The 63,853-nt window shown below is 36.8% G+C and overlaps 5 protein-coding genes, 1 non-coding gene and 1 pseudogene across 7 annotated transcripts; 4 read left to right on the forward strand and 3 right to left on the reverse strand.

The window, feature by feature from the left end:
• The first annotated feature begins 17,550 nt into the window (after positions 1 to 17,550).
• On the forward strand, positions 17,551 to 22,384 carry LOC143544970 (eukaryotic translation initiation factor 4B2-like). Its single transcript, XM_077036938.1, has 3 exons — positions 17,551 to 18,761; positions 20,375 to 20,812; positions 21,851 to 22,384. Exons 1-3 carry the CDS (start codon positions 17,674 to 17,676, stop codon positions 21,873 to 21,875), a joined length of 1,551 nt encoding a protein of 516 aa, XP_076893053.1. The 5' UTR covers positions 17,551 to 17,673; the 3' UTR covers positions 21,876 to 22,384.
• A 2,808-nt stretch (positions 22,385 to 25,192) lies between these two features.
• TRNAR-ACG (transfer RNA arginine (anticodon ACG)) lies at positions 25,193 to 25,265 on the reverse strand. The gene has a single exon. It is a non-coding gene; the product is annotated as a tRNA-Arg (tRNA).
• Positions 25,266 to 26,317: 1,052 nt separating this feature from the next.
• Positions 26,318 to 28,498, forward strand: LOC143544971 (alpha-L-fucosidase 3-like). Its single transcript, XM_077036939.1, has 5 exons — positions 26,318 to 26,926; positions 27,044 to 27,256; positions 27,323 to 27,495; positions 27,574 to 27,844; positions 28,195 to 28,498. The coding sequence occupies exons 1-5, from the start codon at positions 26,539 to 26,541 to the stop codon at positions 28,455 to 28,457; spliced, it is 1,308 nt and encodes a 435-aa protein (XP_076893054.1). The 5' UTR covers positions 26,318 to 26,538; the 3' UTR covers positions 28,458 to 28,498.
• A 2,583-nt stretch (positions 28,499 to 31,081) lies between these two features.
• Positions 31,082 to 35,203, forward strand: LOC143544939 (GDSL esterase/lipase At3g26430-like). Its single transcript, XM_077036912.1, has 5 exons — positions 31,082 to 31,487; positions 32,782 to 32,991; positions 33,111 to 33,280; positions 33,971 to 34,241; positions 34,910 to 35,203. The coding sequence occupies exons 1-5, from the start codon at positions 31,262 to 31,264 to the stop codon at positions 35,170 to 35,172; spliced, it is 1,140 nt and encodes a 379-aa protein (XP_076893027.1). The 5' UTR covers positions 31,082 to 31,261; the 3' UTR covers positions 35,173 to 35,203.
• A 2,530-nt stretch (positions 35,204 to 37,733) lies between these two features.
• Positions 37,734 to 39,197, reverse strand: LOC143544989 (uncharacterized). Its single transcript, XM_077036954.1, has 2 exons — positions 38,757 to 39,197; positions 37,734 to 38,671 (listed from the first exon to the last, which is right to left on the reverse strand). The coding sequence occupies exons 1-2, from the start codon at positions 39,184 to 39,186 to the stop codon at positions 37,734 to 37,736; spliced, it is 1,368 nt and encodes a 455-aa protein (XP_076893069.1). The 5' UTR covers positions 39,187 to 39,197.
• A 3,643-nt stretch (positions 39,198 to 42,840) lies between these two features.
• LOC143544990 (inorganic phosphate transporter 2-1, chloroplastic pseudogene) lies at positions 42,841 to 44,154 on the forward strand (annotated as a pseudogene).
• A 12,816-nt stretch (positions 44,155 to 56,970) lies between these two features.
• On the reverse strand, positions 56,971 to 61,751 carry LOC143544972 (beta-arabinofuranosyltransferase RAY1-like). Of its 2 annotated transcripts, none has more exons than XM_077036941.1 (5): positions 61,136 to 61,751; positions 60,161 to 60,413; positions 59,088 to 59,825; positions 58,456 to 58,702; positions 56,971 to 58,350 (listed from the first exon to the last, which is right to left on the reverse strand). In XM_077036941.1, the coding sequence occupies exons 1-5, from the start codon at positions 61,489 to 61,491 to the stop codon at positions 57,905 to 57,907; spliced, it is 2,040 nt and encodes a 679-aa protein (XP_076893056.1). In that variant the 5' UTR covers positions 61,492 to 61,751; the 3' UTR covers positions 56,971 to 57,904. The 2 variants fall into 2 exon arrangements, with proteins under 2 accessions (XP_076893056.1, XP_076893055.1); XM_077036940.1 differs by having other exon boundaries at positions 59,088 to 59,831.
• Between the last annotated feature and the right edge of the window lie 2,102 nt (positions 61,752 to 63,853).

Consider the following 63,853-nt stretch of genomic DNA (forward strand, 5'->3'; position numbering starts at 1 on the left):
TTAGTGCATACAACCTCCTAACTTGTTTTAGTCATATGATTAGAAAACTGTTGGAAGAAACGGTGCACGTAAATTACAGGTTGTAATCATCGACTCATCGTTAATGCATAATTTATTTATTTATGAAAATAACTAAAAGTGGCTAATGGCCTAGAATCACAAACACAAAAAACGAAGGAACACAAACACAATTTTAATTAAACCCCTGTCAACAGAAAATTAACTTCTACCTATTACAAGGACCCACGACCCACTATTTATAATAAACGTAACTTAACCTCCAAGCTATATCAAAACAAATTTGACTTAAAATATCATTCCCTAAACTAGGAATTAGATAATAACCAAAAATGAAATAATAACTCACCAAAATAAACCCAAAGTTATCCTAACCATTATTCAAATTTCAAACCAAATAACCTTGAGACATGTGGTTAAGGGTTGCAACTCAGACCCGTTTGGTTTTCATCTCCAATGGGTCAAACAAGTCAGATTTTAAACATAAAATTAAAAGAAAATGGTGAACAGCTGATCATGATCAAACGAGTCAAAGGACACCCAATGTGTTCAACCTCATATGTGACATGATTAAAGCCATCTAAAATGTTCTATAAAAATTAGATTATTACAACCCCCCGTATTGGCACCTCTATGGACTATGCATTAGCATGATCAGTTTTGTTTAGTGTTCCATTCAACTAATGCTACACAGATTTGTAACAGGTTAGAAAAAACAAAAACCAAAGAAGAATTAACAGGCAAATCCAACTATTAAATCCCTTCTACATGAAATATGATAAATTGTTGCATGTTTATGATCTTTAATAAAAATTTGGCAGCCTTAAAGCCAATCTGGTTCTGTTTGCCTACTCAAGTATTGTATTATTTAGGGTTAGGCTAAATGTACCCCCCTGGTTGCTTGTCATACCCCCCCCCCCTCCTCGAAAAACCAACTTTCATATTAACCCTTGAAACCATATAATTACCAAATTAGCACAAAAGTAAGGATTTAATATTACTTTTTTTTACAAATTGCGTTTTCTTTTTATGATTTCGAGTTTAGGGTTTTGGGTTTAGGGTTTAGAGTTCGGTTTCGGGTTTAGGGTTTCGGTTTTAGGGTTTAGGGTTCGGTTTCGGGTTTTGGGTTTCGGTTTTAGGGTTCGGTTTCGGGTTTAGGGTTTAGGGTTCGGTTTCGGGTTTAGGGTTTAGGGTTCGGTTTCGGGTTTAGGTTTTAGGGTTTAGGGTTTGGGGTTTAGGGTTTGGGGTTTGGGGTTTAGGGTTCGGTTTCGAGTTTAGGTTTTAGGGTTTAGGGTTTCGGGTTTAGGGTTTGGGGTTTAGGGTTTCGGGTTTAGGGTTTTGGGTTTTTGGTTTATTTTCTAAAAGATAAAGTGGTAAAATAAGGATATTATAAATATATATACTATTAAAATTAAAAAAAGATATTATAAATATTTATAATATTAATATTAAAAAAATTAATCTTAAAAAAATAAATTAATAGTAATACTTGATAGTTTTTAATTTGATATATATATGTAGTGGAGGTTATCAAATGAAAGTAATGTAGTAGGGACTAATATGTATATAAATAATGTCAAGAGCTAATTGTAATTTATGTAATAAGTTCAGGGGGGAGTATATTTAGTAAAAATGTAGTAAGGGGGGGTACGTTTAGCAGCACCCATTATTTATCAGGTGTGTATTCCTATAAATTAACCCTTACAAATGTACACATTTGACAAAAAAAATTGAGGCCATATACACGGTAGCCTATTTCATTGAATAAAGTGCAAATTGTGTGTCTTATTCATTGATGGTTCAAGGACAAATAAAATATGTTCAGAAATATATGTTTATTTATCTTCAAGAGCGTGTATACGCAAATAAAACGAACAAAACCTTCATGGTTTTAACCAATCAAAAATATAGATATGCACGCTAAGTCTACCATTTGGCAGCAAATCAGCAATATATACAACAATCAGAAAACTCGTGAAGCCTTTCCGTTTAATAAATCACACGGTTTAAACAACAATAATATCATCTAACTATAATAACACTACAAGTTTATAACAATAAACCCTAACTAAGCTAAAATCTAAAAATGCTAGCTAAGTTTACCATATTGCAGCAATATCTACAACAACAGAACGCTATTATAGTTTTTACGTTCATAAATCACATAGTTTAAACACAAATGATATCTTCTAACTATGACAATGGTGTAACAATAAACCCTAACTAGTCAAAATTCAATAAATGAAAGCTAATTTTACCATTTTTGCAAGAATATATACAACAATCTAATGGGTCTGTAAACAAGCCGATCCCGAACTTGACTACGCTTGAGCTCAACCCATTCTGACTTACGAGAGCTCAAGCTCGGATCGAAAGTTATTTTTACAAACTCAGGCTCAAACTGTTTATTATTTATTAAATAATTTATCTACATTTATTTTATTATTTTTACATACTTTGAGAAAAGCATTAAACGAGCCTAAGCTCAGCTCACTCATGCAGTACCTTAAACGAGCCAAAGTGTGCCTTGAGCTCGGCTATGCAACATAAATATAAAGCTTAAGCTTGGCTCGACAAGCCTAAACAAGCTACTCATATAAAGCTTAAGCTTGGCTGCTTGGGCTCAATAACTAAACGAGCTTTATTTGAGGATCGGGCTTGATAACTAAACGAGCTTTATTTGAGGCTCAGGCTTAGCTCGAGCTCAGAAAAGCTCAGCTAGTTACAAACTTTTATCGATCTGAGCTCAAGTAGCTCACAAGCCGCTCGGCTGGTTTGTACTCCTACAATCAGAAAAATATCGAAGCCTTACAACTATAATAACTGTATAACTATAAAACCCTAACTAATCAGAATCTAGAAATGCAAGCAATATCACATAATTAAACACAAATAAAAGCAATCAAACAACCGTACCTGACTTTTTTAACGAGAATGGACTTAAGCTTACGAGCCAGGTCTTGCGATTTAAGCCTACGGTGCAGATTCTTCTTAGCCAAAACACGCTTCTCGGAATTCTTAATATGATACAACTGCTCGTTCTTAATCATCCGTTCGATTCCACTCGACTGCATTATCCTCTGCATGTAAGTTAATCCTCTCTCCAAGTTGTTGTTCAGTATCTTCACGCGGATCCCACGCCATTGCTGTGAATCGGATATCCGGTTGGGTAATCCGGTTTGTGGCCGTGAGAAGATTGACGAGAAGGCTTTGTACGTTGAGGTCATTGTTAGGGTTTTGGTTTGGGAAAAATTGGTATAACAGCAATGACAATTGAAGTAGTTAAAGGTTTGTAAACGAGTCGAGTCGAGTCGAGCCCGAGCGTGTTTAACGAAGCTTGACTCGTTTATTAGTAATGGCAATTGAAGCAGCTATTTAAATGGATGCAAACGAGCCGAGTTTATTAGTAATGGCAATTGAAGAAGCTATTTAAAGGGATGCAAACGAGCCTAGTCGAACCTGGTTTTTTTTAACCTACACGGAGCTTGGCTTGTGTCTGATTTGTTCACGAATAGCTTATGGATTTACTTTTGGTTGTGAATCTCTTCTCTCGTTCGTTAACATTAAGTCCAAAACGCGTTAGTGATTTAAAACGCAGGTTATTTACTTATGAATCAATAATCTCTTATGTTCACGGCCGATATGAGATTCACATAGGATGTTACACGTTTATTGTGTATTAAAGTTTTCATATATATTTATAATTATTTTTATATTTTATTTAATTATAATCTTTATATATAAAATAATGTATATTGTTTAGTTATTTTTATTTATTTTTTCGTAACATCATATTAAATATATATTATAAAAAGTTAAATAAATGACAAGCTCGTTTAGGCTCGCGAGTCGGATTGAGCTCGATAAGTGAAGTCGGGGGGGCTCGTTTATTAAACAAGCTTACTTTTAGGCTCGAGCTCGATCTCAATTAAGCTTGGCTCGATCGAGCTTTTTAACAAGCCGATCTCGAGTAGTTCGCGAGCGTCTCGGCTCGTTTACACCACTAGCCTTAGTTGAGTACTTGAGTTGTTTTCACATTCTTGTGATGGTAATAAGTTTCGTAAGGGTTTATTATCTGTAAACATCTGGAAGCCATTATTGGGTTTGAAGCTTCCTGTGGGTGGGGCCGTTAGTAAAGACTTAAGGTTTATCAGTGGGTTGGCAAATAAGAGAGTTATTAATGTTGTTGATTTAACGTGTCTTCTTCCATAACCATGTGACCCTCATAGTGAGCTACGTGTGCTTAGATCTTGTATGGGTATTGCCAAACTTATTTGGCTTGAGGATGTCCCAAAACGCACACGTGAAGGATGCAATGTTGTCCTTTAACCAAGGATTGCATGCAGTGATGGAGGACAGTGTGGTTTGCAAACATCCTTTATTTGGAGACTTCCAATGACGACATGCTTATTTACCAATTAAGTCGGTGGTATGTGGTTGTATTCAGGCGTAAAGGCTTCATTACACGCCTTTGTGGCCTAGAGGGCCTAATATTCAATGCTTAAGGAACACGTCTTATAAAAAAATGGTATATGTGTTACGGATTCTTATTATGGTTGTGCTTTGATTTGTCTTTGTGCCACGATTTCAATGTTTGACTTCAACGATTTTACTATCCAACCCCCCCCCCCTGCTAAGAGCCCAACATGCATGGGCGATTGTTATTTTTTAGTAAAATTGTCCACAACATAGAATTATAAATTGACATAAAATATAAGTTAACTAAGTTTGAATACAAGTTTTTTAACTCGATTAACTGTTTCGAGCCAACATGGCTCATTTAATTCCAAGCTCGACCTCCACCAAACTCGAGCCACGAGATCAACCTTGATTCTACATGTGATCTCATATATACATTGACATATGCCTATTTATAACTTTTGTAACGTGCTACGATTTTTATCGGATCATATCATGTGTTAAAGCGTCAGATCATTATCTATTTTTATTTACAACTAGGTTATTGACCCGTGTACGACACTGGTGGAAATATATAAATCGTGTAGCAATTACACGTAATTTTAAACGATAAAATAGTTTTGATATATATTTGTTGTGACAGAATCATGATATATAGTTGTTAATAATACCAGTACCAGAATAAATTATTATTAAACATAGTTTTCAACCAAAATAGCATTCAATTTACAATTGCTTTTCCCGGTCGTCGAGCCTGATCGACTCGACTCTTTTCCATGCCCCCCGGCCTCTCACTTCGTTTTGTTCTTCTTCCGTGCTTAGAGACATAGTTAAAACTTCAAAATAAAAATTCACAAACTACTAAACACTACCTTATAAACCACATTTGTAGTTTTATTTGTAACTTTACCTTCATTGTCTAAGCATTTTAACATTGTCTCTACTCTTCACTCGTGATAAAGCTACATATAGTTGACCATGTGTAAACACCGGTTCTCGTAGGTCTATGCCAACTCTTGCTAGTGACTGACCTTGATTTTTGTTAATGTTCATTGCAAAACAAACTGCAACTGCAATTTTCTTCGTTTCAGTTTGAATGGAAGTTTCTTAACTAAAGGGGTTAAACCACTACGAGTTATATAAGCACGATAACCAATGTTAGTACCTGAAATAACATTTACTTCAATAAAACGCCAGTCCAAGTTAATTACTTGTAATCTAGTGTTGTTGCACAAACCGTTCTTCTATTCAATATTCTATAATAACATTATTGGGACACCAACTTTTAGAACCAATCTATGGTTAGGCATTCCTGACATCTTTAAACCATTTAGGAAATCTGGTGAGTGTAATGTTGGATCGAAACCAGACCCAACACTATCAGACTGATCTATACTATCAGAACTGACGTATTCAACTTCTTTTCCGAAAACAAAAAACAATAAAAATCTGCCATTAATGTCTTGGACAACCTCATTTAAAAGTGCAAGTATGGTCATTTCTTGAAAGTATGCAATATCATTAAAATTATCCAATAATGATGGATATACAAAATCAATCGGATCAGATGTCTCACCAATCAAAAGATCATCTGGTATATCTATAATGCCTTGGCCGTCATTTTGACCGCTAAGTTTTCCTTCACCAAGTTCTAACAGTCATTCTGCAAATCTTCTGGTAGCTTCCATATCTAATGATTGACACCCGACAACTAACCTCATTGTAAGGCCCCGTTACCGGTGCCCTACTTTGGACGTTGGATTTACTCATAAACACAGTTCAAAATATCAGAGTTAATAAAAAACATTCGCGGAATATTAAAAGATTCAAACTATCATACTACAAAACCATACTTTGTTGTCTTAACGGGCATTCAAATTATTTAAAACATAAAACATTGTCTTTAGAATAACATAACATTTCTTGAGATGCCAGCTGTCTTCAAGTTCATGCCATGTGTTTCCTCTTATGCAAGCTGCCTCAATCTACTCACATGCGTGCATACTAAAAGTCAGCTACGCTGAGTGAGTTCTAGTTAATCATACAACATACAATCTGTTCTCATACTTGTACACGTGCCCGAAGGAGTGTACATTATTCCTACTTACTTTTCATACGTAGCTATCCATCCTATTTAAAGAGCCTTCCGCTCTATAACCTCACAGATATTATAAGGGTCTGGTCCCTAACATCACATATATTATAAGGGTCCGGTCCCTAACATCATAGATATTATAAGGGTCTGGTCCCTAACATCACAAATATTATAAGGGTATGGTCCCTACCATCACATATATTATTAGGGTCTGGTCCCTTTGTTTCATGCTACTGTACCATACCTGCTCTTACATAATTTCCTTGACAATACGTGCAATCTCCGAAGAGCGTTCACGCACCATCAACATAACATACATACATTATGCATACGTCATATATTCATACATACATCATATCTTGCATCATACGTATCAATCATATCTTTAACTACCACCTAACGGTACATGCAATATCTGAAGATCGTTCACGCACCGTCAAGCAATCATCATACATAAATCATACGAGGCATACACTTACCACTTAAGGTAAGTGTATTAACTATCACATCAAGTATGCACACAGCCCTAAAAACATAACAAGGAAGTGGGGCTAAAAACTCACCTCAATGCGGTTGCGTTCACCGTTTACGGTTATTCCCTTCTTGAGTTGTGCACGACTAACTGTATAATAATTACAGTATTAAGTACCGCTCTAGTCATCTCATTGCTACTTAATTAGTCTTACACGTCTAAGCTGTTTTACTTCATTAAATCATTACCTGGTTAGTTAATCGTTACTCATTTACCTTTAAAGGTATCTTTCATAAATTGCCAAACTCCAAGGGCTGTTATGTAATTATATAATTCTTTTCTAAGTCCAGGGACCATTCTGTCTTTATATTAAACTCCTAGTTTGTTACCTTGCCCTTAACGAATTGGGTAAAGAATCACCCTCTGATTCGCTAAGCTCCCATAACGAACTAGCTAACAAATCACCCTCTGATTCGCTAAGCTCCCATAACGAACTAGCTAACGAATCACCCTCTGATTCGCTAAGCTCCCATAACGAACTCGCTAACGAATCACCCTCTGATTCGCTAAGCTCCCATAACGAACTAACTAACGAATCACCCTCTGATTCGCTAAGCTCCTATAACGAACTAGCTAAAGAATCACCCATAACGAATCACCAATAGTTCTTATCCAGACTTTGACTCAAGGGTCAAGGTCAAAATCGCCAAGAACAGCAAATAGTCAACAGATCGTCTGACCAGCGCCTACAAACCCCAACCATCAAATCGGCCTAACATCGATGTTTAAGGGGTGCGATTTAGGCATATAGGTTACGGGTTTACTTAGGTTTACAATTAACCCATCAAATGTTAACCAATTTCCATAAGATTTGTTGTTTTGGATTCGTTTATAACAAACTAACACAGATCTATGATTTCTTTAATCAAACCGAACCTATATGAACGATTTCTAAATATAAACGTACCTTAGACGAGTCGGTATTCGAACACGAGCTGGTCTTTGATGTTGTTTTGGTTCGTCACAACGATCTAGCACCAACAATCTTGGGTTTCGACTTCGGATCTTGGTTCAGGTTATAGGATGGTGTGTGTGTTTTCCAAGGTGTAGGCTATGGTGTAGAGAATGGATAAAAAAATGGAAAGGTTTAGGGTTTAAGGGGTATTTATACTCCCTTAAGCCCATGGATCTAAGGCCCATTCCATTTATTATTTTCCATCTTCTAAAGTCCAAGCCCACCTTCTATTAGTTTATTTATTTAAACCGACACACGACACTTTATAAAATGAACGAAATTTATTTTATTAATTCTTATCAAAAGCAGGATGTTACACTCATCTTTTTTGTTAACCTAAGCACCTTGTATTTGGACCAAATGTGGGACGAACTAAGTGAAGCATTAACAATGTCACTCCGTGATCCATTTTGTACCATTGGTAGGATTTGTCTAAAATCACCCCAAAAACAATAACCCCCCCCCCAAAAAAAAAAAAGATCTTCACAACTGTTACGGTTACCACCTTTTAAAACATATTTTAAAGTCTCATCTAAGCCTTCAAAAGCATGTTTATGTGTCATAGGATCCTCGTACCATATAATCAGATCTGTTTTCTTCATTAAGTTGCAAATATCTGGATTTCTTGTTATTGAACAGGTAGAATCTAATAACAAAACAAAATACATATAAAGATTTGAAATCCTATTAACTCATAAAAATTGAAATATTAACAAGTTGGAAATGATACTCAGTGGTGTCTTGTCGTTGATACTGCACGTTTCAAAAAATGCATTGTTATGTAGCGTTTAAATGGTATACAAAATATATTAAATTGACTAACCGTTTGAATTACTTCTCTTACTGGAAGAGAATGATTCAATAATATTTCGCTTCTTTGATTTTGAAGACATCTATAATATAATATAATAAGGTTATCATATAAAAATATGAATAACTTAAAAATGTAGACAATAACAACGTATATAACGTGGCATATGATTGTATTGTTATAACGAAGGATTTTACTACAAAAAAACCAACATACATTTGTCAACTCCGAACAAAGAGTATCGTTTAACTTAAAACGGCATGAACAATTAGAAAAGGTTTCATTAAAAAAAATTATAGACCACCAAGATTGACTGTTGACATATTTTGTGTTGAATGGAGATAAAAAAAATGTGTAGATTAAATACTATTTAAGTTTTCATAGGTAACTTATGGTTGGTAACTTTATGTCAAACCTATGTTAAGAAAAGACAAAGCTAATTCTTTGTTATAAATAATGTTTTGCATTAACAAAAAATTCTACCAATTTAACTAATTAAATGGGATAGCTGGTTTTGCTCCTCTATCGCCATAATTTGATTCATAAAGTTCATTTATTCGGTCAAAACATTGACTAAGTTCATGGATAATTGGTTAGACTAAATTTCTGAATAAGAAAGTGATTATCATTAATACACAAATTATACATCTTTAACTAATTAGTTACCAAAAATGTGTTTCAAATATTTATCTAACAAATTAATTATAAAAAGATAAGCCTCTAATTTAGAGTAATAAATTGTTTATCGGTTTTTGAATTTGAAATTTAAAGATTCATGGTAATAAATAAACATATTTAGGAAAATGTAATTATGACTTCCTATTATAAAATCATCTCAAAATAAATATTATATGATCTTAACAAAACAAATCATCTACCAAAAGTAGGTTCTGTAAAAAAGATGTTGAAAACATAATTTATAGCATAAGATTCAACGTGCGAAAATATACGGTACAAGATAAAAAAAAAGGTTTTTCATGTTGGTAAAACGTACGAATTATAATGCAGTAAAATACATTAAATTATGTCAAACTATATATATTGGGATTTATGGTAACTCCATATATATTTAAAATAACCAATATTGTGTATTCAATATTATTAGTGTGCCGTGAATTTATATAAAAGAAAAATGTGTTGACAAAAAATGTAAACATCTTGATAGTTTAAAAAGTAAGAATATACAAAAAGTTTATTGGTAGACATTTGATAACCAAAACCAAACATTGATTTAATAAATCTATGTTTTCTAAACGTTGTTTGAGTTTTATAAAAACGAAATTACATGTGTTAATACAAATTGCACAATCTTTTCATAAACGGAAAAATTATGAGGGTTTTTATGAGAGTTAGAATTATAACTGGAAGAAAAATAATATTTAAGCCAAAATATAAGCCTCCAGTTTAAATGATTAGAAGACGAATATTAAAATTTTGAACCCGCTTAAAATCTTTGTATAATAATAGAAGCATCAAATCCGGGTAATTTTGAGGTATACTTGTTTCGTTTGATAAAGTTTGTTAAGTGAAACTAAAATTTTATTAGAAGGATATATATATATATATATATATATATATATATATATATATATATATATATTGGAAACTAAATGTAATGTTTGACTTTGTAATATAGAATCAATCCTATATGATATTTAATAAAACATATCATCTACCAAAAAAAAGTTTTGTAACAAATACGTCGAACATATAATTTATAATGTAAGTATTAAATATAATAAAATATATTGTACCATATAAAACATAGTCAAAATTTTAAATATAAATAAGAATCAAGATGCAATAAAATACATTACCTTATTAAAAAGTAAATATAATTGGATTTGTTGTAACTTATAAATTAAAATGGACGGTATAAATAACAAAATGACAAAATGTATACAATATAGTTTCTTCTAAAATAGAAACCCCATTTTTAAATTACAACAGGTTTTTAGTAGGTATTAATCTTTTATATTTAATATAATTAACATGTTAACATAATTTGATGGTTACAATACATGACATGATTTCCTAACATAAATCGTGGTACGCAAACACCCAAATCCAAAAATTCCAATCATTTGATGATTTACATAAACTTAAATATTTTAAAATGATATGAAATTAAAACTTAATACTTTATTTTAATGATAACAATCCAAATGTAACATAAAAAAAATAACATTTGAAAAAGTCATAACACGAAATCAAAAATAACATAAAAGTGACTGAATAAGATAACGAATTGTTGTTTCAAACCAATTCATTATCCTCTTCTTCCGTGCCACAAACATCAACTTTTGGCTTCTCATATTCGATAGCCATGTTCAGCTTCTTTCCAAAAAGGTCTGCCTTGTTATCATCAATAACATTGTTAGAAAATAAAAATACAAACAAACTATTAATTTTATAATAATTAACATGTTTGAATAAGGCTTGTAATGTAATAAATTAATTACCTAAGTAGGACAAAAGATATCTACCTTACAAAGAAAAAAACAGGATATTTCAAAAGCTCGTGTGACAGTGTGAAAATTTTGGGGTGAAGGTAACAATATATATAGATAGGTAATAGGTGTGACATCTGCCCAAATCCGACCCGACCCAGGTACCCGTTTTCGAATCCGATTCTTTTTATGATTTAAAATTTGTTTATTAATTTTTGTAAATTTAACATTAAATAAATTATATATATATATATTTTATATATATTACTAATAATAATAATTCCTTTCCGCCTCTTTCTCTTTCTTGTCGCCGTCCCGCCTCTTTTCCTCTCTTGTCGCCATCTCGCCCTTTTTCCCTCTTGTCGCCGTCCCGCCCCTCTGCTTAACCCTTACGCCTTGACCCCTTTTTCTCTTAACTCTTTGCTTGTCCTTTGGTTCTTCCCGCCTAAGGACGTCTGCGCAGCTCCACGCGCCAGACTCCTTACAAGGAAGCCTGCGTGAAGACCAATTGTTCCTGCGATACGCGAGGCGAACTGTTCTCGCAGCGCGCTAAGAATTGTAGTTCTTCCCGCGACGCGCTAAGGATTATAGTTCTTCCCGCGGCGCGCTAAGGATTATAGTTCTTCCCGCGGCGCGCTAAGGATTATAGTTCTTCCCGCGGCGCGCTAAGGATTATAGTTCTTCCCGCGGCGCGCTAAGGATTGTTTTGTCTGCCTTCGCCCTCGCGCGCGCTCGAGCCTTCTCGCGCTAGACCTTAAGTCTTTTCTTCAGTTTAGGTCAGCCTGTATGCTTTTGAAATATCTTATCTTTGGTTTGAGCACTGTAGGTCAGTTCCGACATCTGTCCGAAAAGCCACTTTCGGCGCAGCATGCGCACCAATCCTATTGGTTGACAGAAAAAGTGACTGACATAATCTTTTGAAATCTTCTTTTGCACGTCTTGAACAGTGTTTATCTGACTTCTCCCATGCTTTGACCTATAATCTGTCAGCTTTTCCCCATCCCCTGCAGCTGCCGGCATATCTTTTGATATCTTTTGCTTTTGTTTTCTTGTGCTTTTTAATATCTTTTGCTTGATTTGATAAGATCTTTTCCCCCTTTCAAGGGATTGTGTTCCCTTGGGTTTTCCTATAAATTAAACTATTTTCTTGTAACACTACACACACTACACTTAAACTCCCCCCAAATCTCTCTCCCTTTGTTTCTCAGCAGCGCTATCCCTCTCTTGCCTCCGTCTTCTCTTCTGTTCTGCCCAGATCTCGGTAATTATAAATATATATTTAGTTTTAATTTGTTTAACTAACAAAAATCGATACTTACTGCATATATTCAAGTCATAAAAACCAATCGTTAAACCAATAACCTCTTATTTATAGGATAACTTGTGCTTGTTTAAAAGTTGGTTCTTGCTTTAGCTTTCAACGCACCGTTTACAAGTGAGTAATCTCGTACTTAATCCCCTTTTATTTTTAACGTTTTGGGATGTTCATGTGTTCGTACAACTTGAGTCTTAAACTTGTTTATGAACTTTATGTGCGCAAAACCCCATGTGTTATGGATGTTTACTTGGCTGTTTATTTGTATGTGTGAATCATTAACCGCTTTGACGGCCTATTCCGAAGTTTTCATGGATCCATTAGATGAACACGGGAGACCTATCGTTTACGGTTTTATTGTTTTATTACACATGCACGTATGATTTATCGTTTTTGTGCTCAATTGGGAGCACGGATTGAACTATGAGCTATGATCTAAGGCTTGATCACAATCTGATTACACCCTCTGTTAAACCCCAGTTAAGCACATGTTGCGCGCAGTGTTTATTATTATCTATTTATATCTATTAAACTTGATTTCTCACCGACACGCAAGTGTTGACGTTTTATTTTAACACATGTTCAGGTTTGCTGTAGCTGCTTTTGGGAATCTCAAGAACACGTAGGATGCTTTCTTTTGTTTGGACCTAGATTAAAATGTACCAAGACAAATTATGTTATTTGAATATTTTAAGTTATGATATGCTTTATGTTACTTTACGATTCATGTTCTGCGCGTGCGCAATGAAAATGTATTTATTAAATATTGACACCCAAATAGTGTCACGAGTAATGAAACAATACGTGGCGCCCCGATATATAATCCGCCATCGGTTGGGGTGTTATAATAGGAGTAATATTTATGGATAGTTAAATAAAAGAGGAATGTAAAATATAAATATTATTATATAAAATAATTATGGATTTTGAAAGCCTTTAAATATGGAACAAATTGAAGAAACTAATGGAAACATCATCAACTGATAAACTAATAACCCTCTAAATTAGCCAAAATTGAGTGCTTATATTATTATAGTTAATTTGTTAGTTACATACTTTAAAAACGGTTTTGATAACTAATTATGCCAAATAATGATTCATAAAATTAGTCAAACAAGTTACCAGTCAATGTTGTTTTGAATTTGAGAAACATAAGTTATGCCAAATAAACAGTTGGTCTTCCTATAACAGACATTTTACATAAACTTCCTCTATCATAAGTTACCTATGTAAAATGAAATATTATTTATCGACACAATTTGTTGATACAATTGATTTCATTTTTTATATGATTTAGTTAAGCTATATAAAGTATATAATAAGCTATATAATGTATATAATTATTATATATAAGTATATAAAAATTTTAAAGATTAAAAAAATTGATCAAGTTATAAGATATAAATTGTAAAAATTAATAAATTATTTGAATTAATAGTCAAAACAAAGTTTGATCATATAATATACGTTTTGCATGAATTGTGTAAGTTACATAAATAAATTTTTTAACTTTATTAGTCTTTAGTATATTGGGAAACATTGACTCTAATTTTTACATAATATAACAATATTCAAAACAAAATTAGTAAATAAAAATAATTAGGTTATTCAACACATTTTATAATAATAAATGATTATTGTAGAAATGTTCATGTTCTTATTTTTTTCATTATCATACATAATATTATAACATAATTTAAAAACATGGCTAAGGAAAGTAACAAAATTTTGAACATACAATAAAAAACACTCATAAATTTGCCTTTACTGGATTTTATTCTTTAAAGTTTTCTCAATTAAATTTCCATGTATGTTATCATATCCTTCAAAAAACCATATTACACACACACACACACACACACATATATATATTGGTGTGTAGGGAATATCGAACACTTAAAATCATGGTGTCTGAACATCATAAACATGTGAAAATATCATTCTTGACATCTATCTTATATAGTAAATATTTTTTTAAATAGTGTACAAATAGAAAGATTGTTAATTTCATAATACTAATAATAAGAATAATAAAATTCATAAGTTATAGAAATTAAGAGATCAAACTGTTGCTATTTTTATGAGTGGATTTGAAAAATATTCATATTTATTATGATATCTAACTAATAATTTTCAATATCAAGATTGGTCAAATTCAGAATTTGAAATGAGTTTAAATACGTGTATATATATGTTATTTTTGAAATTTTAGATTAATTAGAAAATAGTCAAATATTAAAATTGAAAACGTTATTGATAACGGAGAGTAACAAAACATTTAAAACTTTCCAAAAACAATGGTGTAAATCGATTTTTAAAATGACTATTAAATAGGTTATCAATATTAATAAAAAATAATGGGTATTGAATAAAAACATAAACACATAAATGGGTATTATTTTAAAATGTAAAGTCCGATAATACTGGAAACTATAAAAATGTTTTAAATTTTGTTAATATTGGTGATTTAATTGCCTATGATATTAAATTAAAATTAAAAATATGAAAACATATTAAATAGAATTTGACCAATCATGATAACCATGGAAATATAATAAAACTATTTTGAAAACGAATCAAAATCATGGAAATATATTAAATGGACTTTGACCAACAACGATGTAAGATTGATTATATAAAATTAATTAAATTACATGAAGTGTGAAAAATACATAACTACATGAATAATAAAAAAATATATATTCATCCAATCTTGTACAAAATGTAAGACATTTTTGAATACTCCATCCATAAAATAGCTATTCTAGTTGGGGCCATAAGCTGAAATGATAAAATTAAATAAATGTTAAACAATATATCATTTGGACTAAACAAAACTTTGGTTATTAACCGGAATATCATAATTAAATACAATAACAATTAATAATACATAATAATTGAATTACCAATTATGAAATATTTGAATTATGTGAACAAATGTAAAATTGATGTACTAATGTATAACCGGAATAATTACCAATAGTCGGGGAAATTGATTTTGCAATGACTAAACCCTGAATAATTAACAATAACAGAAATAATTTAATTTCAAATGGATGTACCAGAAACAATAAAAATAATAAAACCAATAACTGAAAGAACAAAGAAAATGAATGGACAATGACATAATGAATAATATGAGAATCGGGCATTTGAGTATCAAAGAACCTTATTGGAAAAACTTAACAGTTAAGCATCTCCATTGAATCTTGGATTTGATATAGAACCTAAAGAGATTATAAAAAAAATCATATAATAAATAGTATCAATACAAACAAAAACGGAAAAAAAGAAGAATTGTTATTGAAATAATGAATAATATGAGAATCAACCGTTATAGTACCAAATAAAACCTTACCGAAAAACCGGAATAGTTCAACTTCTCCGTTAAATCTTGGATTTTGATATACAACCTAAAATGAAAAAAAAAATCATATAATAATTAAAATCAATGCAAACAAAAACGAAAAAGAAAAAAATTGTCAATGAAATAATGAATAATGTGAGAATCGGCCATTAGAGTATCATATAAAATCTTTACGGAGAATGCTTAATCTCCCTTACCGGAATAGGCGATGGTGGAGGTAGTAATCCGAGAGAGAGAGAGAGAGATAAATATTAAAATGAATATGATTTTCAATCTTAGGGTTTATATAATGTGAATGAGATAATTTAGTAAGTTTTTGAATTGTAATAATAATTGAAATAATTAATATCATAATTACATTAACAAGTTACAAAAATATAAAAGTCAATATCATTGATTTAAAATTTAATTAATATAGGAGGGAATATGGAAATTTAAATATAAAATTTTGAAGGATAGGAAGGAGGGAATATCATAATTTAGTCAAATTTAGACACGGTGTTACAAATCCGTAAATTACTCTTTCCTTAATACACAAATTTAAAATTTTACAAATCATAATTAAACCTTTTATTAAAACACTTGGTCATCATTTCCTAATATCCTTAAATTAATATTGAATTTGACTAATTTAAAAAGAATAATTTAAAATTTTTCTTTTTTTTTCATAAAAGGAAGTAGTATATGAATAGAGTAGCTTTAAGAAAATGACCTAATGAGGACTTTCGTCCAAGGTGGCCTTAAGAAAATCACCAATAATATAATATTTAAAAAAAATAAACACATATTATATAGAAAGTCGTTGATCACAAACATATAGAAGACATGAAGAATAATAGATATTAAAAAATAGGTTAATTCAAAATATGTTAGTCTAATAGATAGAAGCCTTTGGTGTATGAAATCAACTAAAAATATAAAAAAGGTGGTGAATGAAATAAAATAAAAATAATAAAATTTTTAATTTTTTTTAATATTTCGAATTCAAAATATAGATACGATTTTAAAATATTCAATTAAATATAATTTTTTTTTTACTTATTTAATTAATATAAATTTACACTTTTAGGTAAATGTAATATCAATTAAATTAAAAGAAAAGAGTTCAAAATAATAATGTATGAGCTTTAATGAATCTTAATTTAAATTATTATTGATTTATTTTATTTAATTGAAAATTAGAGAAGACCTTGATATTATTGGAAACTATGAGAATCAACCAATAGGAAGAAGGGATTTTAACATAAATCCTATTGCTTTAATAGTATAGTTAGATAGTTTATTCAACGCTTACTAGGGATCATTTTAGCCTCACCCACTTTTTATCAAGGGGTCAAAAGGTGCACAAATAAATATCAAAGTAGTTAAAATGCAACTCATCCAAACCAACCCCTGTTAGCTTTTTCACACACTAATCTCTGTACTGTACCCACGTCTACCCAATAATACACTGCCACGTCCACCAGATCACCTACTTCGCATCCCCACTTTAACCCAACCCATCCAACGGCTATAATCACTTCCATCACTTCATCTATTCCTCCGTACTCTCCACGCGCGTCATCCAACCTCTTTCTCTCTCTAAAACTTATAGATTATTAGTTTAATTCAACACAACCACCACATATCTCCGCCGTACGTACGACGGAGTTATAAGCTTATAATACACTGTAACGTTTAGTGTTTATATTTAGATCTGGTTTTAATAATCATGTCAAGTCCATGGGGTAAAATCGGCGACTGGGCGGCGGAAGCCGAGCGAGCCGAAGCCGAGGAAGCCGCAGCTGCGGCAACGGCGGCGGCGGCAGCCGAGAGTTATCCGAGCTTGAAAGAAGCGGTAACGGCTAAAAAAGGTAAGAAAAAGACGAAAATGACCTTACAGGAGTTCACGATGGCCGGAACCGGTACCGGAGGTGACAGAGGATTGACTCCGGTCGAGATGCTGCAGCTTCCGACCGGTCCGAAACAACGGACCGCTGAGGAAATGCAGTTCGGACGGATCGGCGGTGGTTTCTCGTCGTACGGTGGTGGCCGGTCCGGTGGAGGTGATCGGAGTGATCGGAGTGATAGGAGATCGTACGGTGGATTTAATGATGATCGTAGAGGTCCGGTTAATCGGAATACGGATTACGATCAACCGTCTAGGGCGGATGAGGTTGATAATTGGGCGAGAACGAAGAAAACGACGCCGTTTGATTCCGGTTTGAGATCGAACCGGTATAATTCGCTCGGTGGAAGCCCTAGCGCGGGCGGAACGTTTTCGAGAGCTGATGAGATTGATAATTGGACAGTTAATAAGAAGCCTATAGCTCCAGCACCTGCTAGATCTAATTTCGGTTCCGGTTTTCGTGATTCTAGTGGACCGGTGGGACCGGAAAATGAGCGTTGGAGTAGAGGAGTTAATCTGAACCAGGAGCGGGTAACAGAGCCAACAGAGCGTCGGCGTTTGGTATTGGATCCGCCGAACCGTGAAGGTGTTACAATTAGGGCGAATAATGATAATAAACCGAATCCGTTTGGGAATGCGAGGCCTCGGGAGGAGATATTGGCTGAGAAAGGTTTGGATTGGAGGAAGGTGGATTTGGAGGTTGAAGCTAAGGTGATTAACAGTCGTCCGACGAGCTCTCATTCGAATAGTAGGCCGGAGAGTGCTCATTCCGGTAGCTCGGTAGAGGTGTCTGCACCGAGAGCTAAGGTGAATCCGTTCGGTGATGCTAAGCCTAGAGAAGTTTTGCTTCAGGAGAAAGGTGTTGATTACCGGAAGATTGATTTAGAGTTGGAGCGACGGCGTCTTGGCAGGTTATTATTCTATAAGTTTGGTTAATTGTATGAATTAATGCTTTTCAAGAAATTATAGGTCAAAGAAGTTTGCATTGTTAGGATTATGAAAATTCTATAGTTGAACTGAAGTTGTGAAGACATAGCATTAAATTTATCTAGCTTGTTACTGTCACAAAATGATTTGGTTGAACCCGTTTAGACTAGTTCTTGTTTGTCACAATAGTTATTAGACTACTGGAGTTAATCTTCTTCAATATCCTGATTTTGACTCAAATTTAGGCATGCTTCAAATACTATATTAGGTGGGATGAGAAGCATTTATAGGCTAAAAACTCACTCATTTGTTGTTTATAACCAAATAGTTGAGTTGTTGATACTTGATACGCATATTTTAGCTGGTGATTTCGATTGTATTTGTTTGAACTTATATGAATTGAAGTTATCTAATTTGAGCCTGCTTTGGGAGTTGGGACTATCATAGTATCATCTATCATTTTGGCATGAACAGATTATTGAATACTGTTGAAACTAGTTTCTTTGAAGTACTCTAGAGTTTATGTCAGTAACTCAGTACTATGCCTTGTTTGCTCTTTACTTTGCCTGGCAAGATGGTCAAGTGTCTCTGAGCTTGAGTATGTATCTGTAGATGCAGTTTTTTTATGCAATATTGGGAAAACCAAGAATATTGTGTTTTGGGAAATAGTTGATATACTATGTACTTGATTAATGAGTGCTAGGTAAAATAATGTATGCATAACTATTTATTCAGAAGGACAATAATGCTTAATTGAGCATAGTCTTTCGTTTTATTTTACTTTTTCTTGTGTAGTCTAGTTAAACTTTAAATATGATGATCTTGATCAACAGTACACATTATGGTCAGCTTGGGCATTAACTGAACAAAATTGCTATTTTGTTTTAGGTGTTTTTTGATATCATTCATTGCCTAGTTGTTATAACTTATAAGTTAATTTTGAATTAACTTATAAGTTAATTTTTTTATGCAATATTGGGAAAACCAAGAATATTGTGTTTTGGGAATAGTTGATATACTATGTACTTGATTAATGAGTGCTAGGTAAAATAATGTATGCATAACTATTTATTCAGAAGGACAATAATGCTTAATTGAGCATAGTCTTTCGTTTTATTTTACTTTTTCTTGTGTAGTCTAGTTAAACTTTAAATATGATGATCTTGATCAACAGTACACATTATAGTCAGCTTGGGCATTAACTGAACAAAATTGCTATTTTGTTTTAGGTGTTTTTTGATATCATTCATTGCCTAGTTGTTATAACTTATAAGTTAATTTTGAATTTTGGTTCCCTTTTACTCGGCTTTCTCATTTTGGTTTATAATTTCATTTTTATCTATATATTTTTTGGATTGATAAATTTCATGGTTGAGCTTGATTAGAGCTCTTAATAGTTAATACTTGTAATTTAAACTGTGTTTAGATTAGGTTGAAAATGTTACTTTTTAGCTAAGATACATGCTTTCGACAAGCATTTTGTCACTCAATGCAGTTCAATATTATTAGATATTTCCGAAGAAATTCTCAAAATTACTGTGTAGAACTGTAGACGGTTAAATCTGTCTTGATATCTGACGGGTTATTACTTTTTCAGGCCCGAGACGGAGGAAGAAAAGAATTTGAAGGAAGAAATACATAATCTCAAAACACATTTAGAGAAAGAATATGTTGAAACTCAACCCGATTTACAAAATACATTACTTGAGAAAGAAAAAGAACTGGAACAATTAAGCCGGGATCTTGATGATAAACTACGGTTCAGTCAAAAGACAATTGAAAGGCCTGGTTCTGGTGCAGGAAGAGTGGGCTCGGGATTCCAAGAAAGACCAGGTTCTGGGTCAGGAAGAGCGGGCGTGGGCTTTCAAGAAAGACCACCTTCTCGATCTGGCTCCATTGATGAATCCAGAAGTGTTGACTTTTCAGAGAGGCCCCGGTCCCGTGGTGATTTTGGGATGAGACGCGGTGATGACAGAAGAGGTTTTGGTGGTGGATCGGATAATAGAGGATTTTTGGGCAACAGAGACATTGGCAGGTATTATTCTCATTAAATTTTGTATTTGGTAAAAAATATATTTTTAACATTTATCTGTCCGTATGTTACGACTATTTTAGATTTCAACTTTACATTCCTTTGAAATTTGGGCAGATAAAAACTAATATTGTTCTTCTCATACATTAATAAACTTTGGAAAATATATAAATTTTTTTCAACGAAGCACACAATCTTCTTTTTATAGACAGTACATTATACTTCCATTTTGTAACCTCGATAAATGATAGTTGATAGCAGGTTACATCCAAATATTACTGACTTGTTGAAGATATGCTGATATGGACGGCCCTGTCCATGTAAGCAATAGTCAATAAAATGATAAATGTCGACTATGATGTGGATTTAAAAAAAAATAGTTAAATTTCCGTATTATAATGTAATATTCTTGTCCTGTGTGTTCTTGGTGTTTTTGTGTGCTCTTTTCCTTTTTGGTGGTCAAGAGCCAACAAAGCAATCATTAATACATTTGATCATGTTTTTTTGGTGTTATTGACTTCTTGGTGTTCAAGGACAAACAAAGTAACAAACCAATCATTAATACATTGATTTGATTTTATTATTTTTTTGCATTAAATTGCAAGATACTATGTACCTACTTTTAGTTCTAGCAACCAACCTAACCTTTTTTTCCTTTTTTTTTTGTTGCATAGATAGCAAAGTTTCACCTGTCACTATGTACCTTTTCTTTTTGTCTTATTTTATGGCATTTTTTTCATTAATTTTGTTACCTCCCGTTAAATTCAAATACTTATCATTACTACTAGAAAACTTAAAAGCTAAATAGAATTCACTTTTGGTTTCCTAGCGCCTGAGGTTGTAGAGCTACTTACTTGTGTCCAACAGGTCGTGAATAGTAATGTTATGATCCAACGTTCTATGAATGTTAGTTTTAAATGGCTTAGTTTTGCTATTCAAAAAGGGCTAGCGAAGCAGCTTGTTGCCCGTTTGTCTACTGTATCGATGTAAACATTACTTTTTAATGAAATGAAACATTAGTGATTGGATTTTTGTTGGCAGGTCAAGCTCAAGGGATAGATGGTGAGAGCGAATGTGGGGTGTTTGGCAAGTAGAAGAGAAGAAAATAATAATTCAATTTTGTTGTGACACCTTAAAAGCTTCATGTCAAGTAGAGGATTTTCCAACTTTGGTTAAAAAGGTCAGGATTTTTATTATCTTATTATATTCTTATTATTATTATATTGTTACCCAAACACTCTTAATTTTAATTGTAAATCTAGAATTGGATAACTGGATTTTAAGTTTTTAACTGTTTGTTTATTCTTCTGAATTACTATTGCCATTGGTTTGTATGAGGAAAACCAACTTTTAAACGAATTTGCTTCTGTTTGTGCTCAATCGTTTGTTTGATTACAGTTACACGAACAAATATGAACATATTCCGTTCGTATTTGTTCGGTTCGTTTACAGACCTAAATGATAAAAGTGGTTCCGTATATTGTGATTTGTTTAGCAGTAGATTTCATTGTTTTGTGATTGGACTTGTATCTTATTTCAGTATTTTGTGGTCGGCTTAGTATCAGATTTCAGTATTTTATTATTGTTAAAAGTATCAGATTTTAATCCAACAAGAAGCTCAGTAATAGTTGCTTCAATCTTTTATTGATTTGCGTAGTAGATTGTTTGTGCAAGAAGAACATCTGTTCTATAAACCGAATGTTTTTCACATATTAAGGCAGCATATCGTATAAGTTTATTAAGTCCTCTCGTGCTTCATGACCGATCCAATGAGGTGATGCAATTAGCTTTTCAACTTTTCAAGTACCATGATTACATTAGCATAATGTAGTGCAAATGCAACTGCACCAAGCGTTTCGGGTGGTGGTCAAACTGGTTCGGTTTCAAACTGCGGGTTTCTTGAACTTGGAACCTGGCGGCATTCTGGTTGTTTGATGGAGACCAGTTGCCACCCATCATGCACCCTTTAAACGGGCCTGCAGTACTCAAACGAGCAGGGGTAGCCATCTTCTTTTCATGGATACTTGGATGAGTTATCGCAGGTATGCCAGAATTTGAGCCCGGATCTAGCAGGTCGGGCTAAAGATCCTGACTTTTAATGTTAATCGGTTGGGCCCCGAAATTGTAAGAAAAAGAAAATCAAAAAAAAAAAAAAAAAGAAAAGAAAAGAAAAGAAAAAGAAATAAGTTGGGTACTTGGGTTTATGAAATTGTAAGTTGGGTTATTTTCTGTTATTGCATATACATACTTATATGTAGTATACTTAATATAATAAATTAGAGAACAGTAGTTATGTTTATAAAACATGCTTGGTCAGTTGAAGCTTGAAACAGTTAAAACTACTACATGTAAGTTTTAATGTGTCAAACTAATGGATGCCATTTTATTTTATGGCAAATAAACCATATTTTGTTATTGTCGGAATTAGTTATTGCTTATAACTTGAACGACTCAACGAACAAGACCTCAACTTTAAAACTATAGTTTTTCAAGCGCTATTGATAAAGCGTTGGTATGGTTTGTGATTTTTTCAAGTCTGACTTTACTTGCTATAAATATCTACTTTGTGTATGTACATTGATGGTTTTATTACTTTATATGATTATAATACTACTAGTAGGCAACCCGCGCGATGCGGCGGCGGCGACAATTTACAACGCGGTACTCGTTTATAGTTAGTTTATAAGCCGTCTCGTGTTACAAAGGTAAATGCTCATATTATAAATGAGGAGGAAGTACGTAATCAAGTATTGCATCCTTAAGTTGTTAACATTGCAATTGGAATTCCACCAATAAAAAGTACAAGCAAATTGTCAACTACATGACGATACTTACGGTTTTGTAAGGGTACATCCATTATAACAATCAACCATTTATTTCAAAGTTTGTACGCTACAGTCTGCAGATCTAGCAAGCGTTATGAGACCGTTTGAGTTTTCTCGAATCTGTATTGGCATTTTCCCACGAATGTTGAATCTTTCTGGCTTACCATCTGCCATAGATGTATAAAACTGTCAAAAACTGAAATATAGTTATAGTTGTGACCCAAAGTTCTTAGTTGCAATGTCTGAGATGTGAGTTTAGTTGAGTCAGGTAACTAACCTAAAAGATAGTTGGATCCCTGGATTCATGATTTGCATCTAGCTGAATATTCCCTTATTCACAATAGTAAGCACTCATCTGGACGTTCAAGATAAATAAAGTGTATAAAGTATAATAGTATTTAATAATAATCTCATTTTGCTGAACAAATAAAATTACTATTATTATACTTAAGAATTAAAAGTAATTTTAAATCTCATTCACCCAAGAAGGAAGTGTCCCAAATAGCTCACTGTAAGACAAATCACCGCATATAGAAAAAATTTTAGAAAACTTCATAAATATTTTAATAAATCTTGTAATATTTTAGAAAAAATTTGGAAGTGTCCCAAATAGCTCATTGACTTGTACGTTATAATCTATATATCGGTATTGAAATTTCGACAAAAATGAGTTCATCGCAACAGTAAGTTCGTTTAAGAAAAAAACAGAATATATTTCAAGATATCTAAAAAACAAATAAATAAATAAAGTTGTCAATTTAAGAGTTAAAGATGAGGAGCAGTTTTGAAAGAATATTTTAAATTAACAAAATATGATGAAAGTTAAAGGGTAAAAATTGTAAGTATTTCAAATAAAATTAAATAACACGTGAGATCAAATGTTATAATGACCATTATACCCATGTTTAAACTTGTACAATGTGCTTTACCTATTGTAAAACTCTTAAAATCTAAACTCTTAAGTTTGCCCATGACTTCTGCTTTATATATAATAGAGATATACAACGTAATGCCTTGTTATAGTTATTTTTATCTTAACTTTATATATAAGAATTATTATATGTATATTTAAAATGTGTAATAATAATATAACTAATATACTTATATCTATGCGAACCTAGTTGAGTTCGGTAAGAAACTTGAGGTCTTGAGCTCGAGCTTGTTTATTAATTTACCTTCAACATATTCACACACATTTAAGCTCAATTCCAATTTTTAATTGACATTTTTGTTTGCAACAATGGACGGGTTACAACAAAGAAACACAGTCGTTGATCCATACTTGTTCTTTTTTTTTTTGGATAGCTCACTGTCCGTCAATATGATCCTAAAAGCTTGTGTCTCGTATGGGTTAAATATATGGCCAAATTTCTCTATATATTGGAGATGGGTTAAATACATGGCCAAATTTCTCTCTATATATTGGAGAGATAGATGTGACTATCGTTTCCAGCCTTGTGTCTTGTTTGCATTATGTTTATGGCGCCTAAATCTTTGCTAAATCTTATAATGATTTCATTATGTAGTTGAATGGATAAAAACTAAATAAAAAAAAAACCGACTCCGCTGGGGATCGAACCCAGAATCTCTGGTTTCGTAGACCAGCGCCTTATCCATTGGGCCACAGAGCCACTTTTGACTAAATTACCATCTGAACATTTATAACTAAAAAAACATACTACGACAAAGGTTCACGGGTTGATAAATGGAGCAGAGTCTGGACCAGATTTGGTTGGACCTATTGGAGATTGTGAAACTTTGGGAGTGGTGATTGGTGGGCCACCTTGGTTGTCAGGTTGTTACAATATTGGGATTCTATATTATCAGCATCAGCATAGAATAAACTATAAAATTATAAAGTAATGTTAAATTTAAAAATTTTATATTTCAGAGTTTAATGTTTTGAAAAATAGATTACAAATCTAGACATTAAGTAGAGTTTATTTCAGATCAACTAATATATGAAGAACTGCAAGAAATGCCTAACATACTTATATATAATGTTTAAAATGTGATATATAAAATTGTTACATAGCCTCTAGATTTTCTCAAAGTCACTATTTCTGTATTATATTGTTATCTTTAATATATTATGTATAAGTGTAATATGCCGTTATCGCATATTCGTAACTCAAAAACAAAAATGCTCAGAAGAACCCATAAACATCATCTACTTGAACTATATCATATAAATAAGGACCTAGAAATGTAAAAGTAAAAAAACCCATAACAAGTGTATCAGAATGTGATCAATTCTCGTTGATTAAAAAATCATCAAAAATCATAATTTTATATAAATTTTGATCTATTCGAAGACTAGTATCTAATACACTTTTTTATACACTTGTGGGTGGCTCACGTTTCACGGTGGTTCATTAAAGTTAAATCCAATCCAACGTCTATCCGACTTGTCTTAAACACTGATTATATTTTAGTATTATTATTTTAAATAACAATAACGATTAGTAATTACATTAAACAATGTATATTAATCATTAGTGACTGCAAAAGACAATTTTACACTTCAACAAATATTATTAGTTAAAAGTGACTGTATGAAGTGTGTTGCTATATGAATAAAATATATTACAATACAGTATAGATAATAGTTGTGACTTCAAAGGTATACTTTAATAAGATAAGATGAAACAACTAAATTTTTAATATTATTCATATACATGCTATTTATTTCTAAACTTAATAAAAAAAACCAAAAGTTGATACCGTTTCGTTTATACCTACGAATGGGATACCAATAATATATGCTCGTGACGGTTTTAGACCCCATGATTTCCATTAAAAAGACAAAAATACCCTTATCAACCTCACTTCTTCCCACATATTAATCATAACCAAAAACCCATTTTGGTCATTTACCACCACCCATATTGCATAGTACACCCCATGACCCATGTCACACATGTAACGGCCCATTTTAACCGACACATTATCTTCTATAACTTCTTCCTCTATATTATTATCATTATTATTGCCTTCATTTTTTCATATAGTCATATACTCATATTCAATCTCTCATTGTTACCTTTATTATTACTAGTCATGGAGCTTATCAAAGTTGTTACAATGTTGTTGCTACTAAACCAAGTTGTGCACGCCCGTGTTAACAAACACCCGTATGACTTTCCCGCGATTTTCAACTTCGGTGACTCAAATTCTGACACGGGTGGCTTGTCGGCCGCCTTTGGACAGGCCGGACCACCACATGGAGAGTCGTTTTTTCATGGTCCGGCCGGTCGGTATTGTGACGGCCGACTAGTTATAGACTTCATAGGTACTTATTATTTATTGTTATTGTTAATTTATTATTATTTAGCGGGTTAGCCTGTTATTTTGATTGATCATTTATCTTATTTATCTTTAAGTAATTAATTATGTTTATGTTTTGTAGCACAAAGCTTTGGGTTGCCTTACCTGAGTGCATTCTTGGATGCACTCGGGTCTAACTTTACCCACGGTGCGAATTTCGCGACCGCTGGTTCCACCATTAGACCACAAAATACGACTCTTGCGCAAAGTGGGTTTAGCCCGTTTTCGTTAAATGTTCAATGGTATCAATTTAATGATTTTCATAGGAGGGTCCGAAATTATCTTACCGAGACAGGTGACATTTTTTTTAATGTCCGTTTGTATTGAATTGTATTGTATTAATGTACAAAATGTGATGTAGATGATCCGGTTTATAAAAAGTTAATGCCGAAAATCAAAGATTTTTCGCGGGCTCTTTACACATTTGATATCGGGCAAAATGATTTAGTCGCGGGGTTGTTCCTAAACTTGACCGTCGATGAAGTTAGGGCGAATGTGCCCGATATGGTAAGCCAGTTCAAAACAGTCATTAAGGTGAGTGTTGTTTTAAAAACTGTCATTTTAGAATATAAATGTTACACCATTTTAATGAATTTAATTGTTTTTTATTAGGATATACATGATCAAGGTGGAAGATCATTTTGGATACACAATACGGGTCCAATCGGATGTCTGCCATACGTGTTGGACCGTCAACTAGTTACCGCAGGACAAATGGACAGGTTCGGGTGTATTGGTCCGTTTAATGACCTTGCGCAGTTTTTTAACCATCGGTTAAAACAAACTGTTGATCAGTTACGAGAGGAGCTGCCGAATGCGGCAATAACTTATGTTGATGTCTATACGGTTAAACATTCACTCATTACCAAAGCAACCCGTAACGGTTAGTTACTTTAATCATGTTTGCACGTTTTGCTTGTTTATTTATGTTCGTGAACGTCGGTTTATGTTCATTTTAATTTTAATAAATACATATGTAGTCATATTTATATAAATTTTACATAAGTATGTTATGCTTGTTCGTTCGTTCGATAGAATAATGATGGATATTTTGAATAAATAATGTAAATTAAACCACTAAGTTAGATGTGACTCTAGATGAATTCTGATGTATTAGACTTGTTCGTTTGTGCGTTTATACTTGTTCAATTATATTAGTTTAAGTTTGTTTATGATTATAAAATGTTTGTTTGTTGTGTGCTTTAAAGAGTTGTACTTTTGTTTAAATTGTAGGGTTTGAGCATCCATTGAGGAGTTGTTGTGGTCATGGAGGAAAGTACAACTACAATATGCATGTTGGATGCGGTGGAAAAGTCAAAGTCAACGGCAAAGATATCGTAGTTGGCAAAGCTTGTGAAGATCCAACGGTGGCGGTTATTTGGGATGGGGTGCACTTTACCCAATCAGCTAATAAATGGATATTTGATCATATCGTAAACGGGTCGTTTTCGGATCCACCCGTGCCAATAAGTTTGGCTTGTCATAGACAATACTAAGATGGGAGTTAGTTTTGATTTGTTTTTCTGTTTTGAATTTTAAGTAATTGACTTTGATATTGGGGGTTTATTATTGATGTTTTGACAAGTTAATATTCAAAATGGTTTTTATTTTGTTATGATAAAGAACACAATATTGCGTTACGTGTGTATTATAAAGCCTTTTATATGTATGTTTGGTCACTTGGTCCAATTTAAGTTTTTATAACAATTTCTTAAAATGATCCTAAGTTTGTGTAAAACATTAGGATTGGGACTTTAAACGAAATCCCGACATGATATGATTTTGTTTCGACATATTCTTTATACATTGATATCCGACTGATTTGAAATCTTTCAATATGTTCACTTTAGCTTCTTTGTTTGAGAATTGAACGTCATTTCTTGAATATAAATAGGTTATTCTTGACCTCCCATCAATAGCTTTGTCTTTAATTTATAGTTTGGTATTCTTAGTTTGTAATAATCCTATACCCGACCCTATATTTGATGTGCACCCAATTACTAAGTACCTTTTGAGTTCGTAAGTTTTTACTTCAGCAGGGCTGTCTCCGAAAATCGTTAAAAGTTTTTGGGTCGAAGAGGAAAAAAAATGTGGGCCTTAAATGAGTTAAGTAATTGGATTTAAACATTTACAATACATATTTTTTTCAAATATATATATAATTTTAAAAAAAATGAGCCCATCAGGGTGTGGGGATGGGGTCGGTCGACCACCTAGCCATGCCTCATAGGCGAAAATTTACTTTGGTATGGAAAATTATCGTTTGTTAACTTTTCATCAACTATAATATGATCATCTTAGATGGTTAAAAGCTATTTGTTAAATTTTCATCAACTATAATATGATACCAAATTGAAGTAAATACTAAGTTCAAGTTTAACAAATTCCAATCTCTATTATGTTTTAAAGATTTGTAGTTTTGTTTAAAACGTATGATTTGGACATCCATTGAGGACTTGTGGTGGTCATACATAACTTCACTAAGCATATTGGTTGTGGTGGTCCGGTGGAAACATCAAAATCAAAAGGAAAGATATCATAATATATTAGTGGGCGACGTGAAGCATGCGAAGATCCAACGTTGATATTAACCGGGATGAAGTACATTACACCTGAGAAGAGCTCTACGAATATTTGATCAAATTATAAACGAGTCATTCTCCAACCCACCAATACCAATAAACCAAACTTATTGGCAAATTTATTGGTATTGGGGTGCAAAAGAGTTGAGCCTATCTAAGTTTGAGCTCGACTTGTGAGTAGTTTTTCAAACTTGAGCTCAATCTAATTTTAACTCGTTTGTTGTTTATCAACTCTTGATGCCAGTTTGGTATACTTCTCAAACAAATACTAGTCTTCATACTTGCAACATGAGTTACTTGACCTCAATGATTAAAGGTGGGATTTAACCCTTAGTACCAAATAGGCAAATACTTGAATAAACGAGAAGGCACTTGGCAAATTTATAACCAGAAAAGAGTATATTTTACATTTAAAATATTAAAAAGAAACCTTAATTTAAAATGTTAATGCAAAAATATATACTTAACTTAAAATATTGTATTTATGTACTTTGTTTGGATACACAATTGTCACACACATGATATTCACATGTGTATACATATGTGTTCATACATTATATGTACATATACTTGCATATATGCATATTTTTAATTTTTTTAAGAAAAACTAGACTCAAAGGATATAATAATAAAATTAAAAAGAAAATGTAAGGGTAAATAAATAAATCATGGTTTTATTAAACTTTATCCCGATGCATTGAATTGCAATATTCGGGAGTGGCTTTCTCAATATTATGTTATTGATTCTAAAAATAATGTGGTCTTATCAATAACTTTTTTTTTGATTGACAAATAATTATAGTTAATAAAATTAATTATTAAAATACAATTATAACTGTATGTTACTGTTATAAATAGCAAGAAATTAAAAAGATAAAATAGTTAAAGATTGAAAAATAAATAGTATTAATAAATTACCATATATAAAAAAATGAATTAATAATTATATAATGTATGAGGATTAAGAATTAGCATATTTAAATAACTGAATTATTAGTTAAATATTTTGCGAGGATTAACGTGAACGTGACACATAAGCAAAAGCATTATTTTTTCATACAAATTATAGATTAAAAAACAGAGAATATGATGCATAGTTGTTTTTAACGCTTTTATCTATAATTTAGATATATTAGATATAAAATGTAAAATAGAGAATAAAATATGAATGCTCTAAGTTGCGTTTTTAGTGATGTAAATTAGTGTCTCGGCCATAAGATTTTGTAATTGAAATAAAAAAATCATTTCGAAATCAAAATTTTGAATTTGGTTTGAACTCAAATTTACTTAAACTACACGAGTTATAAGAAAAATATAATATAATAAAAACAAAAATTTGAATTCGATTCAACCCAAATTTAAACCAACTTGGATGATATTCCAATTCGAAAATCCAAAAAATGGATTCAAATTCTTAATTTAGACTCGATTTGCATGATGTTCAAAAAACCCACAGCTCGTGTCTAACTCAGAATAAAACTTGATTATTAAACAAGCCGAGCCGAGCTTGAGCCTAAGCCGTCTATGCTCATTGGCTTGTTGATTTAAATAATAATCTCAATTAAAATCCAAATAAAATAACAATAAAGAGCCAAACACTGCTTATTAATTATTAATTTAACTTGATAATAAAATATTAAAAACTAGTTGCAATTATAACCTCCACTATCCACATGAGCTTTTAAACAGCGAATATCTCTCTCAACGACTCATGAAAAATGGTTTCAATGTGCATGCTATTGTTATTAATATTACTACTACCAGTTTCGATATTATCTTTACCGGACTGTACCTTTCAGGCTGTATTTAACTTCGGTGATTCAAATTCCGATGCCGGTGGTTTATCGGCGGTGTTCGGACAGTTTCCTCCGCCTAACGGGGATACATTCTTTCATTCTCCAGCTGGCCGCCACAGTGATGGCCGTCTTCTTATCGATTTCATAGGTACATTATTGTTATTATTATTATTATTATTATTAGCTTTATTGGATTTTAATAATCTCGTAATAGCTATAGGCCGATAATAATCTCAAATGAGTTTATCGTCACTGGTTGTCACAAATTTAAAAAAATTGGCTCCAAATGTTCACCGTTAAAAAAAAAGGTTAACGATGCCGTTAACTTTTTTCTAAATTTCAACGGGGACCACTTGGAGTCAATTTTTTTAAATTTGAGACAACCGGTGGCGATAAACTCAATTGAGATTATTACGGCCGATAGCTTTAACGAGATTATTAAAATCCAATAGACGTTATTATTATTTTTATTATTATTGGAACGGCAACTTGGGTGGAAACGGCTAGTGAGCTACGCGAGCTCGGATCGATAAATGAGTCGAGCTGGAGCCTCAGATAAAACTTGTTTAGTTATTGAACCTGAACTCGAGCCTTGAACTTTGGCTCGTTTTAGGTACTCCACAAGCTCAAGTCGAGCTTAGGTTTGTTTAAAGGTTTTTCAAAATATATTATACACATATATAACAATATGAATCATTAATAATAATAATAAACGAGCCGAGACCGAGCTTTGAAAAACAACTCATAAGTCGAGTTCGAGCTTTACGCCCAAGGCTCGAAATGAGCTGGGCCTGATCGCAAGCTCTCATAAGTGAAAACTATCCAAGATCGAGCCTACATTAGAACAGACTCGACTCGGCTCGTTTACACCCTGATTCTTAAACTCACCATTCTTGTTTGGGTTAACCTTTTTTCTATTTTTTATTTATTTTCTCCTTAGAATAATATATAACATTATTAAAAGTGGACCTTTTTCAACAACCTCCGTCAACGATTAGTGTAACTTTTAATATAAAACAAGTTGCATTTTTATAATCATAAGGACAGCGTGACAGTTTTAACTTTTATTTTCCAGATATTCTGCTCATAAAAACAAGACTTTTTTTTTTTTTTTAATAAAATTAGAATATTGTAAGTTGTTTTGGAATAACAAAAAATGAATGTTGGATATAGGCGGAGTTACTTGTGAGATTTTCCTTGACAATGTAACGAAAGTTAACGGTGTCATTGATCATTTGCGATGAGAAGTTATTATGGATCAATAAATAATAGTTCGAATAATTATAATCATTTTCCGTTATTTATTATTTAATAATATGCATAAGGATATATCAAAAATGAAAAAAAAATGTATATATATATATATAGGTTCCTAGAAAGTGAATCAGGAATAATTATTTCTCTTAACAATTTTATTAAATGTTTTATTTTCAAAATTTCAGCTGAAGGTTTAGGATTACCTTATCTTAGTCCGTTTCTGGACGCAATAGGTACAAATTTTAGCCATGGAGCCAATTATGCAACATCAGGATCCACAGTCCGGCGTCAAAACACTACCATTTTTCAAAGCGGGTATAGCCCGATTTCCTTAGACGTCCAGTATGCCGAATTCTCTGATTTCTTGAAGAGATCACAAATAATCCGTGAAAAAGGTACTTAATATTGCTTAATATACGGTTATTTAAAACTGGTGAATATTGAAAACGCGACACGTCACACATATCATATTATGTACATCATACATTAAAAATGTCGCATGACCATGTTGCAGGAGACGTTTTTAAGAGCCTGTTACCAGAAAAGTACAAGTTTTCTAGTGCATTGTATACATTTGATATAGGCCAAAACGATCTCACCGCTGGTTACAAGCTTAATATGACTACTGAGCAAGTAAAGTTATATGTTCCCGACGTTATATCGCAGTTTACGACTGTCATCAAGGTGAGAGACAAGTTTTCTGTTGTTTGAATTTGTGTTCAAGTCACAATAAAGAACTTAATTTGAATATTATGACCTATATTATATGCTACTTCTTTTAATCTAATTTGAGACATTTATACATTCATCTCACTAAAATTTATTTTTCAAAAATGTAAACAGTTGATTAAGTCAACTTGTAGAAACCAAAGGTGTTAAAAACCTTTGAAACTGTCTAAACTGAAGCAAGTTGGCCAGCTTGAGATTCAAACGGTTTGTTTTTCATGATTTGATGGTTTAACTGTTCGGTTTGAACTTTAAAATTTGGAAACCATATTTTAACCTTTATTATATATACTTTTAAAATATGTTGTTATGCATATGTAATCATTATATAAAGCATTAATATTATTTTAAAATTTTAATAAAACTAATGATTTTAATTTTATTTTTTTTAAAAAATAGTTCAAAATTCAAACAGCAAAAACCGAATGTTAAACCGTCAAAGCGGTAAAACTGGCTGGTCCTACCGACCCACCTGGCCGACTGGTTTTGTTTATCCTTTTCCAAAACCATAGTTAGCAGTTCGGCCTAGAGTTTTCGTCAAAACTGCACCGTGAACACCCGTAAATACTATATTCTGCTGTCCATTTTATTAGTTTTTTTATTATGATTATTCTGTATCTAAGATTAGTTAATATGTTCTTGTATCACAATGTGTATGCACTAGGTGGCAGAGCATTTTGGATACACAACACAGGACCAGTTGGTTGCTTGCCTTATATCATGGATACGCGCCCGATCACTGCAGCACAGGTGGATCCACACGGTTGTGCCGCCCCGTTTAACGGTGTTTCACAATATTTTAACCAGAAACTCAAGGAAGCTGTAATACAACTCCGTAAAGAGCTTCATTCGGCAGCCATTTCCTATGTTGATATCTATTCGGTTAAATATTCACTTATCGCGCAAGCAAAAAAGCTCGGTAAGTCTTTGCTTTAATTAAGGGTGCCTATAGAGCTCGGCTTGTTTCTAGCTCTATATATAAAGCTAGAGCCCGCCTTGTTTAACTTACAAGAGCTAGAGTTCAAGCTCTCGGCTCGTTTCGAGCTCTATTTTACGGCTCAAGCTAGGACCGGTTAATTTTTTTTTATTAATTAATTTATATACATTTATAACTATTTATATATGTATACTTTAGTTATAAAATTTACATATAACTAATATATGTTAACGTTTAGAGATTTTTTTATCAAAATTATATATATAATAACTATTATAAAAATATATATTTAATATATTAAATAAAGTTATATAAATAATAGGCATTTTAGGCTTGCGAGCCAGCTCGAGGTCGATAACTGAAGCTCATGCTTGGGCTTGTGTATTAAACAAGCTTAGGCTCGATTTGAGCTTATATAGAGGCATCAAGCCGATCTTGAGTAGCTCACAAATCGCTGTAATTTCCGTTACATGTCAAAACGTGCCTGGTTAACCCCAAAACGGGTCATGGTGATTTTCAGTACATTTGAATAAAACATTTTAATACACTTTCACCGACTTTCAACCCGTTTGTCCAATTAGATTAAAAACATAACCCAAATCAATATGTTCAAAACTAAACGGGCCAAACATGTCAACTCTGTTGTTAAGGATTCGGTGATCCGTTCTTGGTGTGTTGTGGGCACGGAGGAAAGTACAACTTCAACAATGCAAGGAGGTGTGGGACCACAGAAATGGTTAAAGGTAAAGAAATCTTGATTGCAAATTCTTGCAAAGATCCGTCATCACGGAGCAGCTGGGACGGGATCCACTTCACCGAGGCTGCTAACAGATGGATGTACAGTCAGATTGCTGATGGGGCATTTTCGGATCCACCTGTTCCATTAAAGATGGCTTGTCACATAAATAAGTGAATGTAAGTTACTAAGTTGAATGTGTGAACCATTGAATGTGTGAACCACAAAACAAAACGAACTGGAACCAAATAACCAGGGTAACCGAACAATTTGTGCGGTTATGTCGTGTGTTTTTTGGTTTCGGTTGAGATATTGTTTCGATTTGCATTTGTGTTAGAATTTTTCAGTTCTATCTAATAATATAATTTTTCAGTTTTACCATTATTAACCAAGATCTTTGTATTAGAACTTTTAGTAAGATTAGAATTCTAGACACGTGTCACGGTCTGGCTGGATCGCTCGTGGGAACGATGCACGGTTTCATACTAGTGTTGCACAAAATTTGTTCTCTCTCATTTGAGCTATTCAAGCAAGTTCTTCATGTCATTTTTCCTTGAGCCTCTTGCAAGAATGAATAAAAGCTTTAATATTATCATCACATTCAACATGGTCCCATACTCTAAATTCTAAAATACCATCCACATGAAGTGAGTTCATAAAGATGCAAAAGAAGTGGTGTTTGAAGGGTTCATTGTAATATTCCTATTCAACACTTTGTGAGATGTTGAAGGGGAACATTACTCATTAGTGAGAATACGTAAAGGCGATTACTACCTTGCTAAGTAAAATAACCGGTGAAGATAAACTCTTGGTGGATATCGACGAGTGGATGTTACATAAATGAGTCACTATAAAATTTTGTGGACGATAAATTTCTAAACAACCTACTTACCCTCGCTATGTACTTACACTTCCCGTGTTGTATTTTACCTTAGACTATATGCTAAACAAATATTAGCCATGGGTAAACCCGAACCTGATGTATACCCTGACTTTCACATTCGGCATAATGCTAACATACTACAACATGCAATCAACTTTTACATGCCCAGACAATTCACTAAACTAATATTACAATACAATAGTAGTTTCTAACGAACTATACGTTTATAAACTTCGAATCTACACACCGAATTATACTTTATATAACTTAATAAAATTTGCTTCTACATTTAGTTCTTAAGTCATTTTAGTTTAATGAGTTACCCAACAAATACTTTTTTTAGTGTAACAATTCAAGTCAAAACAATATTAGATCTATGACATAGTCAAGATTACAACATCATAATAACAAGTAGAGAGATAATATAAAGGTCCCACACATTGTTATTTGACAAAATCAAAAAACTCCAACCAATATTAATCTAACAAGCATGATCCAAAAAGAAAGTTAATATTGGAAGGCCGAATAACTTGTAAATATATCTAACGACAAAAAGACTAGGGTATATTTAACAAGGAGCTTTTAGAAGCTTTTAAAAGCTTCAAACTTTAAGCTTTTAAGAAAAAGCTAATATTTAATAAAAATCTTTGTTTGGTTGGAGTAGCTTTAAGCTTTTAGATTTGTAGAAAAAGCTCAATATTTGAACGCTAGTATTGGTAGCTTTTTAGAAAAAACTAGCTACAAGCTTTTACATTTGAATTTACAAGTTTGACTCTTGAACTTATATCAACTTTTGTTAATTTATATAATAGTTACACATTCAAACCTTATTCAAAACTAACTACCCCACGACTTTTTTAGGAGCCATAACTTTTTCACACGTTAATAATTTTTTAAACAAATTACATCATAAAAACGAGCATTTTATTCTCTTTAATTTGAGTATGATATTGTCATATTTCTTTAACTTTAAAAAAATTAACATAATACGTGATTATCGGTTAGGATCGGTAAAAAGTCGAGTCAGGTGAGCTCGAGTCATGTGTAAGACCAAATTAGGAGTCAAGTCAGATTAACTTGAGTCATGTGTAAGACCAAATTAGAGTCAGAACACGTCGATACAAAAAGTGTTAAAAGTGGCAGAAGGTTAATCAGGCATCATATGGTGGCGTTGATAGTCGAAAGACAAGGGTACATGCACCAATCAGCCGGTGTCCCGATGGTTGAGTGCTATGTGCCTTAGTCCAAGGCTTGATGCAAAACTACTATCAAGCCGGGGGTCTCACCGGAAGCAGCCTCTCTATTCCTACGGGGTAGAGGTAAGGCTGTCTACATCTTACCCTCCTCAGACCCTACCATAGCTTTGCTATTGGTGGGATATACTGAGTACGATGATGATGATGATGATTCGTGTCGGTACGCTTTTGAGTCGAAAGGGGTCAGGTCAGAACATGTTTCAGCTAGTTTTGTTAAAAGCTTCTGCTACTCTGTCAAACACCTAAATATTTAAAAAGCTACAACTAACAGTTACCAGCTTCCAGCCTTCAGCTTCCAGTCTTCAGCTTACAGCTAACAGCTACCAGCTAGTTTTGCCAAACATACCGGGTATGTTTGGCAAAACTGGCTGGTAGCTGTAGCTGGAAGCTGTTGGCTATTAGCTGGAAGCTGGTGGCTGGTTAACATCGGGATACATTCATATTCCGATCCTAAGAAAACCCTCACATAAGGCCAACGTCTGTAAACACTCGTCCGAATACACAACATGTAGTGAATATAATTAATTATTAATTAGTAATTAATAATATAAAATTTATAACATTAAAGTAATAAAAGCCACCTCTCTCCTCCATAGCCCCTATATATCACCCTCCCATGAAGATATGATCCCAGCTAGGCCGCGCAAAATGAAGATATGATCCCAGCTAGGCCGCGCAAAATGAAGCTTTAGGGGAGCACAAGCAGTGTGCATGGAGTGGGCACACATGCTGCAATGATAGAACCACGCTGCTGCCGGGTTAAACTCACGCTCACAAATCTCACAAAAGTATTCGCCAATATGGTTCTCAGCGGGATAGTACCTCAGAGTCAGTGGATGTTTATCGTACTTGTGCCTTATCGTTCTAGGCAATAACAAAGCACAATTCAAATCCAGATAAAAATCACAAGTGGGACAACAAAACCCCATTCTATATATATGCTCCCTACATGCCTTACAATACGGTGGTGAAGCATTGAATCTTAATAGGAGATGGTTAGGGTGGGCTTCATGTGTGATTACATCAGGTATGAAGCCACAATGGATATCCACATAATATTCACATTGCATGCATCCATATGCAAAACCATTGCAACGTAACCAACAAATCTTACATCTAAACACACCTAAGGAGTTTGTAGGGTTCTTTGGCATGAAAACAAGCGTATGCTCTGGATGGTGGGGGTGGTCTTGTATTTGAGAGGGTAGCCTAGTGCACCACTCATGAAGAACAAAATCACAATCATGTTCGGAACACTTATAAAATGGCATACGGGTGATTGGTCTCACACATCCATCACAGAGTAGTTTCACTTTTTTCATGGGATCATGAAGAGAAACTGACCCATTAAGAATTGTGTCTAAAAGAACCGGTTGTGGATGACAAAACATTTTACCGTCAATCTCCCGTTTAATAACTAATTCACCTTTGTTTTTAAAATGATGCGTGAGAAGGTTGACATTTTCATCCGCAAATGGACAGTGAATTAGATTAGGATAATCATCGTCTTTGAAATTTTTGTAAGTTTTGTCAGAGCCTGATTAACGAATGAAATGTGGTAAGTTAAGTTCAAACTGACAAATGCAAAATCTACTATTAAAAAGAAAAGAATAAATAATAACTTGTGGGCATCAAGATAGAAGACATAAACGCATCTTTCCTTGAAGTCGCACAATCAACATGAACATAATATCGACATTTATCGCATCTGTAATGCCATAAGTAAGGACGATGGTCCGAATAGAAATAACGAGATTCTTTCTCACAAACTCTGCAACGTGGAAAAAACTTATCCTCTAAGTCAAGATAAGGAAAGGAATATGAAAGGGTAAGTAAATGAGAATGGCTGAAATTCTCATTTGTAGACTGTTGGATAAGTAACTTGGTTGGAAGCAAAGCGCAACTCAAATGGATCCTGAAGCAACATGTGGTACAGTGATAGAAGGTCCCGCTATGTTCATCACCACAAGCATTACAATTAGATATCGTCTTACCGTAATAACGTTGTAGTTGGTGAGGGTGACTTGGGTGGTCCATCTTCTGTACAGACATGGTTGCACATAATAGATTATGTCCATGTTGAACTCGAGGCGAGAACAATAGTAACGGTAGACATTTTTTCGCTTAAGCTGACACATATCACACTTCAATTCTATTGGTACATGGTACAATATAAGCTTGTAGTCGGGATGTAATGGGTGGTTTTGTTGAGTTCGAGGCAGTTCTGCACAGACGCTGTGTAGAGAGTAGTCACAATCGTTGCAGGTGTAGTAACATAGATGAAATGAATAGATCTCTTCATCACACATCTTGCATATGCCAAAATGGTCCTCTTCCACCACAATACGATCTTTCTCTTCATATTCATCTTCATCTCCCTCATCATTATCTTCTTTGTCTGAGTTTTTATCGTCGTACACATGCTGCAATTGGACAAGGTATAGCATATGCTCGTGACTGAAATGGTCAAGTTGTTCCATTGCAACTACATTATATAAAAAAAATACACGCGTTACAAAACTCAGATAACCACAAATACCCTCATATAATAATAAGTTTTTTTTTTTATAAAAAATAAGAAATCATATGTTGGAAATTAGGCCCAAGAACATGAACACGAAATTTGATCTCAAGTTCTCAACTCATATCTATTATAAATCTGTTTATATTAAATAATGTTTTAAAGATACTATAAATCAAATTCTAACTTCTATAATTCAAATAACTAGATAAACATAATACCTTTTTTAATTTTTTTTAAATCTGTAAATTTTAGAGATATATTTCATATTTAAAAGTAATGTTTACATCGATAAAAAAGGCAAAATGGACAACAAGTTGTGCTGCTACCAAACTGATAAGCATACTAATAAATTAAACATACCCCTTAACTCTTGTTTTGTTCACCCTATATATGACTTTCACATACTGACGATTAACTTCCAATGAAAATTAAGGATTGACGCTTTGGCCAGTGAAGATAGGACATGAATATATTATTTCAAAACTTTCTCTGAAGTTTTAGCTTACAAAAATACAAGTAATACCAATAATGCAGAAAATAAACTTCTATAACAAACTGCAAAAGACATCAGATTACGTTACACCGCGCATATCATATGATCAGTTTTCCTTATATTTCCCTACAGCAGGAATGTTTACTACGTCTAAATCATGCTGGAACTAAAAAAGTTTAAAATAATGTAAAATTGTTCTTACTAGTACATACTTTGGAAAATTGGTGTAAATATTAATCGTCCAAAGTCCAAACGAATAAAACTCGAAACACAAGAGACGTACCTGGTGGAGAGCAGTATTGCAGAGAAAGAGTCTCCAGCAAATTGAATAAGGAAACTATAAAAAGAAGAGAGTGATATGATAGATGGATGTGTTAGCGAATGAAGACGAGAACGGAATGCATGAATAAATAGTGGTGATGATCATTAAGAATATTGTTGATTACACGAAAGGAATTTGGGTTGAAAAGAGATACTTGGAGTTATTGAATGGAAAGCAATAACTCATTTTTCTCAACTACAAGTCTCATGCAAATGACTACAAAGTTCAAAAAAGATTAATTGACATTACTTAAAATAATGTATAAAACGCCCGAATTCCTTTGACATTGTTTTCAAATTACTAAAAGGTCGTATTTTCTCGGTGACTTTTCAGTTTCACCACCAAACGTTAAAAATTTTGGGTCGGGTCGTGTGAGGTGTAGCTAAATTAAACAAGGGCGGTTAAACTTTTAATTTAAACTTCGAAACACCTAAAATTCAAATGAACTGTATAGATTAATTTCAAAAGTAACCTCATGATCAAAGGGAGTTATCACCTCTAACAGACAATTAGAACTGGCTGCATATGTGGTAAGCATATATATGATGAGTCTTAAAACACTTTAATTGTTGGTAAGGACAAAAAAATCTTCATTAGGCTGTCTTGATTTCCTGGATGTCATTCAATATTGATTTGGTTTCATTCACCAAAACAATATCCTTAACACATAAGTCAAAGACAACAACAAAAAGAAAAGAAAACGTTTAAATTGGATGTTTTATGTATTTATTCTTTCCAATCACGGTGGTAACAGTTTTTCAACCTACAGAAAAATATATTAGCATAAAAAGGAATAGCAGCACATGCATTTAATAACTATTAAGGTGCTATACTTGAATAGTTACTCATGCAAGTAAAATAAAAGCTTGGGCCGTTCAAAAAAAAGTAATAACTAAAAAAAAACTTGAATTAACATCCTTGTGAATGGTGATCAATAGGATGAGTTTAGAACATCTAATGCTAGATGCTATTAGTTTTAGCAAATATGAATGCAAGCGAACTGAGCGTTTAGGGAATCACTTATAATATGTTTGGTGGGAAATTCATTTATGTTTGGTTATATAATAAACGAATGGATATGGGTATATAATAAGTTAAACGGACATACATGTAATATCAAATTTTGTACGAATTCTTGAAATAATATCATGATAATATGCATAAGGAATATTTTATTATAACAATATAAATATTATTACGATCATTAAACCGTAGCATTCACTACATAATTTTTTTTTCTTGCCGGATGGATTTCTTCTTCACCCTCATTTTCATTGCAAAACTAAAAAAAAATTATAATAAATTGGCAGGTAAACAAGCTACATAATTTATAAATGTTATATTTTCAAATATATATTTTTCATTTTCAACTCTTAATAACATTAAATATCATATCGTTATATAAGTTGGTTGTGGCTCAGTGGTAGAGCACTCACTTTACAAGTGAGAGGTAGGGGGATCAAACTTCACTACCACCAACTTATATGGGAGATATGAGGGATGACCCTGACTTGCCAGGGTTCGAGTCCTGATCTCACATGGTTTTACCGGCTTCTCGCTGTCGTGCCGTTTGGCGGGCGTGAGGGTCGGGTTTTATCCGGTGAATCCCTCAATAGGTGGACCGCTAGGGGCTCCGTCCGTCCGGACTAGTGGCCGGCTCGGGCTACCTTTAGCCAATGGGCGCCGCGTACGGTGTACCCGGCGTTACTTAGTTGACCGTTAAAAAAATTAAATATCGTTATCAAAAAATTAAAATCTAAACGATGATTGCCTATTGGCTACTTGTCTCTTGACCCCATTTGCCAGCCACCAATGAACACAGCCACCTTAAAGATATCATAAGAAATTGTTTTTGACTAATTATCTTAAGAAAATAATAATAACAATCTAGGATAATAATCCAATATTATTTTGTGTGACTCGTCAAACATATAGTCCAGTCGTAATCCACTATAATTCATCATCCCAAACCTTTCCACTATAATAATAATAATAACTAGATCTAGATCTGTTACTGCCAGTGGTTGCCGTTATGCACGAGGTAACTCCGGCTAGGGTTTCCATAACCATACGCATAACAGTTAACCTTTCCGGCACCGGGCGGACTTGTTGTACGACGGCGTCACCGGTGGCTTTGAGAGGTGATAGAAGCAGCGGTTTGCGGCGGCGAGAGGCGATTTCGGCGATCCGGTGGAGGCTGAAGATCCGGTGGCGGTGGTGATCTTGAGAAACGCTTTGATTTTGAGAGATTTGGATTGACGAGTGGATTCACGATCGTATACTTCGATTAGGTCTTCGTCCGAAGTGACGGTTACGAGTGCGTCTAGATCTTCAGTCGGTAATTGACACCGTACGGTTACGGTTACTATGCTTGAGCTTCCTGAAGAGGTAGGTCCCAGCAGAGCCCAGTTGGACCCGCAGGACTCACCTTGAAGAGATGTCTGCGCGGAAACCAACTGGATCCGCAGGACCCACCATGCTCAGAGACGTGACGTTAATTGTAAATTTGGCAATTAACGTAAATTTGGCAAAATGGTAAATTTGGCAAAAATAATGAATTTAGGTATAAATAATTTTGTTAATTGTAATATAATAGACTATTATATGTTTGACCAAAAATATTTGAGTTACATATTTATTAAATTCTTATAATTATTTAATATAAAATATAAAAAAAAAAATTTAGGAATTCGGTTCGGTTCAGTTTTTTCGGTTTGGATTTTTCGATTTTTTTCGGTTGCAGATCGGTTTTTCCGGTTTTTTGCACACCCGCCATCTCTAACCGAAAGACTTTCAAGATGCAAGCTTTCAAGGTTTTACAAAGATTATCATGTAACTCTAACCAAATTATATTATATTTAGTTTGTTTATAGTGCTCCAAACCCCGGAGAAGCCGCAGCCGCCGCCGCCGCACCGATTGCTGTTTTCATGGGCGTCACACTCATAACTTTTGCAGCTTTTCCTTTAAGCAACAAACCACCAATAGCACTAGCTCAAGCTTTAGGATGTGGCACTCTAGGTGCATTCCTTGTCAACAACGTCATCCGAAAACAGCTCGGTCACCTCATAGACAAGGCAAAGTCAACCCATCACGAGTCACACGAGTCACAGGAAGAGTCAACACCTAAACCCATCGGTTTCCTATCAGATATCGCGGGCCCCACCGGGACACAACTCAAGATAGTCTACGGTGTGTTCGGCTACATGCAGATTCTATCCGCCTGCTTCATGTCATTCGCGCACGGAGGGAATGACGTGTCGAATGCGATCGGCTCGTTAGCTGCAGCTCTTTCTATACTACAAGGTGGGGCCACCGGGGCCGAAATAGTCATTCCACTTGATGTTCTTGCATGGGGTGGGTTTGGGATTGTTGCAGGGCTTATGATGTGGGGGTACAGAGTGATTGCTACGATCGGGAAAAAGATCACGGAACTAACTCCTACAAGAGGATTTGCAGCCGAGTTTGCGGCTGCTTCGGTTGTACTCTTTGCATCAAAACTTTGACTTCCTATATCAGCTACACATACTCTTGTGGGTGCAGTTATGGGGGTTGGGTTTGCTAGAGGACTTAATAGTGTGAGAGCAGAAACCGTGCGGGAAATTGTTACTTCATGGGTGGTTACTATTCCGGTTGGTGCAGTGTTTGCAGTGGTTTACACATGGATTCTGAAGAAACACTAATCGACCCCGGGCAGATTACGGATAATCTGGGGGTTATATAGATGTTTCCCACGAGGATGAGGTCCAGCAAAGAAAGTTGTTCTTCAGGTGACCTGCAAAACAGACACCGTAAGCTCGTCACTGAGAAGGGGGGGTTCCGCCTTGTGACCACCCTCCGGCGTGAGAATCAGACTAGATTGCTCTGAATATAAGTGTATATTAAGAGATTGCTAGAGAAGATAATGAGATATCAGATGATGATGTCCTTACCATTCCAAGGTGTTGGAGTATTTATAGCCGAAGGTAGGTTTCCAAGAAGGTACAGCCGGCTGAATAGTATTCCTGTTCTACCAACAGTGGGCTACGCACAAGCCATGCTGGTTGGTGGATAGGCTGCGGCCGATAGTGACAAGGCCGGCTGTATACTGTTCCTTTTGGCTATGCACTGTTCCACCAACTGTAGGCTACGCACGTCCCATAGTAAGGGTTGGTGAGTAGGCAGCGGCTAATAGTGACAAACAGTACTAGAGGGTGCTCCTCCTCGTACTGTTGTCGGTGAGCTGTCACCCTGTGATTGGTTCATGGGCTGTTTTGGTCAGATCGTCTGTTTTGCCCATACCTTGGCAGGTATAGTACAAAAGATCTTCCAGAAGCATATGGACTGGCTCATTTGGGCGGGAGTATTCCCGCCTTGCTCATTCCTTCAGGTGACATTACTGAAGTATCAAGAGTTAGTGCCTTGTGCGTGTAGCCTTGCTATCAGTGCGGGTAGCCTTCCCTGATGGCTTGTATCCGCAGCTGCGGGAACAAGCGGGGTACTTTACCATTGGGAGGCTTTCCCTGCGGGAACAGCTGGCGTACTGCGCGTAAGGTCTTCATCTCTGAGCATGGTGGGTCCTGCGGAAGCAGTTGGTCGTTGCGCAGACGTCCCTCTTCAAGGTGAGTCTTGCGGGTCCAACTGGGCTCTGCTGGGACCTACCTCTTCAAGTCCCCCCAGTCCAATGTTCTTCTCATGAATTATTAATAAGTGAGGTGAACTTTTGGACTTTAGCAAGGGGTTTTGAAAAGGGTTTTTAGTTTTAAGGTTTTCCGTGGGGATTCTTCCCGCGGTTTTCCTAATGTCACGCAGAAATTCCCGACTTTTCTGCTTGATCTTTGGGTATGAAGCGGGTAGGTCTGTAACCTCCTCGCAAGTCAGGAGCGTTGAGTCCCACTTGTGTGGATTCTCCATGGGGTTTTGGTAGTTTTGAACATAGTTATCAATTATGTTAAAACCACCAATTCCATCTTGGAGTTTCAAACAATATAGTTCTCGACGTTCCCGCTACTCGGGGATGTTATTCCCGTTTCCGCAAGCATGGCCCAGAAGATCCTTCTTGGTTTGAATTCCCTGCGGAGCGCTAAGTATGTGAAGGGTTTTGCCTTGATACTGTACCCGCACTCGTCTTACGGTTACTTTACTTCCAAGGTATTCCTGGCGTCAATTCCCTGCGGGTGCTAAGTATGTGAAGGGTTTTGCCTTAACACTGTACCCGCACCTGTCTTATAGTTACTTGGTTGCCAAGGTAAGGGGTATTTTCCCGCTTACTTTTGAATCTTCTTGAAATTTTGAAATTCGAAGAGTTTGTGAAAGGATAAGAACAGTCCAAACTATTGAAACGTCGTCCGACGGTTTCTTCTGACAGTGTCAGGACGTGCAGGAAGTTATGGCGACGTGACAGTATATGGTCATTCCAGGCGCTTTTTCAGGCGCGTGGGCGCGAATTTTCGGGCGCGTGGCCGCGAAATTAATGGCACGCGTCCTTTGAACAGCTGTTGCCAGCTTGCTTATTGCCACGTGTCATAGTTTCATTGCACCTGCGATTTCTCTCTCTTCCGCATTAAATTCATCGCATTAATTGCGATTAGTATATAAAGGGGGAGAGGGTCCTTTGCAATCCACACTTTCACTTTTCTCTTCATCTTCAAAACGATTTCCGGCGAATACTCACATTTTCAGTCGAGCATTCTCTTGAAATCGTTCTCTTCTTTCATACCTGCAAGATGTCTTCTGCTCACGATCTTGAGGCTACAGCCCAGGAGGCTGGGGTGTACGCCGAGAACCCGTCATCCACGTCCGACAAGGATGACAAGAGTACTGCTGGCGAGTGCCAGTGTGCTCTGCCTGTCGATCTATATCAGTACATCGTCAGGAAGTTCATGCTCGAGTCTTTCGAGCCTGAGTTTCCTGAACCTCACCAGACGGTGTATGATGCCCCCAGAGGCAAGATCGGGGTATATGCCGCATTCTTTGTCTATGGGAATCTTAGGTTCCCCTTGACGAAGTTTGTGTACCGTGTTCTGGAGAGGCACGGTGTACACCTGACCTAGGTACACCCGATGGCGATCGCGAAGATTCGCCACTTCGAGTGGGTGTGCCGGATTCTGGGCGTTGAGCCCTTCGTCGACCGCCTGATGACCTTCTACTCTTGGAGGTGCATCCAGGGGTGGTATACTCTGATAACCCGGATCAAGGGTTTGAAGATTTGCGCAACCGAGCGCAGTCTTCGTTCATGGAAGCGGGAGTTCTTTTATATCTCCGCTCGCGCCATCCCCCTTGCCATGAAGTTCAAGAATGGGCAAGCACTCCCCAGCCTTCACGCCTCCAACTACCAGGAGGCGGAATGGTTCTCAAAGATTTCCCGAGTCCAATCTCCGGTTTACCGCTTTGCGGAGTCCGGGATGGTGATGCTCGGGATGAGCCGGGTGTGGAAGGATGCGGAGGCGCAAAAGATCCCGATCGTCCTTGAATACGGTTTGAACTCTGTCCCTTACGGTATGCTCTGTCTTCTTTGTTTATATAGGTTTGTCTTCTAACTGTTTTTCTTTTATTTCAGAGGGGAACGACTTGCAGTCGCTCCTGTATCCGCGGGAGGCTGATAGTCCCGCTCGGATGGGTACTCGTGCTCTAGATGAGAACGAGTTGACCATCCTTGAACAGACGGCGGATCGGTTCGTGGAGGTCTACCCGCCAGGCCACGAGATCCTGAGCGCCAGGCGGCCAGGTAAGGCGTTATTCAACCCTCGACCCCTCAATGCTGAAACCTCTGCCGGAATTCCTCTAATCTTGTGTTCTGATGAGGAATCCGCAGATGGTCCTCCGTTGGTGCGGAAGAAGAAGGCTGCCGGCGGGAAGGGGAAGGCGAAGGTGGCCTCCACTGCCGATCCGGTGCCTCGGTCTGATTCAGAGACCGAGAGCGAGGAGGTGGCGGGGAACCCTGGTGGTGATAAGACCACTGCTCCGGAGGCTGCAACGACTGTCACCTCCGGAGAGCCCAGGATGACGACGGTGAGCGGCGTAAAGAGGCCGGCTCCATCGGGTTCGTCCCCGCCTGTCCGCACTTTTAGGCTCAAGAAAACTCGTAAGTACAAACTTCCTTCATTTTTAACTTCATAGCTTTCCATCATTAATACTTATCTCCTTTGTGCAGGCGTGGATGCTACCGCATTCCAGGGTGGAGAGGGGAGGAGTACCTCCGGACCCATGACGGTAGGCTTGGTCAGCCTACCTGAGGCGACGACCCAGGCGGCTGCGCCTGCTTCAGTTGGTTCAGTTGCTCACCCCGTTGAGCCAACTGTTCCAACTGTGATGACATCACCGCCGACTGTCAGTGCCATATTTACTGAATCTTTCACTGAGACGGCGGCTACTTTTTCTGCGGACTCCGCCGCGGCGACCACGGTTGTGAGTTCACCTACGGTGAGTTCGCCTCCGTTGGTTTCTACTACCGCGGTGACCTTCACCATGCCTCCTCCGTCATCGGCAACGACGGCCGATCCTTCAGGTATGCTTGGGGCTTCTCGCCAACCTCTGCCTCCTTCCCATCTGCCTGACCTCTTGGACGGATTTCCCTTGGGTTCAGGTGATGGGTTTGGCGGCTATCGGCCTGTTGTCGACCCTACAGGTGCGTATGGTTCTTTTGGCCCTTTTTTTTTATATCATCTTTTCCTAAATGCTTTTTGTTTTTTGCAGTGTCGGATTCCAATGAAGTGTATGTTCCACGATGGAACATCCGCCGAGGAACAACCCTTCGCACGCCTGTGGAGTGCGTGGAGTGGGCTCGTCACGCAGCTCCCAGTTGTGCGTTGGGGGAAGCCATGGCTAGCTACCAGGATGGTAGGCTAACCAATGAGCTTCGGGTTCTCCTGGCCCGGATGCAGCCGCGCGTCGAGCTGCTTTGTCGTGAAAACGACAAGTTAAAAGCAGCTCGCATCCAAGAAGTAGCTCAGGCGCGGGTTGTCCGGGAGGAGAATAGGAGGCTTACCGCAGTGGCTGCGGGAAAGGAGAAGGCCTTCAAGGCCCTCGAGGTTGAAGTTCAGGCCCGGCTCGAGGCCCGTTCCAAGGCTGCCCAAGCTGTTAACGAACAGCTTCGGCTGGCTAAGGAAACTGCACGGAACGCAACCGAGAGGGCCACCAAGGCTGAAGCTGTTGCTGAGCCTCTACGCCTCGAGAATGAGGAACTTAAAGCCAAACTAGAGGCGCTCCAACAGGCTCATGATGCCTTGGCGATGGAAGACGCCAAGAAGCTCCAAGAGATCTTGGACCAGAGGGGCGTGCTTGACCACACTGAGCGGAAGCTAAAGGGCGTTGAAGAGGCTGCTGCAAAGGAAGTGTTGCTTGCCAACCTCAATAAAAGTGAAGCCGAACGCGCCCGTAACCAAGCTCAAGCCGCCCTCCAAGAGGCTCTGGTTGCCAAGGAATGGCTTCTTCGAGAAGCGTTGTCTCAGGTAAGTTTAACTTCATAATGTCTTTACGTTTTTCTTTGTAAATAGAAAATGTTTTGATACTTGTATTTTTTCTTGTAGGTTGTGCATCGAGTCTTTACGGACACATCATACGACGATGCCATGAGCGCAGCCCTCAACGCTTTTCATGAGGATGGGGAAAAGGCCGGCTTCCTGCTTGGTCTAGGGTTTGTTGAGAAAGGCATCCCGCCTTCCAACTTCCCTTTGTATGATGTGGATACTGAAGCTGTTTATGACCAAGCAGTGAACCAGTATGCCGCCTTCCCGCATCCGGTGGTGGAGAAGGTGAACGAAGTCGCTGCTGCTGATGATGGGCTAGCTATCCTTAAAGCTTTCCTTGAACCGCCACGCTCTACTGATGGTGCGGGTCCAAGTGGAAGTGGTCCTGAAGCTTGATCCTGAAGATCCCTTTCCACCATTAGAGTAGATTTTTAGTTTTGTATAGCTTCTTTTGTATGCGGGTATGCACCCATCAATCTTTGTAATATTTGAATTTTGATGGAATAAAGATTGTGTTAATTCCTTGCCTTGTTTATTTTACGCATGTTTTGATTTAACTTAGCAACTTCTTTAGTACTTAGATAAGTTAACTTTTTAACGTGGCAAATTATAAGTTTGTTTCGCTTCCTCTTTCATGATTGTGCGGGTATGACCGTCACTTACACTTAGTAGGATGGCTTAACTTTACTTATATCTGACCTGCGTGGAAGTTTTCCTCATCTTTTCCTTTGAAATTTTCTAAGTGTTTAGAATAAGTTAACCTTTGAACGTGGTAGATAATAGGTTGAAGTTTTGCCTCCTTGTTCGTGATTGTGCGGGTAAGACCGTCACTTGCACTTAGTAGGATGGCTAGACTTTGCCTACATCTGACCTGCGTGGAGGTTTTCCTTAAACTTTTGAAATTTTTACCGTTTTGTGTTTATGCGGGTTTTGCCGCCTTCCACACGTAATGACTTACTTCTTCCCATATTTATGCGGTGAATACCGGCACATCAGTGTGGGAAGTTCATAAGTATAAAGGTAAGGCTATCAACACATTGTGAAAGGAGAATCATTTCCATTAGAAGTGGCTCTAGGCCTTTTCTTTACAAGTTTGGAATTGATCTACATGTAACATTTGCGTAATTGAGCTCCATTCCATGTTCTTGGGATGGGAGTGCCATCGAGCCTTTCGAGCCGGTACGCGCCCTTTCCCAGAACTTCTTTGATAATGTATGGCCCTTCCCAGACCGGGGCCAGTTTTCCTGGGCGGTGTTGGTTCGAAGCCTCGTTGTTACGCAGTATGTAGTCTCCTACATTGAAGTTGCAGAGTTTTACCCGCGTGTTGTAGTACTTTTGCATTTGTCGCTTGTAGTTCTCTTCACGCACTGCGGCTAAGTCTCTGCGTTCCTCGGTTAGCATAAGGTCTAACCGTCTTTCCGCATCATTGTCTTCTGGCTGAATCAAGACCCTTGGTGAGGGTAAACCAATTTCGACCGGGACCATGGCTTCAGTGCCATAAGTGAGACTGAACGGGGTTTTTCCCGTACTGGCCTTTTTCAGCGTTCTGTTTGCCCAAAGGACGTGCGGAAGCTCGTCCACCCAGCCGGATCTGTGTTCCAAGAGTCTTTTCTTTATGCCTTCGACGATGCTCTTATTTGCTCTTTCTACCTCACCATTACCTTGCGGGTGCGCCACTGAGGTAAAAGTGTGGGTGATTTGGAGTTCTTCTAGCCACTTTTGTAGCTTCTTGTCAGCAAAGTTGGTGCCGTTATCGCTCACCAAATTCTGTGGAAGTCCAAAACGACAAATAATAAATTCCCAAATAAATTTTTTGATATGTTTCGCGGTTGTTTGGGCTAAGGGTTTTGCTTTTATCCACTTGGTGAAGTAGTCGATGGCTACCACTAGGAACTGAACATTTCCTGCTGCTGTAGGAAATGGGCCTGTCACATCGATGGCCCACTTCTGAAATGGCCATGCAGAGGTGACTGGAACAAGTTCATTCTTCGGGCGATGCGTGTTGGGTGCGTAGAGCTGACAAGACCTGCACTTTCTGATGTATGCAAGCGCATCTGTATGCATCCACGGCCAAAAGTATCCCGCGTTGTTTAGCTTAGCTACAACAGCGCGTGGACCTACGTGTACTCCACAGATGCCTTCGTGTACTTCCCTTAGGAGGTAGTCAGCATCTTGGTTGTCCACACATCTTAAGAGTGGGCCAAGAAAGTTACGTCTGTAAAGGATGTCATCGATGTGTTGATAATTCAGTGCTTTACAGCGTAGTTTTCTTGCCTGTGTTTTTGACTCTGGTAGTGTACCTGCCGCAAGGTAATTTATTATTGGTGTCATCCACGTTTCTATGCCGGTTTGGATGACACAAATTTCCTTGTGCGGGACTGAAGGTGCCTCGAGGAGTTCAATGCGGATGTCCTTTCCCAAGTGGGTGAAGGCTAATGATGCAAGCTTGCTTAACGCATCCGCAGATTTGTTTTCACTACGCTTGACATGTATGACTTTGCAATCGTTAAAATCGCGCATAAGGGTTTTTGCTTGTGCGAGGTACAGGGCCATTGTGTCGTTCACGGCCGTGTACGTCCCGTTGATTTGGTTGGCTACTAACATGGAATCCACGTGGGCTTCCAAGTGTTTCACTCCCATCTTACGCGCAATTCTCAGCCCGGCCAAGAATGCTTCATACTCGGCTTCGTTATTCGTACTTGGAAAATCCAGTCGAATAGCGTAAGTGTATTCTTGGCCTGCTGGGTTGGTTAGTTTCAGCCCTGCGCCTGAACCCTCGTTACTGGCTGCTCCATCAGTGTAGAGTCGCCAGACATCATTGATGTCCTGTGCTGGAGAGGGTTGAGCCTCTTCCTGGCACTCTTTTTCCCGCGATGCAGGCACTTCCGCAATAAAGTCGGCCAAAACCTGGCCTTTTATGGCTGGTCTTGGCTTATACTTTATCGCGTATTCCCCCAACTCAATTGCCCATTTGGCTAGGCGTCCCGATAACTCGGGTTTGCGTAGAACGTTTGCAAGTTTGAAGTTGGAGAGAATGGTGATTGGGTGACCCTGGAAATATCGTCTTAACCTGCGTGAAGCGTGTATAAGTGCTAAGACTAATTTTTCGAGGGTAGAGTACCGGGTTTCTACGTCTATTAGGATACGGCTGACATAATAGATTGGCATCTGGATGCTTTTACGTTCAACTAGCAGGACCGCCCCGGTTGCTCTATCTGTTGCGGAAAGGTATAGGATTAACTCCTCCCCCGCTTTTGGTGCTGTGAGCGTTGGGAGTTCGATCAAGCGTGACCGAATCTCCTGAAAAGCTGCTTCCGCTTCTGGTGTCCAGCGGAAGTGCGTTTTCTTTAAACAGTTTCTCAACGTTGACACGAAAGGAAACGACTTATCCGCGTGGTTTGCCAAAAAGCGATTAAGTGCGACTAGTCGTCCATTCAGTGTCTGAGCCTGTTTGATGGTAGTAGGTGATTCCATTTTGATAATGGCTTCGACCTTTTCAGGGTTCGCTCTGAAGCCATCTTTAGTGACGATGACCCCCAAGAACTTCCCTTCTTCCATTCCAAAGGCACACTTGCTCGGGTTGAGCTTCATGTTTATCTTCCTGAGCGTGTTGAAAGTTTCTTCGATGTCTTTCAACATCGCTTCTGCGTCAGGGCTTTTGATGACCAAGTCATCCATGTAGACTTCCAAGTTCCTCCCAATTTGGGCATGAAACTGGTTGTCCATCAGGCGTTGGTATGTGGACCCGGCATTCTTAAGTCCAAATGGCATCATTTGGTAACAAAATGTGCCATCGGGCGTCCGAAAAGCGGTTTTGTCCTGATCATCAACGGCCATGTGGATTTGATGGTACCCCTTATACGCATCCAGGAAGCATTTAAGGCGAAACGGTGCTAACGAATCCACCTTAAGATCAATTTCCGGTAACGGATAACAATCTTTGGGGCATGCTTTGTTTAAGTCCTTGAAATCTATGCACATGCGCCATTGTTTGTTATTCTTCGGTACCATAACGGGATTTGCAACCCATGTTTGATATCTGCTAACGCGTACGATGCCTGCGTCAAGGAGTTCCTTGACTTGGGTTTTACACGCGTTAGTTTGTTCTGGCCCCATTACTCTGCGCTTTTGTACGACTGGCGTAACAGCCGGATCGCACTTGAGCTTATGCTCTGCCTTACTTCGGGGTACACCAGTCATGTCAGTTGGTGTCCACGCGAAGATGTCAGCGTTTTTCTGTAGTAAGCGTTTGAGTAAGGTGCGTGTGGGATCAACAACTGTTGGGCCAATGGTAACGGCCTGGTCAGGGTATTTGCCGTTGAAGGCCCATCTTTCCGGTTCGGTGATGGTTGGTTTAGCCATCTTTGGTTTGGGTTTAGATGAGACAGATGCGATGCATACCTGGGGAATGCCGGTGATCATCGCTACACCCTCAGCTGTTGGCCATCCTATCATGCCGTGGACTGAAGATACCACGGCGTTGAATCTTGCCATCCCGTCTCTTCCGAAGAGAATGTCGTATGTGTGGTGTGGCTTCCTCATCACGACAAAATCCACGTCTTCTGTGCGTGAGTGATTCCCGTCCGTAAGAGTGACGGGGAAAGATAGGATACCCAGGGGGGTGTTTGTGCTGCCGTCGAACCCTTCCATCGAGGCGTAGATCGTTTCCAGGCGTTCCTTGTCTTCGTCATCTAGCTTGTCGAAGAACTGCCTGTACATCACCGTTGACAAGGCGCCATTGTCAGCAAGAGTGCGAGAAGTGATGTAGTGCCCCAGCTGGCTTTTGATGACGATAGGGCCTTCTTTGCTGGGTCCTCCTGGCACTCGCGGGAAGCGCACCTCAGCCTCCTTCCACGCGCATGGTTCTGTCGCTCGCCTTTTTCTTCATCTGATGTTGCCATGAACCATGTTGATGCTGATGTCAACGGGCTTTCGTCCGTTGCCTCTGTACCGGTTATCATTCCTTCCTCCCTTCTTGATTGATGCCACAAGGTGTGCAAGTCTTCCATCCTTGACGAATGTTTCAACAATATCCTTCAAGGATGTACACTCCTCCGTACTATGACCTTTTGTCCCGTGGAAGTCACAGGATTTGCTTTGATCCGCATTAGGTCGCTGCCGGATCATTGGAGCTTTTGGCCATGGTAGTTTTTCGGTGGCAAATATCTCCGTGACGCTTTTGGTGAGTGGCGTCCACCGGTGTTTTCGGCTTGAAAGGTGTGTGTTATCTCTTCCGCCAACAAGAGGGTGAGAGCTGGATGAGGTGTCAAAGTTTACCCTTGACTGCCAAATACCTAGCTTCCTCTTTTTGTTCTGCCGGGCGATCCGAACATTGTTTTCTCTAGTCCTTTGCGTGTAGAGGTGTGTACTCTGGGGAAGATCCCTTCCCAGTTGCTTCTCCGTCTCGGCAAAGCGCTTGGCCGCCGTCATGATGGCATCCCATGTGGATGGCATGCCGTCCTTACCCGTCAATGTGCGGATAAGCTCTGGGTATTCGGCGCCCTGGATGAAAGCGGCGCGAACAAGATCTTCACTTATGTTGCCCAGACTCAGCTTTTTGGAGTTGAAGCGAGTGATGAAGTCTAGTAAAGATTCATCCTCCTCTCTAACGCAGTTGAGGATCGTCCACTGTTCTTCAGTATATTTCCTCTGTTGGCTAAAGTGTTGGCTGAACTTGTTCTGAAAGTCCGCCCAATCATAGATGTGGTGGACCGGTAAACGATCGAACCATGCCCTGGCCGCTCCAACCAGAGTCATCTGGAACATATAACACCACGTGGGTTCCGTCCAGTTACTGACGGTTGCCCCCGCAATGAATCTGTTCAAGTGGTCGTCTGGGTCGGATAGACCATCATAAGTGCCGATGTTGGACATTTGTTTGGCACTTCTCGGGGCGATTGCTTCCGCAATGTCCCTTGCAAACTTGGAATTTCCTGCATTTGCAGCAGTTGGTCTAAAGGTTTTGGAGAAGTCACGTGGGTTTCTCCCCGCGTTCGTTGGTTTAAAGGTTTCTCCAAAATTCCTTGTCGGTTGGAAGTCCGTTTCCTTACGCTTCCCTTTTGCCTTATGGCGAGGGTTTGCGTCGGTATCGGATTCTTCCCGCTCATCGTCCGAGTACTCGCACTCACTGTTCATGTTGAGATGTTGGCGAGTACTGCCGAATTCGTCAGCCTGTTGAAGTGAACGCAAGCGTTCATCCAACTCAGCTTGGAACTCTTTCTGACGTGCTTCGGCCCACGCCTTAACTTGATCGAGTGTTTGGCGAGGGACCCTCGTCCGTTTCTCCAACTGGGCATCAGTGAACCCCAGTGAAATATTGTTTACTGCACTTGTCCCGGCTTGGGTAACCGGGGTAGTGTTCGTAAAATTTGTATAACCGCCGGTGTTCCCCCCAGTTGCTGGGGTTGTGGTTACCGGGGTTTCTTGGTCACTTACTGGCTTTGGGACCGGAGTAACGTTAACCATTTCTTCAGAAATTTTGAAAAAACTAAGAATTAGTTCTAGCTTTTATGCACGGATGGCGCCAATGAAGAAACACTAATCGACCCCGGGCAGATTACGGATAATCTGGGGGTTATATAAATGTTTCCCACGAGGATGAGGTCCAGCAAAGAAAGTTGTTCTTCAGGTGACCTGCAAAACAGACACCGTAAGCTCGTCACTGAGAAGGGGGGGTTCCTCCTTGTGACCACCCTCCGGCGTGAGAATCAGACTAGATTGCCCTGAATATAAGTGTATATTAAGAGATTGCTAGAGAAGATAATGAGATATCAGATGATGATGTCCTTACCATTCCAAGGTGTTGGAGTATTTATAGCCGAAGGTAGGTTTCCAAGAAGGTACAGCCGGCTGAATAGTATTCCTGTTCTACCAACAGTGGGCTACGCACAAGCCATGCTGGTTGGTGGATAGGCTGCGGCCGATAGTGACAAGGCCGGCTGTATACTGTTCCTTTTGGCTATGCACTGTTCCACCAACTGTAGGCTACGCACGTCCCATAGTAAGGGTTGGTGAGTAGGCAGCGGCTAATAGTGACAAACAGTACTAGAGGGTGCTCCTCCTCGTACTGTTGTCGGTGAGCTGTCACCCTGTGATTGGTTCATGGGCTGTTTTGGTCAGATCGTCTGTTTTGCCCATACCTTGGCAGGTATAGTACAAAAGATCTTCCAGAAGCATATGGACTGGCTCATTTGGGCGGGAGTATTCCCGCCTTGCTCATTCCTTCAGGTGACATTACTGAAGTATCAAGAGTTAGTGCCTTGTGCGTGTAGCCTTGCTATCAGTGCGGGTAGCCTTCCCTGATGGCTTGTATCCGCAGCTGCGGGAACAAGCGGGGTACTTTACCATTGGGAGGCTTTCCCTGCGGGAACAGCTGGCGTACTGCGCGTAAGGTCTTCATCTCTGAGCATGGTGGGTCCTGCGGAAGCAGTTGGTCGTTGCGCAGACGTCCCTCTTCAAGGTGAGTCTTGCGGGTCCAACTGGGCTCTGCTGGGACCTACCTCTTCAGATTCTTACCAAGTTCTTGCCACAAATTTTTTGAGAGTAAAGATTCACTTTATCCATTTGAAGGCTCTAATAAACCCCTAATCATTTATCTTTTTGTTTGTTTGACACATAATGTATGGTTATCTTAATCGGAAATCGTCATTCGATCGTTTGTTATCTTTATTCTTTGGTCATCACTCTTATGTTTTTGCTAATACCTATCAAGTTATTAATAGTTCTCTACTAGGACTTACACATCTAGTAAAATATTCTGAAATTATTCGGGGATGCTGAACGGGCCGTGTTCGCAGGTTGACAGTCGAACTCGACAAGAACCCAAAAGTTTAAATGTCCCGGACACGCCACGTGTATTCGCGGGTTGACAAGAACTAACACAAAAAAAAGTATGTTATATACCAAAAAAACTTATGGTTTATCCATAACGGATCAAATGGGTCGTTCACAATCTTTTCTTTCAAATTTGCAAATAGTTTGTTTCCATTACTCAAAATAAACACAACTTCCAATCATAAAGAAGCAAACTTTATTATTAGTTTTCCCATCTTTTGACCATTAAAACAAGCGTACTAACAGATTCCAGTAAAAAAAAGTTCACAAAACAAGAAAACGGGTCATGGGTACATTGCAATAACATTCTGCACCTTATATTCATAAAACTACATACCTATTTCACACGAATTCAAATCGAGCGTTCATGGAGATAGTTCTTGAATCGATGTTAAACTGGGCTCCCAGTCAGATCCCCGACATGACTTTGACTTCGACTTCAAGACCGGCTGCGTGACTTTTCTGTTTGATTGTATATGTTTCTTAACTACACGTCTCGACCGCCTCTCTTTAGAAACATGGTAATCTTTTGCACAAATAGATCCGTCAGACTCATCAGGACTGCCTTCTTCTGTTAACTTATTCTCTTTTGCAGCATATTTCTTTTTCAACTTCTTTAAAGTTGTCACGGGGACTAAATAGTACTTTTGTCCCGGCAACAGCATATCTTTTGCTGATAAAACACTTTCATTAGGATTCTTGAAAACCTCGGGCCTCGCGATACACATCTCCGGGTAATTCTTGATTATATGAGAAACTTTAACAGCCATTTGATAAAGATCTTCTTTCCCACCTGCATGAAGAACTCTAACGTAAAATTCCCTTGAGTTTAAACTATTCCCGGTAGAAAAGGAATCATCTTTAACGTCTTTCGGGTTTCTTGAATCTTTTTTGTCCGATGACTGGACTCCGCAGAGTGAAGCTAAACACCCTTTATGCATTTCAAGAATTTCAAGAAAACGCTCAACCAGGTCTCGGTAAGTCAGTAACACCAATTTCAAACATTATATACCACTAAAAATCTCATCTTTTTCTCGGGTTTTCGACTTTTATCTTATTATTGTTTATTGTTTTTTCCAAAGCCAGCCGATTCGATAAAACCAAAGTTCTTTGTAAACTTTGTAAACATCAACTTGTCAAACAATGATCTTCTTCAAAAGTAGCTTACTGGTTTTAATCTTTGCCAGTTCAGCAAACACATCCTAGTACTCGTATCATACTCCCAAAGACCAGACAACACCTGCCGTTCCAGCTTCTTTTGTCTCCCACTAATCCAATTATTATGAAGCACAAAACAGCCTATATCCATGCACGTTGATGACACGTTACCTGAGTCCCATAGGTCTCGGTAGGCCCCATTTGGAAAGAAGTTTCGGTCCAAGAAACGGACGGTGAGATTTGTCTCGGGTTCTTGACACGTGTCATCATCTAGACGGTATGATCCGTTAAACCCGCATAATGTATCGTAAAAACTTGGTTGTTCTGAAAGGTTTGATAAAGATGCATGTTTTACTACTTTTTTTAAAGCAGCAATTGTTGTATTATCAGAGTGAGCATAGTAAAAGCCCGAGTTTAACCGCCGAGGTAAATTTATGGGACCTACACACAAGAGTTGAGTAATTAAAACTAAATTTGAAAAGTTACAACTTTTATAGACAATAAGAAGATGATAACTTGTAAACACGAATTTCTTGAAAAACAAACCTGTGAGTTTGTACTCGTCGGATTGAGCCACGAAAACCGCAGGACCAAAAGTGGTAAGCAGTGGCAAAGGATTCTTAAACCAATAAACATCAACATCACTCATTAGTACATTGTATCCCAGCTTAATAATTTCCAAAACTACCCTTGATTTTACTTTTGTTACCCTTTGAAAGCAATTTGTTCCAAAGTGGCAGTCATCATAGCTAATGTTGCTTGAAGCTAATCTATCTCTAAAAACAGGCAAACCCTACAAAAGTGGACAAGAACACAAGTCAGATAACATATAAAGTTAGTTATATACAGACGAGGGGTGGCAAGATTAACGGGTCAGTCGGCTTGGGTAACGGGTCGAACTGTATTTGTGTTGAAACGGTTATTTTCTTGTCCAATTTTAAACACTTTGTTACATATTTATTGTGTTAATTATGACTTGAAAACAATATTATTGCAAAAATAATGAACCTCTTTAAGTTAAATGATTGTAAGGTTGTATTCCTCATTAATAGGCTTTGGTCCATCTGACCCGTTTGAGATCGAATGCAACCCAAATCGACCAGTCCATAAGTAAATGAGTCAAAATTGCCACCTTTAAAATATCCATAATTATAGTAAACAAGCAAATGTACACTCACCTGCAAGACACAAAAGTTGTATATTTCATCATCAAGAGCACAAACTACAAAGTTTGAAACTTGAAGGCGGTGTAGCCTGCATGCCCAACTCATTAACATATCTTTATAACTATATCCTGAAACCGCTAGTACAATATTCTTATTCTTGTCTGCACGCATGGATAATAGAAGCTCTAGAGAATATGGAAGTACTAACGGCTCTAGTGACATCAGTTGGTTCCTTTTTGAGCAACCAACGTTTCCGTTAAATGATCTTATTCTATCAAAGCAACTTAAAACGTTCTTATGTTTACTCCATCTAAACGCCCGTAAATCATTAAAGTTTATTCCTTTACTGGATCCTAATGGATAAACAATGTTCGTTGTAGTGCTTCCAAAATAATAGCGTCCATTACATTTGAAAAGTTTAATCGTGTTGGAGTAACGGGCTTCGTGAAAGTATAATGATCCATAAAGAGCTGCCAAATGGGAATTTCCAACATTTTCCCATTTTCTTGATTTTGTTGTCGGGTCAAGATCAAGATTATTGACAAAGAAACTTGAAATGGTTGAACTTGCATTAAATACAAACCGAAAGTTAGACGACAAAGCCTCGTTGATGACCCAAACATTGTGGAAACCTTTTCCATATAAAAACGGTGGCAAAACTCCGTTATGCAAAGGAATGTCTCCGTTATTCCATGCCAAAATTATCTTATTTTCATCACAAAGCTCCCATTCCCCATGGGAAACAAAGTCCTGCAACTGACCAAAGAAATGAGAGATTTAGGCTGTGTTCAGATGTGTGTTTCGAAAGTGATTATGCGTTACTCTCAGCTATTCAATTGTGATGAAAAACAGTGCAGGCCATTGTAATCATCATCATTTTAGTGGTATTATGGTCTTTTCTAATGCAAATAGCAAAACTGGAACACTTTTTATAACTTCAATGACTAAAACGCGCCATATCAAAGAACGACTAAAAACGAACAAAAAAAAAGTGTTGCTATTTTTTACATTACCCCGTAATATAAGCATAAGTTACTAATTCACTTTGAACTTGTATCAATTCAAATAATAATATATCTTTTTACCTTTTTCATTTTAATCTTTTCACCATTGACCCCTAGCCAATGTTTTCCATCTGAATCCAATTGAAATGGGAAACTTGATACATTTCTTGATGAAGCAATGAGGAGCCAATCATGATCAAGTTTATGAGCACGACTTAATGTTGAAATGAAGTCGGGCAAAATAATGGTTTCTGAATCCACCAATACAGATATGTCCGAATTTGATGTTTGTGCTCTTGCAAGCATTGAATGAAAGAATGGAGTGCCTAAAAATCTGAAAATATTTAAACAAAATGTGAAATTTCCTATCTTTGTACTAAGTATCATCGAATCATACATCTACCTCCTGCTATAACAATTTACCGCGACTTAATAAAAAACACATTAAAATAAGATAGTTGATCAAAGCTAGAGATACGAAGGTAATTTTACACTCTAATGGAAAGTTCATACATTTTTCCTTTTAATCTCGTTTGACACTAAATAACATAAAGTCAAAACAACGGTATACATAACTAAATAGTAACTAAGTTTCATCATTGTTCCCCTTCCACCTAGGTATGAAACCTTTTTACGCAATTAGCACACCGTGTCAACATATGTAACTGGTTGATACAAATATAACAAAATTTTAGGAAAAGGTTCACTAACATTGGAACAAAACTAAAAGTTAAGTGGTTAAACATCTTAAAAGAAGTTTGAGAAACCTAAGTTTAATAATCATAAAACTTGATTACTATTTAGTGACATTTACCTCGTAATCATAACCGTTTTTCACCCAAATACTCAAAACTAAATATTACAACTTCAGAGTTTAAAAACTAATATGATACAAATGCACATCCATATACTCCCTAAATTCAATATTTATCATAAATTTCATACATAAGTAACACAACATGGTTATACGATTTTACACCTCAATTGTGCAAGTATATGTGTGATCTAAGTTTATAAGCTATAAAAAAATGTTCCGGTAAATAGAAAAGAGCTTACGTGTAATCAACGTCGGGTTCAACAGAAACTCTAGAACCAGGGCCAAAAGAAGCTGCAAAAGTGAAAACAGAAGGATCTTGACCAAAGAGAACAACACTAATGTCTTGTGATAAAGCAAGCCATGATCTAATAGCTAAAGACTGTTTACTCCCAACCGAACCAATAAAAGGTCTAGCAGCTGCAAATATCGTAACAGTGGGTCCCACAGAATTACTCAGATTCTTGATTTGTTCTTGAATGTAAGAAGGTGGTAGTATTCGAGTGGTGGCATAGAAAGAGATTGATATCAAGACAAACCCACATAGCCAAATCAACAATAACCCGAGTTTTAGCGCGTGGAAACGAAAAGTTATCATTTTTAGACCGAAAATGAGTGGATTAATCTCAAATTGTTAAAGGGTTTATTCAAAAACCATCCATTTGATTATAAAGATTGGCAAAAGTATGAAATCAGCTAAAGATTTGAGATGGGTTTGATAAAAAAGTACCATTTTTTAAACCAAAATGAGTGATTTAGTCCCAAATTCTTGATGGGTCTATTGAAAAAACATTCATTTGATTAAAAAGATAGACAAAAGTATGAAATCAGCTAAATATTAGAGATGGGTTTGATCAAGAAGTACCATTTTAGACCAAAAAGAGTAAATTGATCTCAAATTCTTGATGGGTGTTTTCGAAAACCACCCATTTGATTAAAATCATCTAAAAACTTTTAATGGGTTTGCTCAAGAAATACCATTTATAGACCAAAAAGAGTAAATTAATCTCAAATTTTTGATGTGTTTATTTAAAATAGATAGATAATAGTATGAATCAGCTAAGGATTTGAGATGGGTTTGATCAAGATTTACAATATGTTAACTAAAAACCATGAATTGAAGAAAACAATCAAAGAAGTGTAAACAATTGAATTGGGGCTTTTGAAATGGGCATTTTTGTTGCATAACAGAGGAGTTTGTTTTCATATAGAAGAAGTGTAAAAATGTGTTGAAAAGAAAAGAGTGAAACTTTAACGGAAAAGTGAAGGCTTTTTTGGTTTTGGTGGGAAACACACTACCACCGGAGCCGCCGGAGAAGGCGTGCACGGCGGAGCAAAAGACATGTGAGACTTGACGTTGAGTGGCCGTCATCTCCCACTCAGGGTCACCGGGTCAACCCATCAATGCTAGTATTTTTTATTTTATTTTTTACAAACACAACTAGCATGGACTCACGCGTTACGACGGAACAGTTAAAACGTTTTACTTCTTTCTCCCTTGATCAACCACAAAACGATCGTCTATGATAGTTTTGTCTTTCATCGTAGCCAATGGCTATGCCATGTTGTGGCGGTGAGCAACAATTCCGGGCGTTTCCAAAGACGTTATCGTCGTTCACCGTGACATGTATCATGAGTGTTGTTCACTTTAAATAATAGAAAGTAGAAGTAAAAATGATATTTTTCTTTGTTATTTAATATATTGTTAGGCAATGCGAACTGGGCGACGAATATAGGGAAAACGGGGCGCAACCCCCCCAACCCCCGCGACAAAATGGGCGATAAGGGGGGCGGGGGTGAGAAATACCTTAAACGAGAAATACCTTAAACGAGCCGAAACTCTATGAAATTAATACATAGAAGTCGAATAGGTGTAAGATTTAGAAATGCAGAAGGCTCGTCAAGGCTCGATGAGCCTAAACTAACTTCCCATAAAAGGCTCGAGCTAATAACTAAATGAGCCTTATTTAAGGCCCGGGCTCGAAAAAACCTGGCTCGTTTTGAGCTTTTTATCGATCCAATCTCAATTAATTCGCGAACAGCTTGGCTTGTTTGCACCCGTAATTAGTTTTAAATGTATATATAATATATCATATATGATATTGTTGTTACTTCATAATTTCATATTGACTGTTGAAATGTTGAATTAATGAATTGATTAATTATTAATTTGCTATGTGAATTGATTAATGATTTATTATTTGATTATTCATCTATTTGTTTGATTCAGTCAACTTAAGATAATTATATTGTTAATGTTAGTTTGAAACGTATATTATTTCCAGGAATAATGCCTCCTAAACAACTATCTGGTAGTCAAAAACGTAAAAAGAGAAAAAGAGACGAAGAAATAAGAAAGTCTCTAGCCGGGTCCATGGATAAGTTTGTCCAAAGAAAGTCTGATGGTTCTTCTCAGAACCAAAATGCTGATGATATCGATGTTGATAATGTGGTTGTTAATGAACGTCGTGTTGATGATGATGTTAAAGATGTTAACGTTGATGGAGATCACGCTGATGAAGATCGCGCTGATGATGTAAAAGACGCTAATGTTGACGGGGATCATGTTGAAGCTACTATTTATGAAGATAATGTTGAGGTTAATCATGTTGATATATTTGATCCAAGAACTCGTGTGACCACAGCCACTTTTAAAGGTCCGATATATATATTTTTGTTACTTGTTTACGAATAACGCTTAGTAATATTTAGTATTCTTGTTTAATTGCCACTCGATTAGGATAGACTTTAGAAACAACGTAATCCGACTTTAGACCCATGGGCGAAGCTTTTAGGGCCCGGGTGGCCCCGCCCCCTGGTTTTTTTGCGCAGTAGTGTAAATTGACCCTTTTTTGGCCCAAAATTTGAGCCTGGCCCCCCTCGTTTATGTTTTTTTAAATACATTTTGAGGCCCTCCCCCCCGACAAACTCGTCCAAGCTTTGCCACTGTTTAGACATGT

Source organism: Bidens hawaiensis, unplaced genomic scaffold, assembly GCF_021521415.1.
Source record: "Bidens hawaiensis isolate Kalapana, Puna unplaced genomic scaffold, B.hawaiensis_p1.1 tig00013805_1, whole genome shotgun sequence".
Taxonomy (NCBI): Eukaryota; Viridiplantae; Streptophyta; class Magnoliopsida; order Asterales; family Asteraceae; genus Bidens; species Bidens hawaiensis.

Excerpts from the sequence above, each read along its gene's own strand:
- LOC143544971 (XM_077036939.1), top strand. The coding sequence starts at position 26,539 with ATGACCCATGTCACACATGTAACGGCCCATTTTAACCGACACATTATC. Across the intron at positions 26,927-27,043 it reads ACTAGTTATAGACTTCATAG|CACAAAGCTTTGGGTTGCCT; the intron begins GTACTTATTATT and ends TATGTTTTGTAG. Across the intron at positions 27,257-27,322 it reads AAATTATCTTACCGAGACAG|ATGATCCGGTTTATAAAAAG; the intron begins GTGACATTTTTT and ends AATGTGATGTAG.
- LOC143544970 (XM_077036938.1), top strand. The coding sequence starts at position 17,674 with ATGTCAAGTCCATGGGGTAAAATCGGCGACTGGGCGGCGGAAGCCGAG. Across the intron at positions 18,762-20,374 it reads GAGCGACGGCGTCTTGGCAG|GCCCGAGACGGAGGAAGAAA; the intron begins GTTATTATTCTA and ends TTACTTTTTCAG. Across the intron at positions 20,813-21,850 it reads GGCAACAGAGACATTGGCAG|GTCAAGCTCAAGGGATAGAT; the intron begins GTATTATTCTCA and ends TTTTGTTGGCAG.
- LOC143544972 (XM_077036940.1), bottom strand. The coding sequence starts at position 61,491 with ATGATAACTTTTCGTTTCCACGCGCTAAAACTCGGGTTATTGTTGATT. Across the intron at positions 58,703-59,087 it reads ACAACTTTTGTGTCTTGCAG|GGTTTGCCTGTTTTTAGAGA; the intron begins GTGAGTGTACAT and ends CCACTTTTGTAG. Across the intron at positions 58,351-58,455 it reads CGACGAGTACAAACTCACAG|GTCCCATAAATTTACCTCGG; the intron begins GTTTGTTTTTCA and ends TCTTGTGTGTAG.
- LOC143544939 (XM_077036912.1), top strand. The coding sequence starts at position 31,262 with ATGGTTTCAATGTGCATGCTATTGTTATTAATATTACTACTACCAGTT. Across the intron at positions 31,488-32,781 it reads TCTTCTTATCGATTTCATAG|CTGAAGGTTTAGGATTACCT; the intron begins GTACATTATTGT and ends TCAAAATTTCAG. Across the intron at positions 33,281-33,970 it reads AGTTTACGACTGTCATCAAG|AATGTGTATGCACTAGGTGG; the intron begins GTGAGAGACAAG and ends TTCTTGTATCAC.
- LOC143544989 (XM_077036954.1), bottom strand. The coding sequence starts at position 39,186 with ATGTCTGTACAGAAGATGGACCACCCAAGTCACCCTCACCAACTACAA. Across the intron at positions 38,672-38,756 it reads TTCTATCTTGATGCCCACAA|GCTCTGACAAAACTTACAAA; the intron begins GTTATTATTTAT and ends TTCGTTAATCAG.